The sequence below is a fragment of the Chrysemys picta genome, chromosome 7 (genome assembly GCF_011386835.1).
Source record: "Chrysemys picta bellii isolate R12L10 chromosome 7, ASM1138683v2, whole genome shotgun sequence".
Taxonomy (NCBI): Eukaryota; Metazoa; Chordata; order Testudines; family Emydidae; genus Chrysemys; species Chrysemys picta.
In genome coordinates, this window is record NC_088797.1 from 56,493,449 (window position 1) to 56,564,390 (window position 70,942).

Here is a 70,942-nt window from a genome sequence, read left to right on the forward strand (position 1 = left end):
CTTTATAAATTGTATACAAGACAGACAGCTGCACAATGTTTATCACCAATTTTGCATGTAAATCCTAGAAATCTCCAGCTTTCAGCAGTAATCAAGCAGAATTGATTCATTATCTGTAGTGATGTTGAATTGCAAAGTTTTACGGTGTTTGGAAAACAAGATCACATGTACATTTCATTGCCATAACCCATAGCTGTGATGGAAGGTATATAACTGACAGTTACACAAATACAGATTTTGAAGATCCACTAACACTTTCTAGAAAGTCATCTCAATCTTAGAAAGAAACTTTCACTCTTACAGAAACAGGTACTGAATTAAAAAAAAAAATTGAGGACTCTCCAAAAGGTAGATAAATACATATCCTGGGCTAAGTTCGCTCTAAGATGTGCAGCTGTCTATTAAGCCCAGCGGAGGGGCTCAGGTCTGTGGCAGGGAGAGGTGCCCCAGTATGGAGTTGCCATGGTGGGGAGAGGTGCCTCTCCCCCGGCCATGAGTTGCTGTGGCAAGAGAGGGCTGGGGGGAGTCCTCTCTCTTCCCACCATAGTCCCTGGGCAGCCTGCACCCCAAACCCCTCATCCCTGGCCCCACCCAAGCCCATACCCCCCTGCACTCCAACCCTCTGCCCCGAGCCCCCTCCCAAACCCCTCATCCCCAGCCTCATCCCAGAGCCCTCACCCCCTCCCACGTGCCCCAGCCCTAAGCCCCCTCCCACATTCCAAACCCCTTGGCCCCACCACATGAATTTTGTTATGTGCACCAATATGGAGGTGATGTGTCACACATCACCTCATATTGGTGCACATAAAATTCATTCTGCACATGGATGTAAAAAATTAGAGGGAACACTGATTCTGGGCCAGGATATTCACAATGATTAGGGACCTACCAAATTCATGGCCATGAAAAACGAGTCAGATTGTGAAATCTGGCCTTTTGTGTATTTTTACCCTAAACTATATACTGATTTCACTGAGGAGATCAGAGTTCCTCAAATTGGGGGTCATGACCCAAAAGGGAGTTGCGGGGGGGTCACAAGGTTATTTTAGGGGGGATCATGGTATTGCCACCCTTGTTTCTCCGCTGCCTTCAGAGCTGGGTGGCCAGAGAGCAGCAGCTGTTGGCCAATCGCCCAGCTCTGAAGGCAGTGCCCTGCCAGTAGCAGCAGAGAAGTAAGGGTGGCAATGCCATACCATGCCACCCTTACTTCTGTGCTGCTACCTTCAGAGCTGGGCGACCGGAGAATGGCAGCTGCTGACTGAGGACCCAGCTCCGCAGGCAGCAGCGCAGAAGTAAGGGTGGCAATACCATACCATGCCATCCTTACTTCTGTGCTGCTGCTGGTGACGGCTCTGCCTTCAGAGCTGGGCAGCTGGAGAGCATTTGGTGGCTGGGAGCCCAGCTCTGAAGTAAGGGTGGCAATACCACACCCCCCTTACAATAACCTTGTGACCCCCACACAACTCCTTTTTGGGTCAGGACCCCACAATTACAACACTGTGATATTTCAGATTTAAATAGCTGAAATCATGAAATAGTATTTTAAAAATCCTATGCCCATGAAATGGACCATGAATTTGGTAGGGCACTAACAATGATGACACAAAGCGCCAATATGGCTAGAACAGTTTCCTTTAGGTTACAAATCACTATTTAACCTAATCACATCTTCCATTTTTTCCTTTACCTTCTCCTGTGCATAATCTAAGCAGCTAAAATAACTAGTTGAGACAATAATACCAAGGAAGGGCAAAGTATTTTGGTGGATTAAACCTCTTTATCCCCATGCCACTGTTGATGTAGATAAATATTATTGTCCCTAATGTACAGATGGGGACAGTGATGGACACAGCTTATGGACCTGAACAAACTCTCCCTCAAAGTTAGTGAAGTCTTTCCATTGACTTTAAGTTGGATCAGACACTAACCTGCCCAACGCCACAGTGGGACTCTGACAGAGCTGGGAATACAACCCAGGGTTCCTGGCTTCACTTCTGCTAATTTATCACAAAACCATCCTTCGTCTCCCATACAAAAGCAAAGGGAGGAGGATTAGTACTATTCAGAGAGCTCCATTCATTTAACCATCAGCTTCAAATGAAACTTATTCTACACTTATCACATATTCTAGGCACATACAGCCTTTACAGAGTCTTCTCTCCTTCGAAAGTTAATGGGAATTTGAACTATAGGCCCCTAGACGCTTCGTTTACTGTGTAACATCCATTTACTAGAGTCATTCCTGACTCGTTTTTACTTACATTTTTGATTTAGGTCCTTCAGGTTTCGACTAATGTTTACAGCAATATCTTTCATTTCCAGATATTTCAAGCTAGTCAGCTTGTTCATGTTTTCCAGGAGTTTGTAGTCTTCACTGGTGGCTTTAGAAAAAAGAAAATATTTACACCTTTATAAAAACAACTAGCAGAGTTTGGAATCTACGTGCGCACTGTTCAGAGCTGAAGAGTTCAAGGTGACAGCTGAACATAGCTTAGAATATCTCATTCAATAATATGGCTCTTAGCAAGATGCTCCCTAAAAACAATGAGATCAAATGTTGCAGATTGGAATATCAGATGGACTCAAGAATAAATATGTAGCATATTCAGTAAAAAACATGGGCTTATTTTATACACATCTACAATACCAATCATTCTGGCAGACAAAAGTTTCTATTTACAAAGCTAAAGGTCTTGATCCTGAAAGTTGATCTGCATGCAGGAACACAAAGCCCCACAGAAGTCAATGGGGCTTCATATGGGGATGGTGGTCTGCCTGAATTAGGGTGACCAGATGTCCCGTTTTTTGGGACTTTTTCTTATATAGGTATCTATTACCCCCGACCCCCATCCCGTTTTTTCACAGTTGCTATCTGGTTACCCTAAACTGAATGCAACAGCCTGCAGGATCAGGGCTTAAGACACCAGCCAGCTCATTACACTGTTTTTGGTTTTGCATTTTTGTAGAGAAAAATAATAAGAGAAACATTAAGCTGAAAAAAGTTGGAAAACATAAGAGGTAAGACTTCTGTGTTAACCCTACCTCTGTTGGTTCGCATATAGGCTTTGATTTAACAGAGCACCATTAGAAAGGAAGGATGGTCCAGTAGTTAGAGCATTAGCCTAGGACTCGGGGGATCGGGGTCCCTGCTCTGCCATGAACTTCCTATACGACATTAAGCAAGTCACTTAGTCTCTCTACGTTTCAATTCCCTAGTTGCAAAATGGGGATAATAGCTACCTAACCTCACATGGGTCCTGGGAGGAAAATAAAAAAAAAATAGTGAGGTGCTCAGATACTACAGGAATGGGGGCCAGTTAAGTCCCTAAGATAGACAGAGGTGTTTAAGTGCCTTACTGAGTCAGGGCCACAGGCAGTATGAAATGACAAAGGTTCTTTCAAAGTCTGCTGATGTGATATACTTTGGACAAAATGGGTAGCTTGCCAACAACATGCCACCAGGCTATTTGTGGCTTAACAACTTTAGCACAAATGCAATTTACATAAAGTTGTCGGTGCTACAGAGCCAACACCCTGAACCAGCAATTTCTATTCTCTCAACTGCAGCTAATGAGAACAGTAACCCATTTCAGCATGCTTCATGGGATGTTGGCTCTGCCGCATACACACAGTACTTGTTCCATTCAGTAACATGGAGCAGCTGTAGAGATCCCTATAACAGGGAGCCGCCAACTGAGCACCCCCTTGTTGTCAAAGATCATTTCATGGCACCTGTCTCTGTCACTCCTGCTTCAGGGGCTTCTTAAATAAATTCCACACCCCTAGTCCAAAGGTAATGTAAGCACTCCCCTTCTTGAGTCCAATTTATTCAGTCCTCTCGGTACACACTGGCACTTCAGGCCCCAACCCCAGTTCAGTGTCTCTCTTCCCCTTAGCTAGGGAATCCCCAGCCCTCTTTCCTGGAGCTGTGTCCCCATTCCGTGACCACTCTCAGGCTTCACCTAGCTGGAGCTCAGCCTTCTAGCTTTGACTTCCAAACTCCCCTGATGTCAGGGTTTTTTTCCTGCCTTAGCAGGCTACTCCTAGTTGGGGTGACCTCCTTGATTTCAGTCTTCCCTGCAGGAGCCCTTCCCAGGTAGTCTTTGCTGCAGCTTCCTGCTGTTCTTAAAGGGGACAGCTGTGGTTCCATTACATGGCCTTTACTTCCCCCACCTATGGAGGTCAGTTATACTTGCCACAGGGGAATGGCAGCCCAGCTCAGTTCCAAAGTCAGCTTTGGTCCAGTCATGAAGCTACAGCATGTTTATAGGTCCCTCTTGCTCTACATCTGTTCCCTCCCCACTGAGGGCTTGTCTATGTGAACACTTAGGACCAGTCTACATTACAGTATTAAGTGGACCTAAATTATGTCGACATACAGCCACCGCAGTAATTAAATCGCTTTTGCATGTCCACACTATGCTCCTTGTGTTGGCAGTGCACGTCCTCACCAGGAGCGCTTGTACCGATTTGACTGTCAGCATGGGGCATTGTGGGATAGCTTTTGAAAGGCAGCAACAGTCGATGTAAGCAACGCAGTGTCTACACTGACACTGCATCGACCTAACTACATCGACCTAAGCACTATGCCTCTAGTGGAGGTGGAGTTATTAAGTCGGTGAAGTGGGCGAGTTACATCAGTAGGAGCTACATTTTAGCATAGATGCGTACAGAGTTAGGGAATAGATTAAAGCACACTAGGGAACTTTTAGCACGTGGCAGCAGTGTCCATACAGGCACTTAGTGCATGGCAGGCTACAGAGAAATAGATTTACACCTCACCTTGCCACAAATTAAGTGTTCGTACAGACAAGCTCTCAGAAGAAGAAATAGTTAACCTGATTCAGTACCGCACTAAAAACTTTTTGAAAGATAAAAAGGCACATCAATCTGGGGTCCTCTTTAGCTTTTCATTCAGATGCTCTGATATTCTATCTCAACACATGATCCAAGTGGCAGCCATCTAACTGCCCGTGTGACCCCGCTGACAGCTGACATGCGTTAACAGTTCGCTAGAGCACTTTGATCTCGTCCTCTTTGAAATGGGACTAGCTCAAAGAACATTAATGAACTATTAATGCACATCAGCAGGGTGCATGTGGACAGTTAGATTGGGGCAGGCTAGTGCAAGGTGGATTCACATCCCAGCTTGCCATGGTCTAATTGCTTGTGTACATAAAACCACCAAATTATATTAAGGCCACTTTAATTCTGCCCACACAGGGGCTGAATGCAGTTTAACTAATCCCCTTTTAATTCACACCTTAATTAATTCGGATTACTTTTCCTGAGTGTCCCTGTGTAGACAAGCCCTAAAACACTAAGCAGCATATTTCCTTTTTTAAACAGTTTATCTCCATGCTAGCCAGGTTTGTTAGTTTCACAGTTTGCCTTACCTGTCAGTTCACCTGTTAAGTAAGTGGCCATTTTGTTAAACATATCCTTACAAAGCTCATTGATATCTGCTTCTGCTGGTTCCTTAGCTTCCTCCGCTGTCTCCACAGCAGGATCCTCTAATCAGGTTATAAATGAACAGTACAGAGGTAAGGGAAAATTAGTCAAATACTGAAGTTCACAAAAGATTGTAAAAACAACACAGATCTTTTTGTTACATTTATTTTCAACATAGGGTGTACATTTTAGATTAATAAACAATTAACCCACAAAGTTATCTGTAAAATAGCATAAAGTTGATTTAACAGCCTCTCCAGTTTACCTTATTATTACAAAGGCAAAAATTAACCTTGGCAAAGATTAGATGATGTGAAGACAATGATTTCAGGAAAGATCTTTGAGTTTGATCATTTCTATTGGCTGTGCCTACTGTCATTTTTTTTCATCTTTGATCACTGATTGAGAACTGTTCTCTATGTCCCCTTCAGAAGGTGCTGCAACAGTCCCCCAGTCCTGTCCACTAAACTTTTTCTTCTCCTTCAAATCCCTTTGTAACATTCCTTCTGTTCTTCCCACAAATAATCTCTCCACTGCTTCATTGGAGTTGTTTTCTTCTGCTCTGTATTTGCTTGTATTTTCTTTACAAGGCTTGATTCTGAGATATGCCCAAGCACCCATAACTCCACCTGATTTACCTAGGGGCTGAGGGCACTTAGCAACTCCTGGAAGAGCTTGGCATACTGCAGGATCAAGCCCATAGGCAATATGCATTTTGGAGCAGGGAACCAGACTTACTCTATGTTTGGAATAGTGTGATGATAATTTGCATGCTATATAAATGGTTACCGTAGTAAGCATCAGTTCCTTCTGCGAAGAACTGATAGTCTTATTAGCCTGGAATAGCTTTTCATGACAAAACCATAGGCTGCCCATCTAAGTGAAGACATTTTCCTCTCCCTCTTGATGCTTCATCCTTCTCAGTGTCATTGTAAGCAAGGAATATTTGCCAAATAAAGGCTGCAGCAAGTCACATGTGAGACACAGAGAGAAACAGCACCAGCTGTCTGTGACAGAAGACTGGTGCCATCACCCACTTCTGGAAGGTTTAACATTATGTATGACTGGGTGCGCGGCGTGTGGGGAATAAGACTAACTCAGCCTAGTGAAGGACAATCAGCCAAGCCAGCACCGCAGCCCATCACCGTTGAAACAACCCCTGCTCAGTTAGGGGATGGAGACCCTGGTCTTTTGGCCACAGAGCGATGCCACCCGGTTGGCTCACACCTGCCACAGGTGACGGGTGAACTGAGAGCTCTGGGGGGTGCCCCGTTCCCGCCCCAGGAGTCACTAAGGCCAATGGACAAATGCGGGTCCCTTTGGGATGGGCGCTCTGGCCCCTCTAGTAGCCTGGGGTGTGCGGGGGGACCAGACCCCAGCTCTGCGGGGTCTCCTGGGCAGAGGCCGAACCCCTGAGACCCCTGCTAGGGCAACAGCAACAGCTTGCCAGGGGCTCCGCTCAGGGGCTGGGGGCCAGCTGGGCCCAGGGCCCCCTTGGGAGGTGGGGGCACATTAGCAGCGCGGCACCCGGGAGTCACAGCTCCAGGCCCCCAGCTTGGGGCGGGGTCGCGGGGAGGGGTCGCGGGTCTTAGGCTCCCCGCGGCCTCTCCCTTACGTTTGGCTACTTGCACCCGGGCCTCCGGCGGACCCTCGGCAGCGGCGGCGGTTGCCATGACGACAGGCCCCCCTCCGATAGACAAATCCCGGCCGCTTCCGCGTTCCCCCGAACTCGCCAAGCGTGGCCCCGCCCCTGCTCCCTACTGCGCAGGCGCGGGAGCATAGCGCTTGCGCACAGACACGGCTGTCACATACTTCTGCGCACGTGGGTGGCACTGGCGACCGGAGGGGCCCTGGTTGTCCCGGGCGGGGCCTCAGGTGCCGGGAGCCTAGTTCCCCCATGCCGGGGATGCTAATGTCCACCTGGTGTGAGGGGGATGTGGTAGGGCACCTCTCCTGCCAGACCATTTTAAAACCACCGAAAGCTTTATTTCCATTCCCTATGGGGCTCACCCCGAAGAAAGCTCCACCTCATGCTGGTGGAGGGAACCACGCTGCTGGCTGTGTTCCTTCAACGACCCTGGCGGTGCCCTAACGCCCAGCTTAGATGGAGGCGCGGTTGATGTGACACTTGGCGGTGTTAAAACCATCACCAACCAGGCTCTACTGACCTTTTTCTACCCACCTGTACAGCACCTAGCACAATGACTGATCTCAGTTGGGGCCAGACGGTAATATAAATAGCTATGAACATGTTAATTAATGCCCCTGTACTACTAAAAAGTGTCTTTTTCCAGCAAACAACACATTTTAAAATGTTTTTATAATAACTTTAAAAGCAAGAAGACTAATCACAAACCTAAGTATCAGACAACATTGTTTAGTTATTTAAACAAACCTAGTAAACACCAACATTTGTACCAACAATTCAAAGCTGCTGAGGAAGTGAAAAGCCAGGAATTGTGGTTTCAGATCTAGCAGGGGCCCTTCCTTATCTGAAAGTGAAAAACAGAAGCATTCATGTTTTGTGGTGTTAGCATGGCTAGTTCCCCATTGGGTTCAACTGTGATCTTGACAAGTGCTCTCTGCCTGCCACATATTATGACTAGCACATGCTTATCTTTAGACACTAAGGGTTGTCTTTGCTGCAGCACTAGCTTGAGCTGTAACTCCAGTGTTGCCTCTAACCCAGTGGTACTCAAACTTTTGTCCTGGTGACCCCTTTCACATAGCAAGCCTCTGAGTCCGACCCCCCCCTTATAAATGAAAAACACTTCTTTATATATTTAACACCATTATAAATGCTGGATGCAAAGCGGGGTTTGGGGTGGAGGCTGACAGCTTGTGACCCCCCCCATGTAAGAACCTTGTGACCCCCTGAGGGGTCCTGACCCCCAGTTTGAAAACCCCTGTTCTAACCTGAGTCAGGCCCACACACAAAAGTCTGTAGATCGAGTGAAGTGGTGCTTTACACTCAAGCTAGCTTGGCCTGTCAGGGGGTGGGCTGAAGCTCCACTGCTGCTGGCATTGGAGCTAGCAATGCAGCTTCTCTGTGCTGCTAACCTAATCACGCTGTGCTGCTCAAGTGTTGTTTGGCAGCGTGTCTGCTCCATTGGAGCTAGGCTCACTTGAGAGAAGTTAACTTAAGCTAACGCTGCATGAAGATACTCTCTGAGACAGTGGTTCCCTCTATAAATAAACATTTCCCAATTTCAGAGTGGTAGCCATGTTAGTCTGTATCAGCAAAAAGAACGAGGAGTACTTATGGCCCCTTAGAGACGAACAAATTTATTTGGGCATAAGCTTTTGTGGGCTAAAACCCACTTCATTGGATGCATTTTCTACTGCATGCATCCAATGAAGTGGGTTTTAGCCCACGAACGCTTATGTCTAAATAAATTTGTTAGTCTCTAAGGTGCCACAAGTACTCGTTCTTTTTACATTTACCAGTGTATCACACAGAGGTATCAGATTTTGCACTGGTTTCAGAGTGGTAGCCATGTTAGTCTGTGTCAGCAATTTGTATTTGCACTCTTTCACTATACTCAGAAAAGAAATAACTGCAGAATCTTCAGTGCTGCTATGGTAACATTCGATGTACATGACTTACTGGTTGCAGCTATTCACTATATGTATAGAATTAGGCATAACATTTGTTTATTGTTGAAAAATTCCAATTCTGCAATGTTAAATTCCACAGCCCACTCTGAGCCCGCCTGAGGTTGAGACCCACAGCTTGAGAAAGACCACACTAGTGGACCATGAGCCTGTTCGTGTTTGGCAGGTCCTACATAGCTGATCTTTCTTCTTTACCTTTTGGGAGGAGAGTTGATTTTGGTATGGGGAAAGCTTCCGATGTTATGGTGCTACTAGAGATAAAATCTGCACCATGCCCAGTTTGCAAAGCAAGGCAATTCAAAATGTTTTCTAGTCTTAAATCTTGAAGCGCCTCATAGAACAGGCCTCTATTGTGATCCAATAGGCGCTAGTAAAAACCCGATACCAGTGCAGAAAAACAGTCATTATATATCAATGATGGACAGAATAAAGATGATTGCCAAAATGAAATCTGGTTCATATTAATTTATATGTTTAAATATGTTTTCCTGAGATACTGCAGACAGTGGCCACAGAATAATGAAGTTATATAAATTAGAGTGCACTTTTACAGAAGTGTGTAAGAGAACTTCATATTCTAACAATTTCTTACAATAAAATAGCCAGCAATTTAACTATAGACAAGGTAAAAAATGTTACTCATGATTACATAATAGATATTTCTTGCGCTTGACAAGTGGGCACTGAATCTTTCATTGGTTTTCAATGAGCATGGGCCTGACAAACTTTGCAGTTCCAAGTCCTGAGGTAAGTCACAGAGTAAAGTGAGGGTGAGGCTAGGTGAACTTCTTCATGAATCGGAGTTTCCCATAGGCTATCAGGAGGAAGATGGCAGTCATGCAGCCTAGAGCCACTATGTTTTCCCACATGGCCCAGTTGGTAGATGGAATCCCTTGGCTGCACAGATATGTTTCACCATAACACCTGCAGGGGGACATGGGACAGATGTTAATAGTGACACTTAGCACATTCTGCCAGAGATCTCCAAGTGCTTTACAAAGGTGGCTACTATTGTTTCTGTTCTGCAGAGACATTTTCTCCCCAAACAGACACTGAGGCTTATCCAGAGTCACACAGTGGGTCAGTAACAGAGCTGGGATACAACCCCAAGTCTTGTGACTCCCACTTTTCCTATCCTCTAGACCTCTTTGCCTCCTGTAATGGCTTCAGAGTGCCAGCAATACCTAATGTGTCAGCACAGTGACCCTTTAATCGTCACATCTCACTGTATCCAGGGTCAAAACAGTTCAAGCTGGTACCATATCTTTTTGACTCATTTGGGTTGACGTGTCCTACCATGAGGTAATACAGCCTGTTCTTCTGTATCATGCCAGGGATGATTTCATTCTTCCTAAACCATCTTAGATGGGCACCTTTTAACCTCTCATGACAACTCCACAGCCTCCCTTTTGTTGTTGATATACCCCCATTCTGGGAAAACGTTAGGATTTAAAAAAAATATATCCTTTATAAAGATAAGCCATGGCAGGCTACCAAAACTAAATTTCAGATAGGCAAAGTCCGTTTGGATATGTTGTTGTTGTTGTTGTTTGTCCTTTCTAGGCTGGGGTTCCAGGCCGGCACCCTACAGTTCCCCCCTGAACTATATTTGCTAAAATTGCTCAGTCTCAAATAAGCCCTCCAAAATGTGCTGAGGTGAGTGTCCTGTGACGCTTCCTTGAGAAAGCTGGCTGATGAGCAGCTACTTTCAGGAGCACTATAGTGACCCCAAACTAATGGCTGTAGAAACTCCACCCTCAGGAAACTCATTCCCACTGAGGCCCAAGAACCGTTGTGAGCTAGAGACTTACATTTCTCCAAATTGTGTAGCATTTGAGGAGCAATCAGCCACATCCCCGGGGGACGCAGTGATTTTCTGGGGTTCCTCACCACAGAAGTAAAGGTCTCTAAATTCATTGACTTGCAGGGCCTGTGGAGGAAAGCAGACACCACAATGAGGTAAAATACTGCAACATCATCCTGCTATGCTGAGTAAACATTCGACTTTGGGTGAAAACATCCCCTAGGGGCTGCACCCTGATGAGGTGAGAAGGGCTGTGTGTCCCAATGACCTTGAGAGTTATGCCAGTGGGAGATTTTAACTCCTGGTAGGGCCACCTAAGTTGGGCAGGTCAAAGGGCAGGGACCAGTAGAAGATCAGTTTTTGATCCTCCTGGCTGGGAGTTCATTGATAGGCCAAAAACCTATCCTCAGGTAGGGTGACCAGATGAGAGGAAGAAAATATCGGGACATATGGATGGGGGGGGGGGGGGGGGGTCGTCACTGGCAGAGCAAAAAAAAAAAAAAAAAGATGGAGTGCCGTGAAATATCAGGATGCGGGACAAATGCCTAAATATTGGGACAGTCCCGATTTTATCGGGACGTCTGGTCACCCTATCCTCAGGGGGGAAAAAAAGTTAAGTTACTGAAACACAGCAAGGGAGCCGTTCTAGCAAACAGCACAGCAGACTGGGACGGCAGAGCGTTATTATTGCCCTAAGCGACGCCTGATGATGCAGGAAGGATATTCAGATTTGGGTGAAAAGCTACACTTTACTATAGTGGGTGTCTCTCTTCCCTGTGGCTAATTACGCCTGGCAAACATACAGAGTTTGCTTCTCAGCTCAGCTCGCTAGTTCAAATCCAATTTAAGTAGGTAATGTCCAAATGGAACGGCCAAGATTTTCAAGAGTGGCTAGTGATTCTGGGTACCTGATGTGAGATACCTCAAAGTGCTGGGCACCCGCCCTCTGAAAGTCAGGGCCCCTTCAGGTGTCTCACATTAAGCACCCAAACTGAGGGGCCCAAGATCACTCATCGATTTTGAAAACCTTGGCTGTAGCCTTCTGAGAAGGTGTCTGAGGTTCTACGTGAACAGGGCTGGGTGTCCCAACTAGGTTCCTAGTGGAAGAGAAGATGGTGTGGTGGCTAGGGCAGTAGCACTGCCCTGCCTCCCACAGAAAATATATTAAAGATGGTGAGGTGCTCAGACACTGTGGTAATGGGCACCATACAAACAATATAGATGGATGTCCCACATCACATAAAGTGCCACCACACATTGGCCACCTCCCTGGCTGTCTCTGCTATCAGGCCATGGACTACTGAACTGCCCTCTCACCCATAGAGACGGTCTCTCCAGGCTAGGGACTAAGCCCATGGGTGGGTGGTAGGATAGGGTGATTTCCCTGCTGCTGCCCATGTGGTACCCATTTTGTGGTTCAGTAGAGGAGTTCATTCCCCAGAGCTTCCAACCCAACACCTTTCATGAAAATATAAACTCATAAAATTAAAAAAAGAGTCCTAAGCAATTACTTTCAAAATAACTTTATTCACCTTAAAAACCTCTCCAGGAAGTGACACCTTGAGCATCTTATTCATTTCAGAATAACATTTTCTACTCACCGTGAGGCCGTATCTGGGGATGCTGAAGTATTTGAGCCAGTTCAACCATCCCATCACAGAAGGAAGGTTCACCAACAGGCCAGAAAAGATCTGAAATGACAGAAAAAAAGAGGCTGTCATGCGTTCACGCACTGACAGAAATTCATACACTTTTAGGCCTTGGAAACACACAAGAGTTGTCTCACTTTAACTATACCAGTACAGTTAAAGCAACACTGCTTCCTCTAGGGTGGATGCAGCTGTACTGGTATACGTGTACCTTATACTGGTTATTCCCCATCCCGTCTGGGAAAACGGCACTTGCATGCCAATCAAACTGTACCCACACTTCAGGCTATACCTGTAGAACTATAGGAGTTAAATACCCATCACCTCCGCCTTAAACTCTCACTCACTTGGTAGAACTCACCCAAGTCTTGAAGAAATGTAGCCAAGGAAGAAACATGTTAATGGTGAAAGCCAAAAGCAAACCAGAGCCAAAGCATAAATGAGGGGGTGAATGTCCCCATTCCTCAGACTACGTGCAGCATTTGGCACAACAAAATACATCCCTTTAGAGCTTATTTCAAGTCTTTTCCCCGTGACCTGGCACAATGCTATTTGTCCAGGCTGCCTGCAGTGCAGGGAAGAGGGGTTTGTTTTTAAACTCCCTTGACTGAAGTTGTTAAAGAAATCATGAAAACATTTACTTCTATTTGAGACACTGAATTTTGGTGTAAGCAGACTTGCACCCACTAATGCCACTGGTGAATATGGTCCCGGGTGAGCAGTAAAAGGAGCCTGGTTCACTCAGGCCAGTCCTCGTTATGCACACACTCACATCATGGAGCCACAAGCCTCAGTAGCTTTCTTTCCCAGAAGGAAGGCTATTGACTGTGTGCACTGGGAGGGCTATTTGATGGGCCAGGACTGGAATAGCAGGGGAAGTTGTGGGTCAGCAGAATTGCACTGGTATGGTGTGCTTGGGACTAGACTAGCAGGGAGCATTGCATGTCAGGGTTAAGGTGCATTGTAGAGCAGTGGAAGGCCCAGGACCGGAATGACTAAAGGTGCAGCAGCAGGTTAGGATGCGGTACACTGGCTGCAGGACAGGATGGGAATAGTAGAGGGTGCAGTAGGAGAGTGGTGCACTGGCAGAGCTATGTTGGGCCTGATAACATGGGCAAGGGGTACTGCAGGTCAGTGCTGAGGCCCACAGGCATTTGGCAGCATTAGGTCTAGTACTGAAATAGCTGGGGGAGCTGCAGGGCAGAACTAACATGCATTGGTAGAGTTGTGTGTGTGATCTCGGACTGCAGTGACAGAGGGTGCTGGAGGTCAGGACTGAGGTGCATTGTGTATGGGCAAGGGCCAAGACTGTCAGAGTTTCCCCACCCCTATTAATCCCTCACTTCCATTAGTGCTCAGTCAATCCACATCTGCCTTCCATGCAACCCCCTCTCCCCCCAGCCGCGCACACAGTACTCACAAGCATGAAGACAAAGCAAATAGTGATAAACAGATTGGCAATGGCCACCACATTCATCCCAGCGCTGATAGCCAGAGACATGGCCGTAGCGGTGTAGGATACTAGCACCAGTGTCAGCATGAAGAAAAAGAACCGTCCTGCTACTGCCTGATAACCTGTCAAAACAGCATGAGACAGAAAGGTCCGGTGAATGGCTGGGTTACAAAACCTTCGCAGCTGCCCTCGGAACCCTGTCCATGGTAGCAAGACACTTGCTCAGGCGAGGAGCAAGAGAGTTTAGAGTTGGCTGCAATGAAGCAGAAGCCAGATGGCCAGGAATTCAGGAGATGAAAACTGAAAAGTAAGTTTACTGGGAGTCGGTAGCCAGCTTCACCTTGCATTCCTGTTGCTGGCTGGCCTTTTTCTAGTAGGATTTCCAGCTAGATTTCACCCCATGAATTGTTCCTGTATATCAGACTGCATTTAACAGCCTCTAAACACACGCACAGTTCAGTCTGTGCAGGGACGCTGGAGGCACTACCTCCCCCTTTTTAAAAAAAACCATTTGTGTGGCTTAGCTGTAGAAATAAGCATGGACGGCTCAGATTCAAGATATCAAAGGTGTTTATGCAAGAACAAAGCGGGGCAGGGGTGGTTAAGTGAACGTATCAGTTTTTTACCAATCATCCAGTAACTTATGCATGAAAAGATAATGCCTGGAAGAGTTCTCATGGGCAAAAGGTCTCCAATCATCAAAGCAAAGAAGTATGCTGACACTCGGTAGTACCCACTGGTGTACTGATGGCTGTGAAGACAGGAACACAGGTTATTGTACATATTTAGAGGTTATCAATATGGATGAGAACTAACTTCAGCAATGACTATCTGTTATTTATTAAAAAGACAACTGTAATGTCAGGATAACTGGGTTCTATTCTTAGCTCTGCCACTGACTCACTATCCAACCTTGGGCAAGTTGCTTACTTGCTCGGTGCCTCAGTTTCCCATAATCCATAAAGTGGGGGGAACAATACTGATCTGCCCCTACAGGGCTGTCATAAGGGCTTCCTTATGCTTTGTAAAGGGTTTTGAGATCCCTGAGTGGAAGGCACTATAGCAGTGTGAAGCATTACTATACTGAAAAAGCCTCCCATCCCCGCAAAGGTAATGGTCCTGAACATTGCACAGTTGGAAGGCCAAAGGCTGGTTCTCACTGGAAGAGGATTGATTTGAAAGCTTCCATAGCTAATTTTGAATATCTGTTTCCAAGAGGAAGTGGAAGGCTCAAAACTTGGAACTCACTTCTAGGCCACTGACTCAAATCCAATCCAGGTCGTGAACACAAGTCGTTGGCTGTTTGCTGGGCCAGGTGAAATGAGTTGGTCTCAGGTCAGTTACCAGGGCCCAGGTGCCTGGGTCGCCACTGGCACTAACTGGAGCCTCCACTGGCAGTCTTTGTAGACAGGCCAAGCAGTGGTTAAGCTGTCGAGGCTGAACTCTGACAGGCCCTCACCCTAAAGTGCTTTATAGGGGACAGCGCTGGCAGAAATCAGCCTGAGGGAAGCTGGCAGTGCTGCTGCTGAGGCTGTAGTGGGGAGAGGCAGATGCGTCCAGTCTCCAGGGGCTATCATGCCAGTGCCCTACGGAGGCACTGCATACACTTTTAAGAGGTAATTATGTGACAGCCGTCATCTTGTCAACACAATGGGGATTGATTGAGCGACCTTCAGAGCTAAAAGTAGGAATTACTACAGCTTGAGCCAAGGTGCAGTAGCTGAGGGCTGTAACAACTCATACCCTGTGTGGCTAGACACACTGGGGGGCCTGTAACATACACTTCCCAGTGGGTTACAGTCACATTTCAGAGAGAGATTCCCAGTTGCCCCTGTTGCCAGCACAGAGTGCCCGAGGCAAAGCAACAGCGGGTCCGTTGCCCGGTGTGCTTCGCGCCAATAAACACACCAGGGGGAGAAGCAAACAAAGTTTATTTGGGATCCCAAAGCGGCGCAAGGAGACAGGCACATCTCAGATCAAGCACATTAACAGGAACAGTTTTTCTTCTTTTATACATTTTGCAGTTAAGCCTCACCCCCCCCTTTCCGCTCTAGCCCTCCCTTTCTCCCCCCCATTCCTCCCTCTGCCCCTCCCATCCCTGGTAATAGTTAAGTCATTCTTGGCAGCTATAAGCCTAGCTTGTTAGTAACTTCTTTAAACCGTTATCTTGTCCTTTTTCCCTTCAGCCAGAAACATGCAGGCCTCATTATTACTGCTTGAGCAGGGGGTTGCACACAGATAACTGGTTGCTTACATATTCCAATTGCACCTGGCTTTTGAGGTTGATTAGAGTTTAAACATGGAAGGATAGAGTTTGGTTCACTTAGGCCTAGTGCAGGAAGGCTTCATTGACACTTTGTGGCCTTCCACCCTCCCGAGTTACCTAGGGTGAGGCCTAGTGACGTCAACACCCCTTTAGGGGCAGCTTTAAACCACATTTTCATTACTGCTGTGGTGCAAAGAGGACTTCACAGGGGCCCAGGATCTGACACCCACTGATATGGAAGCTATTCTTTGAGTCCTATTTCCTATCTATGTATGTGGGATCACCCAGCTCATAGTTCAGGCGTCCTTACAAGGCTGGGCCTCAATGCTAAGCCATTATGGGCAGGGGTGATGGATTCTGCCTAAAAGTGGGGGGGCACGAGGCCCCACCCCATCTGTCGTCCCACCCCTGCCCCTCCTCTTTCCCCTGAGGCCCTGTCTCCTGGCCAAGCTGTAAGTCAGAGCTGGGGTCCTCCACCTGCCTGGAGTGGAGTGGCCTGAGAGCAGCTCCTGGCCCATGTCCAGGGCAGGTGGAGGGTCCGCGGTTTCCCACAGCTGCCTGTGTGGCTCTTACTCTGATCTGGCTCTGGCTCCCAGCCTGGCCTGGGGGCAGGGCCTCAGGGGCTGAAGAGCCGCAGCCTGGCCATTGTAAGAGCTGCCTGGCAGCTGTGGGGAGCCATCGACCATCCACCTGCCCTGGGTAGGGGGCCCAAGGGGTGGGGACGCAGGCCGGGGGCTATTCTTGCTCCCGCTCCCCCGGCAGGTGGAGGGTCTGCAACTCCCCAGGACTGCTCTTACCCAGGCCAGGCTCCAGCTTCTGGCCTGACTAGGGGGCGGGGTCTCAGGGGGAAGAAGAGGGGAGTGGGCCGGGCCTGGGCAAAAAGTGTGAGGGCCATGGCCCCTTGGGCCCCTCATTCTGGTGCCCCTGATTATGGGTTGTCTTTTCTCTACCTCTTGAGCATTCCTGTGCAGCTTCCCCAACTTCTGCCCCCTGCTTAGCCTGGACTCTGTGTTCCCTTTGTCCCATCCCAGATTCCTAAAACAGAGCAGGGTCCCTATTTCAGAGGCGCAGTCTTTGTTAGCACCAGAGGTTGCAGAGGAGAAGCAAAGCCTCGAAGTCGGGTCCTGGCAGGTGAAACTTGTTTCAGGTAGTCTGTCAAAATTCGCACCCTCCACCCTAAATTCTGATAAAGAAATTCTTGTGGGAGGGCTGCTACTTACACAAACAATTTCTTGTCCTTTATAAACAGCTCGATCGCTGATACGCTGGAAAAGCACTGGTTTGAGGTTACGAAAAACAAGGATCCAACCCTGGAATACAAATCAAAATAGTTGAAGACCAAGGCACAGGCCAAAATCTCCAGTACCAGAAACCTTATCCCGGATCATAGCAGCTAGAGATGCCAAAGGCCTATTATATCATCAAGGCATTTCCCTGCCAATACAGTACAGTTCCCTGACACAGGAGTATCAGAGAGACAAGGTGGGTATGGTAATACATGTTATTGGACCAACATTGCATACAGGAGGTATCATATACTTAACTGATACCTGCCTCTTCTTGTCTCCTTCATATTCCATGTGGGAATACTCCTTGGGGTGATGGGACAGCTGCTGTTTCAGGAACTACAGTAATGCCTGACCTCGGGCACCAAAAGTTAGGATGTCAAACCCTGTTCACCCCTCCTGGATCTGAATGTAGCCCAGGGACCCGACGCCTCCCCGCTGCTGAAATGTGGCAGAGATTGACCTGAAATAAATGGGACCCTACTTCAAGCCTTACCTATTCTGAATGCCACTTTGGTCTAGTTTTACTCTGAAAAAGATGGCTCCCACAATCAGGGCTAGGAGGGTGGTCACTGCGATCTGGAGGTGCAAAGAAAAAGGAATTGTGCAAAGGGAAGAACAGGGAGGAGTCACTGGATAGAACACAGGTCATTAGAGCCACGTACAGGGCCCAAAATTTACATTTGTCTCTGATATTTTGGGCCAGTGTTTGGGTACAAACAAAGATACTGGGCCAAATTCTCATCAGTTACCCTCCAGACAAGCCTAAAAGCCTTGGCCACACTCCTCCCCAAAGAAACAGAATCACGTGCTCCAAAGTAACAGCCCATCATCAATAACCCTAAACAGGGCAGAGAATTAACAGCACACTCAAAATTCAAGGCACTGTCTATATCCCCAGTGGGATTGAGAACTGATCATTTCCCAGACAGCCATCACTGTACTTGCACAAAACTAAGGCTGGGATCTTTAATGGTGCCTAAGTGGGTTGGGTGCCCATTGTCTATGAAGGGTGCCTAGTTCCCTTAGGGGCCTGGAAAATTCCAGCCCTATTTTGGCAGGTGCTTTATAAATATCGATAGACGTAATGGGATTTGGAGTCCTCTGCCTCTGCCTCTACCTCACTGACTGGACTCTAGTCCTGGTCAGCAAGGAGCAAAAGTCATTCAGTGGCCCATGTGAAATTCCGTTTCTTAATGGACCCGTGGCCTAGAGATGTCTATGGGGTCAAGGAGTGTTCTGAGAAGAACTCAGCCCACTGTCTCTCTCTGCTGGATCCTGCTTGCTGCTCATTTGTTTAGGGTTAGATCGTGCTTTTAGTCACAGCCCCCATCGTTCAGGGCTGTGTAATCTGTATGGGGCAAAGACATTGTGCTTTGGAGACACCCCAAGGAGTCCCAGTTCCTCCCCTGCTTCCGCCTTGCTACGGAGGCACTGTAATTGACTGCTGGCATTTACCAGCCATTCAGCTCAGCCAGCAGGTCTGCTGCGATGTCTACTAAAGACCTGGAGTTTTACATAGGTCACCAGCCAGCCATCAGGCAGTCATGATTTCTTGCCCCTGCTGACCAGGGCTGGATTCAAACCACTGATCTAGCAGGGACAGCGATACCACAACAAGGAGCCTGATATGACCACTGCAGAGTGAGACTGGAGTGGTCCTACTCAGCAGCAATGTCTCACCTGTGCCACAGACGCCTGGGGGTTCCTGATGAGGTTTTTGATGGCACGGATGGACACCCAGTAGAGCTGGGTGAAGAATCCATTTGCATATGTGACCTTGTTCATGCTCCTCAACTTCCCCTGCTCATTCTGCTGGCTGAGCTCCACTTTCTTCAGCTCTTCTCTCATGTCCCGATACTGGCTGGAGTTCAGGTACTGCTCGTGCAGAGTTTCCACCACGCTCTTGTCCACATTCTGCTCTTCATCACTGATTACCCCTAGAGTAAAGGGCCCAAGACAGGACTCAGCATGATTGATCCAGTCCCCCATCTTAAACCCGGCACCGTTGGCTCAGTGGGATCTCACTAATGCAACCCCTGATCATGAGGAACCCATGAAATCTTTAGCTGACCAGGATTTGGGATCAAGGTGGGAGCTTCCCATTGAGTTTGCTCCAGGTTCCTTATTCATGGAGCCCACTAAAGAGACTGCTGGCCGGCATTGCAGACCAGGGCCCAGGCCTTCAAAGGGATTTATGTAATGAATAAACTCTCAATGTAATGAATCAGTAGGCGTTAGGAGCCTAAATGCCTTTGAGGATCTGGACCCAAGTGACAGCACTCTAGCTAGCCCAGCTGCTTTAAAGGTGGCTGGAACCTTCTTCAATGGGTGGAGGAGCCCGAGTGTGCACCCTCTACCCCGAGATTCTATACAATTGGGTCTTTGTTGCGTGGCCATACAACAGACCTGTTGTACTACACAGTGCTGCACACTGCACATGCATACACGGCTACAGAAAAAGGCAGTGTTTGATCATAAAATCAACCCTGGCTGGTTTGTGTATGTTGCTTCCTTGGAGGACAAGCACTGTTTCCTAGTGGTTAGAGCATAGGACTAGGAGTCAGGACATCTGGGTCCTGCTCCCAGCTCTCTGGCTGTCTCAGGGTTTTACACTGCTGCCCATCACTGTACTATCTGAGCGCCTGCCACGTAAAACCAACAGCAATTACCAACATCCCTAATGAATTTCAGGGAGTCTGTGGCACTGCTCCCTTTTCAGGGTCAGAACTCTGCTTGGGCTTGAGTTTTAGTTTGTCTCTGCTACCAGTTACCTGGGTGACCATGGGCAAGTCACTTCATCTAACTCCATGCCTCAATTTTTTCCCATTGTAAAAGTGGGTTGATAGCACAAAGTCACCTTTTCAAAGCATTTTGAGAGCCTGAAGGCTCCTGCTGAAAGGTGCTATATGTGAGGGCAAAGTACGAGTAGGAAAATACAACAAAATGCCCACTCACTAGGAGAAAACAAAACAAAAATCTACCCTCACTGCCTGCAACTTCCCCTGCAATCTGGCCAAGGCCTGCTGTCTCATTCACTGGCTCACCTCCTCCAGTCCCTCCATTGTCCAGGCTTCTCTGATCACCTCTGCTTGCCGCTACGGCGGTGGAGTCACCGTTTATCACGTCAAGGAAGAAGTCAGCTGGGTTGTTGAAGGGCTCGCATTGATACCCTGTAACGATAGCAAGCAGAACACATTCATGTTTTAGACAGAACACTGCATGGTAAGGACCAGTTATAAGAACACTCCACCCCCCCCCCCCATCCTCTTTCACACAAGCCTCTGGGGTTCTTTGGAAGCACTAACCATAGCACCGCTGCTGAGAGGGAGGGTTACCCCTTGTTTTTCAGGTGGGGAAAATGAGGCATACCCATAGGTTAAGTCCACAATTTTGTCAAGTCTGCATTGGTTTTGGGTGCTTAACTAGAGACTCCTTTGGACTAACTATACCTGCAGCTCCCTCTGCCTTGAACTGAGCTGTGGGTGCTCGGCCTTTCTGAAAACCAAGCTCAGTGTCTCCTTTTGGGCACCCAACGCTCTGCAGGGCTAGACTGTCATGGTGCCTACTTGGCCCGCGGGGCAATAAGGCCCCTCCATGTCGCCTCTGCTCTGCTGGGGACTCTGGCTACGGGTGGGGAGAGCAGGGCTGCTCGGCCAGCGGTGCCTGTGGCAAGTGACTGGGTGGGTGAGGAGGGGACTGAGGGGCTGAGGAGACACAGTAATACTGGTCCTCCATCCCCCGCCACTCACTGGCCAGAGGGGAGTAAGCTGTGCACCCACACAATGAAGTACCCTCCCGAACAAGGGGGAAGGAAGAGCGACTGGGCAGAATGTAAGGTTACAGCACAGTGACAGAGAAAGGAATAGAACCCAGGAGTCCACACCACACTCTCCATTATTCACAGAAGCAGGGTTCCCACTGTGTAGTCATTACCCTGCTAACACAAGTGTAGGTGTAACACTGACAGACCCCGGTCGTCGGCAGGTGGGAATCGAACCTGGGACCTCTGGAGCTAAATACATGAGCCTCTACCGCATGAGCTAAAAGCCACGTGGCCCTTAGCTAAGGCTGTAGAGCAGATTCATTAATCTCTCTCTCTAAGGGTACGTCTATACTTACCGCCGAACCCGGAGGTAAGCAATCGATCTTCTGGGATCGATTTATCGCATCTTGTCTAGACGTGATAAATCGATCCTGGAAGTGCTCGCCATCGACGCCGGTACTCCTGCTCCGCGAGAGGAGTACGCGGAGTCGACGGGGGAGCCTGCCTGCCGTGTGTGGACCCGCGGTAAGTACTTTGTAGTTCGAACTAAGGTACTTCGACTTGAGTTGCGTATCTTAGTTCGAACTGGGGGGTTAGTGTGGACCAGCCCTAAGTGATCTTGGTGCCACTAGATGGGACAGAACACCACACCCAGGAGGTGCGTGGGTTACATAGGCACCAACCACAGTGCTTTTCACCCTTTGTAAGAAATACCCTCTTGCACATGATCTTCCCTGCCAGTCTCCAGGGCTGGCGCTTCCATTTAGGCGACCTAGGCGGTTGCCTAGGGCACCAGGATTTGGGAGGGTGGCAATTCGGCGGCGGGGGGGGTCCTTCCATGCTCCGGGTCTTCGGCGGCAATTCTGCGGCAGGTCCTTCACTCGCTCCGGGACCCGCTGCCGAAGTGCCCCGAAGACCAGGAGCGCGGAAGGACCCCCCCGCCATAGAATTGCCGACGACAACCGGGAGTGTGGAAGGACCCCCGCCTAGGGCGCCAAAAACCCTGGCGCCGCTCCTGCCAGTCTCCCCACCTTCTCAGCAACCTTCAGACCTGTGGGCCCTGCACCCAGATCCCCGGTGGTCCACAGACCTCAGCATGTGACCCACTGAGATAACCCTGCCCGGGATGCATATAGCCACCTAACTGTTGTGACCTTGTCGTTTGTTTTACTGAGCTTCTAATTGTCTGGGAGCCTGCTGTCAGCCGTCATTTTGTGAGGCAGAGTGGATACAATGAGCCCTGAAGGGGGGACATACACTGAGCTCTCATGGTGACCTTACTTTTGTTCTTTTTTGCTTTTTTTAATCTACATAAAACTCATTCAGATTGTAAACATGAGGCTGCTTTTTGTGTCTGGAAAATGCAGCAATGGACTAAACGTAGCAGGAGCTGATCCATCATTATTAAGAATTAGGCACTAAGCAATTAAAATAATTTGTTACCTTATTTCTTGCCATGTTTTGAGACGCAAGCACTAAAATATAATAGGGATTAGCATTATTGCATTTGCAGTGCAGACTTACCGATAGAACTAAAATATTTCAGGGCTTGCTTAGCCAGACCATGATACAGCACCTTTCCCAAAGCCAACAACGTTAGGCTGTCAAAGAGCTTGAAGATGGAATAGCGGGGCTGGTGGATAGAGAAAATGATGGTCCGACCTCTTCTCGAAAGCCTAGGATGAGAGCAAAGAGTCCAAACCTCAGCTGCGCCCATTGTTTGCCAGAAGCTGGGAATGGGCAACAGGGGATGGATCACTTGATGGTTACCTGCTCTGTTCATTCCCTCTGAAGCAACCTGGCATTGGCCACTGTTGGACGACAGAATACTAGGGTAGATGGACCTTTGTTCTGACCCAGTATGGCCGTTCTTATATACATATTTCAGAAGACAGGGCAAGAGGGTCTGGTCATTCAAGGATATTTTTCTTAGCTACTGTTTTAGCCTACTCTACCCAGACCACTATTACCTAGTTTTCCTTTGAACTATGTTTGCTGGAAGCCCTTTCACTTGTGGTATGTCTTCACTACTGGCTGGATCGGCGGGCAGTGATCGCTCCAGTGGGGATTGATTTATCGTGTCTAGTCTAGATGCGATAAATCAATCCCCGAGCGCTCTCCCGTCGGCTCCTGTACTCCAGCGCTGAGAGAGGCGCAGGCAGAGTCGATGGAGGAGCGGCAGCAGTCGACTCAGTGAAGACACCACGGTAAGTCAATCTAAGTACGTCGACTTCAGCTATGTTATTCACGTAGCTGAAGTTGCGTAACTTAGATCGATCCCCACTCCAGTGTAGACCAGGCCTAAGTGAATGTAGTGTTGAAGAAAGTGCCCAACTGACTGCCCTGAAGGCTTCTGCCCCCAGAACAGATACAGCATGGGCAGCAGCTGGGAAAGCTTCCCCTACAATGCCCAGCCAACAAGCTGCAAGCCCAAGAGGGAGGGAGCCATCTCTGGTGGAACGAGAGATTCAGCAGCCTTTCCGGAGTGGTTGTTATGGACAATTTGGCCCAATCTACACCCAGCAGTCAGTCCGTCTCCAGCTTCAGTTACGAGAGACCAAAGGAAACCTGTTATCAGCCATGATCCATTTTCCTAATGTAGGGAGGAGCTCTGGGCAAAACGTTTTGTACAAAACTTTTTTTGGCCCAAAACTGCAGATTTGGCGACACCAAGACATTTCATGTCCATTTCACTAAACCGTTTTGGCCCCAAAGACCTAATATATATATATTTTAAAATTGGAATTCTTTGACATTTGTGAAACAAAATGTTTCGATTTTTTGGTTTGAAGCATCTCTTTTGTTTCAAAATTTCCTTTTGTTTTATTAAAACACAAACTGGTCAAAACTGAAATTAAACTTTTTGATTTTGTCAAGACAAAGTGGCTCATTCAACCCAAGAGGATTTGGAATTTTTTGTTTTCCATTTGCTGAAAATTTTTGAAAAGTTTCATTTTTGGTTCAACCCAAACCAAAATTTTGTTATTGTTACTTCTTGGAATTGCCAGCAAAACTGAAAAATCCACCATCGGCCAGCTCTAGTCGCTGTGAGTGACAGCCAAGAAGTGACTAGACCATGAGGACTGAGCTCTCAAATCCTTCCCACTCCAGAGGTGACCTCTCCAGGACAGAGTTGGGGTGCCCTGGTTGCAGTGGGAAGCTGGCAGCGGGACTGTCCATACTGTGGCTGTTCTTCAGGGCTCTGAGCTGAAGCCCAGTGAAGTCAATGGGCTTTGGATCAGGCCCCGAGAAAGAGACTCCCAGGCCAGCCTCTTTCACCAGCACTAAGACCAGTTAGCCATTGGTTTAGATGAGCACAGAAGCATTGGTGTTAGATAATAAACCCCTGCAGCTCCTACCTCTTCAGGAGGATGAGCACCGCGTTGGCTGTGCTAGCATCCAGGCCGGTGGTGGGTTCGTCCAGGAATAGGACCGGGGGCTCCGTGATGAGCTCCATGCCGATGTTGGTTCTCTTCCGCTCCCCGCCTGACACCCCTCGGATTAGTTCTGTTCCTACCTAGAGCAAAGATTTTTGTGTTTGGTACCTGGCTTTGCTGTGGAGCGCCGGGCTTGCCCTGGCAAACAGTCCCATTAACACCCAGGGGACGAGCCGTGTCTGCAAGTGCTAGGCTGAGCTGTGCTTGCTGGATCCTGCCCTCAGGGGACACCACAGGGGCAGTGTGGAGATCATGCACAAGAGCAAATATTTCAAACATAAATTGTGCTGCTGGCTAAAGGCAACCTGATGGGGCAAGGATGAATTCACCCCATAGCCTTTTCCACTGTGCGGGTGAGTGCATAAGGGCCTGAGTAGACCAGAGGGGACAATGACGACACCTCAGCTGAGATTGCCACCGTGGGCCCTTCTGACCCCTCTTGAGTTTTAGCATCGTGACCTTGACGTCCTCACATCGTACCACAAAGCCAGGAAGTGGCTGGCAAAGGAGAAGAGCCCTGTGATCTGGGGGGCTGTAGGCAGAGTTCTTCCCCTGTTCCTATATAGCACATGCACACTGGACATGGTCCAAGCTGCGCCACTTCCTGGACCACAACAAAACCTAAAACTGCCTTCAGGGCTCAGCTCAACTGTCTTCCCTGCAGCATCCCTCCTACCCTATTTTTTTCTGCCTCAGAGAGGCACACAAACTCTTTCATACCCCTGGTTTGGAGCTAATGAGATGCAGCTGAACCAACATCAGAGTGAGCCAGCAAAAGTAACTCTACATTTCTGTGCTGGGTGTAGCCCCTGAGCTCAGGGCAGCTCAGCAGAAAAGCCCTGCATTCCTAGCATAGTACAGTGCCCATCCCCACGATATGGGCGAGAAGTTAGGATTCTGAAGCAGGTTCTCCCCCTGCTCCCTCAGCGCCCACAGGTACTCACCTTAGCATCAGCTACTTTGCTGAGCCCCAGCTCACTGATTATCTGGGTGACCCGCTCTTCTTTTTCTTTAAAGCTGATGGAGCTGGGGAGGCGCAGGGCTGCAGAGAAGAGTAGATTCTCCCTCACCGTCAGTGTGCCCATAACCACGTCATCCTGAAAACAATGCAAATTCACTGCTGAAAAGCCAAGCACATTTCAGCTCAGTCCTAGGCACTTTGTTATTTGCCTTTCCGTAGCAGCGAGTGACCCCAGCTGGGATCAAGGCCCATTGTGCCAGGAGCTGTACGTACATACAGTGAGGGTCAGCCCCTGCCCCAGACAGCTTGCAATCTAAATAGACAAGGCACACAAAGGGCTACAGAGACGGGGAAGTGACTTGCCAAGGTCACACAGCAGGTCAGGAAACAGAACCCAGGTCTCTTGTCCCCTAGCCCAATGCCCTATCCACTAGACAACACTGCTTCCCACAAAGGCTGCTGTAGTGCTGGAAATGCAGGCTATGGAGCTTTGCACTGGGAGGTCATTTGTCATGTAAATCACTGTGGGCTCGACTTCTAGAAGTGCTGAGCACTGAGAACTCCAGCTGAAGTTGCAAGTGCTCAGCCTCCATAGGTTGAATGGCAGCCACTCGGAGGAGCCAAGGCCCCCACTATGAGATGGAGCCGGCTACACACTTTTAACACCTATTGGCTCCAGCTGCAAGTCAAAACAGGAGCAGAGAGTTCTCACCCCCGCCCAGCTGATATTCAACCCCACAAAGCACCAAAACTGTGGGTGGAATCCTGGCCCCAATGACATAAATGGCGGGGGGTTACGCTGACTTCGGTGGGATCAGGATTTCATCCTGTGCTTCCATCCGACATGCTTCTGTAACACCTGGTCAGGAAGCACCACTCCCAGTGCTCTCAAAACGCAACTGTTCAACACAGTCCCAGGCACTTCCATCAGATTAAATCTGTCCAATTTGGAAATATCTGTGCAGCTTCATAGCATTGAAATTACTATTTAAGGCTTGCAAGCCAGACTTTCAGCTGATGGAAATCAGCAGAGTTCCATAGACAATGCTTAGGTACATCAGCCAAGGTGCTGACTCTGTGGATAATTAATATGGTTCCAAGGCAGGAAAGGAGCAGATTTCTTTAACCTGCTGAGGCCCTTCATCCACCTACAAAGCAGAAAAAAGTGGGGGCACAGCCCAATATTTTCCCCCACATGCAGGTCATTTTGCATTTTGCTTTGGTTGCTTTATAGATAGCTGGTGGGTTGGAAACTGGAAAGCAAGGATTCCTAAACTGGGAATTCTTACAGGAAAAATCAAAATCCTTCACACTTTCTAAGAGCTATGGGGGAATTTTTGTATCCCGGGGCTTGATCTCAGCTGCAGGATTGAAATCCAACCTCAATTCAACCTCTGCTTTCAGTCAGAGGCCCCGATGGTTCCCCGAGTCAGCTGCTGCCTTAGTTGCCAAGTTAGTCAGGTGTGTTCTCTTTGCCTCTCCCAGCTACCTGAATTTTAGGCTGTCATTGCTACTCTAGAATGAGCTGAGTCCACCATTTCAATCTCTTTCCACGATTCAGCTGGCACTGCCTACCTGTAACGTAGTAGGAGTGAGGCTGACCAGAGCCTGAAGATAAGAAGATCATTAGAGCTCTCGTTGCTTCCCAGCCTTATCAGATGTTTTACTGTATCTAGTCCTTGCTGACAACCACCCACCTGCATCTGAAGGGCCCTGCTTGAGATGTCTCTGCCTGTGGGCCATCACCCTGGTTAAAGAACCATGTTATCATGTAGGAGTCTGGATGCCACTTTTCCATTCTCATGCAACTCCCTTTACAAAGACTTCACACCATGGCAGCTCTTGATCACCAATATCTCTGCTCCTCAACCACTCAGCTTCTCCCAGCCAGGAGACAGACAGAAGAGAAACAGACGCTGACCTGCACGACATATCCTGAGATACACTTGAAATTTGGAGGTTGCGGGAAGCCATCTATGAGCACTTGCCCGGACAGGCCAGCAGGGTCCTTTCTAGCAGCCAGCACATCTAGGAGACTAAAGACAAGCAACAGTCCTTAGATTCCGCCATACCTACTTTTATTTTCATTGGGTAACTGCTACGATTAGGGATAATTACTAAGGCTTTGCATTTCTGTTGAGTCTGCACTGTAATTTGCTCAGACTATGCTGCAAACTGACTGATCTCAACTACAAGCAGTGCAAAAGGCACTAGGTTCATGCCTTACCTGGCATTGGGATTTTAGGTGCAAACTCTTACTGTAGGTGCAATTCACAGGTGCACATCATGTTGCACTTGTGCAAATAGTGCCTACAGCTAGGGGTTTGTCCTGGCACAGCCACACCACTGCTAGAGCTGGGTGGTAGTTTGCAGCCAAAACGTTTTTCTGGTGAAAAATGCAAAGATTTGATGACACCAAAATTTTTCAGGAATTCCTGTTGATTTCACCGCACTGTGTGTAAAAAAACCCCAAATCACAAAAATACTCTGAAAGTCTAACCATTTCATTTCAACATTTTCAGAGTGAAACGGTTAAATTTTTTTATTCAAAATAACTTGTCCTTTTGAACTTTTCCTCTATTATTTTTTTAAAAATTGAAAACAATAAAAAACACTCGAAACGAAAAAAAAAAAGTAGATGTGGGTCAAACATGATGTTCTGTTAGCCCTGAAACCAATATTTTTTGACTTTCTGATTCACCAAAAATGTCAAACATAGTTTTCTGTTCAGCCAAAAACATTTTTTTCGATTTTTTGGAATGGCAAGTCAACTGTTATTCATCCCACTCTAAACAGTGGCTCTAATCCCAGTGGAGACAAGGAATGAGTCTTCCTGCTAACAGGCAAACTCAAGCCAATTTTTTATAACACAGAAGTGTGCTGTCTAAGGGTCCAATCCATTCTAAATCAGGAGCAACTCTATCTATCTATCTATACACACATACACACACACATACATAAAAAGGTGAATAAAACACTATTACCAAAGTGAGCTCTTAGGTTTGGTCTACACTTAGAATTTATATTGGTATGGGTATGTCAGTGAATAGCAACAAAACCACCAGAGTAGATACACATGTATACAGAAAAGTACTTCTGTCAATGTAGCTAACAATGTTCCTACATCGGAGGAAAACTCGTTCTGTTGGTGTTTGCTGTATCCAGGGCTGGCTCCAGGGTTTTTGCCGCCCCAAGCAGCCACTCCCCACCACCCCCGGAAAACAAAAAACAAACAAACAAAAAAGCTGCGATCGCGATCTGCGGCACTTCAGCAGGAGGTCCTTTGCTCCCAGCAGGAGTGAGGGACCCACTGCCGAATTGCCGCCGAAGATCCGGACGTGCTGCCCCTCTCTGGTGTGGCCGCCCAAGTACTTGCTTGGTAAGCTGGTGCCTGGAACCGGCCCTGGCTGTATCTATGCTGACATGCCCGTGCCAACATAAGCTCTGTAATGTAGACACAGCATTAAGCAGATAGGGTTTTGTCCTATCCTGGGGGGATAAAAATGGATACTTTTTTTGAAAAAATTTAGATATCAAATAATGTTATTTATATCTGATTTTTTTTGGTTTTATTTAAATTGTAATAAGTATTTTTAAATATAAACCTGTTTCAATGAAATCTGAATTTAATGCAAAATATGTTAAGGCCTAAATGGTTTATAATCTCATAAAGCATTTAAATAATACATACATATGCTGTTTTGTGTGTTTAATTAAATTCCAGTTGCAGCTTGACACAAATCATGAGCAAAATGTTAATTATCTAATAAATAAGCAAGATATCATTCACTTTTTCTAACATACTAAAATATACAATTAATAAGAATCTGAAAATATTCTGCTATATCATTGCTTAAATAAATGTATATAGTTGTAGTGTACCCTTGTAGGCAGCGAAAAGATGCACCAAATCTAGCATAAAAGCTCTCTTTAGTTGTAAATCAACATATTTTAATAGCTATGTCAACGAATGAGAAGGCACCTTTCTTTAGAAAATAACTGACGTACAAATGGAAAGGTTAATGAAAATTGCTGATTTAAATCAAGGTTTGCCACGTGGTGATTTAAATCATTATTTCAATCACTGATTTAACTCACTCCACCCTGCTGGGAGGAGTTCAACGATGGCCTGTAAGAGACCATCTCACCCCCACTCTGATCTTCCTGGGTGATGATCCTGCTCTAGGCCTTGCATTGCAATGATCTTCCATGAGCTACTTTGCCCATCACTATCACTGTTAAACTGGCCACTGGGGTGGTGAGAGCGTGGCAATGCAAGACACTCTCCTCTTTTCCTCCCACACAAGAGCAAGTCAACAGATCCAACTTTAAAATGGAAGTAGCCTACTTTATACTTCTCTAGCATCTTTCACCCAGGGATCTCCAATCACTTTACAAACATTGCTGCAGCCCCTCTGCACCCCTGTGAGACTGGAAAGTATTATCATTCCCTATGCTATAGATGGGGAGAACAAGGGAAATCATTTGCTCAAGGTTATGGAGCAAATCAGTGACAGAACCATGAACAGAACCCTGGGGTCTGACTCTGCTCCCTCCCAGAGCTGGGCATGGAACCCCAGAGTCCTGCCTCTTCGTTAAGGACTAGACCATGGGTTCTCAACCTGCAGGTCGTATCCTGACAGAAGACAGAGTCACAACCACCCTGATAAACAGGAGAGAGTAGATGGGAGGGGGGTCCAGAGCGGTTGCAATATGAAAATGGTTGAGAACCCCTGCATGAAACTACACTCTTGGTTGAAGCCCATGCAATGTGTATACACCGGCCATGAATAAATTTGGGATGGAAATTAGCAGATTTCTAACTATCGGAGGGGCGAGATTCTGGAACAGCCTTCGAACTGGAGTAGCAGGGGCAAACAACCTAACTAGTTTTAAGACAGAGCTTGATAAATTTATGGCTGGGATGATATGATGTGGCTGCCTGTGACAACAGGGGACTTGACCCAGCAGGTCCCTTCCAGACCTATGTTCCTAAATCACGAAGGTGCCTTTCCAAGGCCTTAGATTTTTCCAGCTAGTCTCCTCCAGCCTCCAGGGAGTTCAGTTTCCACCTAGGACTGTTCATTCTCCATTGGAGGAAACCAAAGAAAGACTCACGAGGATTTGCCGCTCCCTGTTGGTCCCAGGATAGCATTCAAACCCGGCTTCATAATGCCACTGGAAGAGAAGGGAAACGGTTACTTCTGAATGGCGATCTGCCTCCGTGGAGCTCCTGGCAGAACCGGGGCCTGACTTTGGATCCAAACACATTCCATGGGGTGGGAAGTTTTAGAAAAATTATAAATAAAAAAGTGAAACATCCTCCCTCACGCCAATTTGAAAGCAGTAACCATGTTCCCTTCCTTGTCCCTAGTCCCCCGTGTCTTAAAGGAGGCTTCTGCTGGAGATGATGCCTCTCCCCTCTAGCAGATTTCACTCCTCTCCTTTCTCCAAAAGAGATTTTGGGATGCATGAACTTACCACACATTGTGGAGAACCTTCTTCTCCACCGTTGTCCGTTTGCAGAGGGGCCCGTGGGACTGTTTGATGGTGTACTGGATGTTGTGGAAGCTCATGACAGAGCCCCGAGGGCACTGAAGGGATTCTCGTGTTGGGATAGAACGCAGGAAATTGCCTGCTTCTTCTTCCTCCCTGATGGATAGGATGCTGTGGTTGGCTGTGCCTGACCTCATGTCTTTGTTGGAGAGGCTGACCTCCACTGGAGGGAGGTCACCAGGGTGCTCTACAGCTCCCATCTGTTCAAATTGACTGGGTGGGAAACATTAGAGAAAGGGCAGAAAATAAAAGTTTTTTGTAAGAAGAAAAACTATTTTGAATCTTTAAAAAAAAAAAATCCCACCCCAGCTCTGAAGCTCAGATCCAGGCTTCACTATCATCCAGAACAACACACATGGCAAGTTTGAAGAACTGGACCTGTATGTGTTTAGATTAGCAAGAGAAGTGTCTGAGTGAGGTGGAAAGCCACATCCACAGGGAGGATTTGGGATGAGTGTGACGGCTGCCGTCTTGGCCTACAACAGGGGACTGAACCAGCTAAAAACACGCATTGCTACAGCTAGAAAGCATGGAGGTGACGTAGCACACACTCACCAGTGGGTTACAAATTAAACCACCTTATACTTGTGAAACGTTGCATAGGGCAGATCAGTCACTCAGGGCTCATCTACACACACAAGAGATACCAATATAATTATACTGGTACAGTTAAAGCAGTAACTCTCCCCTCCCCCATGTGTGTGCAAGTATATCACTAAACAGGTGCTTTATAGCAATACAGCTCTTCCTGTAAAGGAAGGAGAATAAGTTATATAACAAATAAACCCTTCAGTTCAGCTTTATCAGCTAAGTGAGGAGCAGGGAGATTTTTTCAAGAGGTGTCAAGGTTCCTTCCCCACTCTGAACTCTAGGGTACAGATGTGGGGACACGCATGAAAGCCCCCTAAGCTTATTTACCAGCTTAGGTTTCAGTAAGCTGCCACCACCAAATCGTTTATGAGTCATTTGGAAACTCTGTCTTCCCCCCAAAATATCTCCCTCCCAAATACTATAACCCTTCCCTGGGCAGCCTTGAGAGACTTCTCCACCAATTTCCTGGTGAACACCGATCCAAACCCTTGGATCTTAAAACAAGGAGAAATTAACCATTCCCCCTCCTTTCCCCCACCAATTCCTGGTGAGTCCAGATCCAACCCCCTTGGATCTTAAAACAAGGAAAATCAATCAGGTTCTTAAAAAGAAGGCTTTTAATTAAAGAAAGAAAGGTAAACATCATCTCTGTAAAATCAGGATGGAAAATAACTTTACAGGGTAATCAGATTCAAAGAGTCCAGAGGAACCCCCTCTAGCCTTAGGTTCAAAGTATAGCAAACAGAGGTAAACCCTCTAGCAAAAGGAACATTTACAAGTTGAGAAAACAAAGATAAAACTAACACGGCTTGCCTGGCTGATACTTACAAGTTTGAAATATGAGAGACTTGTTCAGAGAGATTTGGAGAGCATGGATTGATGTCCGGTCCCTCTTAGTCCCAAGAGCAAACAACCCCCAAAACAAAGAGCACAAACAAATGCCTTCCCCCCTCAAGATTTGAAAGTGTCTTGTCCCCTTATTGGTCCTTTGGGTCAGGTGTCAGCCAGGTTACCTGAGCTTCTTATCCCTTTTGTCAAGGCTGCTTCCCCACTCTGAACTTTAGGGTACAAATGTGGGGGCATGCATGAAAACTTCTAAGCTTAACTACCAGCTTAGATCTGGTCCGCTGCCACCATTCCCAAGTGGATTCCCTTCCCTGGGAAGCCTTGAGAAACTCTCACCAATTCCCTGGTGAATACAGATCCAAACCCCTTGGATCTTAAAACAAGGAGAAATTAACCATCCCCCTCCTTCCTCCCACCAACTCCTGGTGGATCAAGATCCAATTCCCTTGGATCTAAAAACAAGGAAAAATCAATCAGGTTCTTAAAAAGAAGGCTTTTAATTAAAGAAAAAAGGTAAAAATCATCTCTGTAAAATCAGTATGGAAAATAACTTTACAGGGTAATCAAACTTAAAGAGCTCAGAGGACCCCCCTCTAGCCTCAGGTTCAAAGTACAGCAAACAGAGATAAACACTCTAGTAAAAGGTACATTTACAAGTTGAGAAAACAAAGTAAAACTAACACGTCTTGCCTGGCTGTTTACTTACAAGTTTGAAATATGAGAGACTTGTTTAGAAAGATGTGGAGAACCTGGATTGATGTCTGGTCCCTCTCAGTCCCAAGAGCGAATGAACTCCCAAACAAAGAGCACAAACACAAGCCTTTCCCCCCGCAAGATTTGTAGTAGACACCTTCAGGCCACTCCGCATCATCTGTTTCCTGGGCTGTAAACTGGCAAACGTTTAATTCTCTGGAATAAAAGGGCTTAAGAGAATTAACATGGTATACCTTAGGCTTTATGGTGGAGGTGGGGGATGCTATGAGATAGTTAACAGCTCCTAGGCGCTCCTGGACCGTGAATGGTCATTCCCACGACGCTTCCATTTTATGGGCCTGGAGCGCCTTTAAGACCATGACTTGGTCTCCTACTTTGAAGGACCGTTCTCTGGAATGTTTATCATACCAGGCCTTTTGCTCTTCCTGAGCATCCTTTAGGTTTTCTTTAGCAAAGGCTAAAGAGTGTCAGAGGGTGCTTTGTAGGTTGCTTACAAAGTCTAGAATGTTAGTTCCTGGAGAAGGCGTAACCCCCTCCCATTGCTGCTTCACCAACTGTAATGGCCCCTTAACCTCGCGGCCATACACAAGTTCAAATGGTGAAAACCCTAAACTGGGATGTGGTACAGCCCTGTAGGCAAAAAGCAACTGCTGCAACACTAGGTCCCAATCATTGGAGTGTTCATTTACGAATTTATGTATCATGGCCCCCAAAGTTCCATTAAACCTCTCCACCAGGCCATTGGTTTGATGGTGGTAAGGGGTGGCAACCAAGTGATTCACCCCATGAGCTTCCCACAGGTTTTTCATGGTCCCTGCCAGGAAATTAGTTCCCGAATCGGTAAGGATGTCGGAGGGCCAACCTACCCTGACAAAAATGTCTGCTAATGCCTGGCACACACTTTTAGCCCTGGTGTTGCTTAAGGGTATTGCTTCCAGCCATCGGGTAGCAAAATCCATGAAAGTCAGTATGTACTGCTTTCCTCTGGGGGTCTTCTTTGGGAAAGGACCCAGAATATCTACAGCTACTCGCTGAAATGGGACTTCAATTATGGGTAGTGGCTGGAGAGGGGCTTTAACCTGGTCTTGGGGCTTTCCCACTCGTTGGCACAGCTCACAAGACCGGACATAATTAGCAACGTCCTTGCCCATTCCCTCCCAGTGGAAGGACTTCCCCAACCGGTCTTTGGTTCTGTTCACCCCAGAATGGCCACTGGGATGATCATGGGCTAAGCTCAAGAGCTTTACCCGATACTTAGTGGGAACTACCAACTGTCTTTGAGGATGCCAGTCTTCCTGGTGCCCACCAGAAAGAGTCTCCTTGTATAAAAGTCCTTGTTCTACAACAAACCGGGATCAGTTAGAAGAGCTAAGAGGCGGTGGGGTGCTCCGTGCCGCCGCCCAAGCTTTCTGAAGGCTGTCATCTGCTTCCTGCTCGGCCTGGAACTGTTCCCTTGATGCTGGAGACATCAGTTCCTCCTTGGACTGTGGACTGGGGCTTGGTCCCTCTGGAAGCGATGCAGGTGCTGGGGCTGTTTCCATTGACTGTGAACCGCTGTCCGCTGGTGCACTATGTGGTATTTCAGGCTCTGGCTGAGCCTCTTGGGTAGGGTTATCTGCTGCTTCCGCCAGTTCAGGCTCGCTGGTGCCCTCTGGCATTGGAGTTGGAGGCGGGTTTGCAAGTGCTGGACTCAGTGCTGGCAATGGTTCTGGTGCTGGTTGCGTTGCCAGTTCCGGTTCTGGGACTGGCTTTGGCTGGGTCTCTGGGATTGGATCCACTACTGCTGTTGCAGTCGTTGGCAGGGGATCCGGTTCCACCACCTTTGTCTGGGTCTCTGGTAACACAGACGGGGCCCTGGTGGACGGCTCAGGAACAGGGATGGGGGTGAAAGCTTGCTTAGCCTGGCTGCGGGTGACTATTCCCACCCTCTTGGCTAGCTTCACATGGTTGGCCAAGTCTTCCCCCAGCAGCATGGGGATGGGATAATTGTCATAGACTGCAAAAGTCCACATTCCTGACCAGCCCTTGTACTGGACATGCAACTTGGCTGTAGGCAAGGTTACAGACTGTGACACGAAGGGTTGAATTGTCACTGGAGCCTCCGGGTTGATGAGTTTGGGGTCCACTAGGGATTGGTGGATAGTTGACACTTGTGCCCCAGTGTCCCTCCAAGCGATAACCTTCTTTTCGCCCACTCTCAAGGTTTCCCTTCGCTCCGAAGGTATGAGAGAGGCATCTGGGTCTGGGGATCTTTGGTGTGATTGGGGTGTAATGAACTGTAATCGGTTGGGGTTCTTGGGGCAGTGAGCCTTTATATGTCCCAGTTCATTACATTTAAAACATCGCCCTGCTAAGGTATCACCGGGGCGATGTTGGTTGGTGGAGACTGGTGTGGTGGGGTGAGAAGGCGTCTGGGGTTTCCCTTGGGATGTGGGTGGGGCCTTGGGTTGTCCCCGGTGGTAAGGTTTTGTTTCGGCTTGCCTCTTCTGATATTCGCTCCAACTGCTACTAGTTTTTTTCTTTTCTGCCACCTTCACCCATTTGGCTCCAATCTCCCCCGCCTCGGTTACAGTTTTGGGCTTCCCATCTAGGATGTACCTTTCTATTTCCTCAGGAACACCCTCTAAAAACTGCTCCATTTGCATTAGGAAGGGCAACTCTTCCGTAGATTTAACATTTGCTCCTGATATCCAGGCATCCCAATTTTTCCCAATGTGGTAGGCATGTCGGGTAAATGACACATCGGGTTTCCACCTTAGGGCTCTGAACTGCCAACGGGCATGCTCAGGTGTTAGCCCCATTCTGATTCTGGCCTTGTTTTTAAAAAGTTCATAACTGTTCATGTGTTCCTTAGGCATTTCAGCCGCCACCTCTGCTAAGGGTCCACTGAGCTGCGGCCTCAGATCTACCATGTACTGGTCTGCAGTGATGCTGTATCCAAGGCAGGCCCTTTCAAAATTTTCTAAGAAGGCCTCAGTATCATCGCCTGCCTTGTAGGTGGGGAATTTTCTGGGATGGGAAGTGGTACCTGGGGAGGGGTTGCTAGGATTGGCTGATGTATCCGGCCTAGCCCTTGCTACTTCCAGCTCATGCTTCCTCTCTTTTTCTCTCTCCTCCATCTCTTTTCCTTTCAGCTCCATAGCTCTCTTGTGGGCCTCCTCTTTGGCTTTCTCTTCTCTTTCTCTCAGCTCCATAGCTCTCTTGTGGGCCTCCTCTTTGGCTTTTTCTTCGTTGGTAGTCATTTTCCTGTTTTCTTGTGCTGGGTCACACCCCTCTGCAGTTGACTGAAACTGGGATGCACTCAGCTCAGGCTGCTGCTGAGTTAACAGAGACTTTCTAACTAGCTACTCCCGAGGAAGTAGAAAGAAAAAAAAAACAATTCAGCTTGTAAATTCCTTTTACCAACTGTTTGCTCATTGATTGAACCCTTCTCTTAACAAAGGCCCTTGTTAAAAAAACGTAACACCTCTGCCTTCAGGCAAGGAGAGATAAGATATGCATCTACCTTCACCTCTGCTTTCCAAGCAGCTAGAAGGAAAAAAACAGAGATAAACACTCTAGTAAAAGGTACATTTACAAGTTGAGAAAACAAAGTAAAACTAACACGCCTTGCCTGGCTGTTTACTTACAAGTTTGAAATAGGAGAGACTTGTTTAGAAAGATGTGGAGAACCTGGATTGATGTCTGGTCCCTCTCAGTCCCAAGAGCGAACAAACTCCCAAACAAAGAGCACAAACACAAGCCTTCCCCCCCCCAAGATTTGAAAGTATCTTGTCCCCTTATTGGTCCTTTGGGTCAGATGCCAGCCAGGTTACCTGAGCTTCTTAACCCTTTACAGGGAAAAGGATTTTGGAGTCTCTGGCCAGGAGGGAATTTATAGTACTGTACACAGGACAGCTGTTACCCTTCCCTTTATAGTTATGACACCTTTACAGGTGTAAGCAGAGTCAGGATGAGCTCTACCCTGACATCTGGTGGTGAATTATGGCGAGTGTGGAAAAGAACTCCAGGGGCTGATCTTGTTTGCATAGGCACACCCACTCGCCTGGCATGAAACCACAGCAACTCAAAGTGGTTACTTTGGCTGGTGTGGGATCCCCAGTTTCTCTGTTATTGGGGCAGGAAGAATAAAGTGTTGTTACCCTGATTCTGTGAATCAAGGCCAGTGGAACTGTTGTATGACAGAAGGACTGAGTGAGTCATTCACCATTACCTGAGTAGCATTTGCTTGTCAAGGGGCATGGGTTACAAAACCCAGTGAATTGAGAGAGGTTGGGGGCAGGTATTGGTACCTGGTGGTGTGAGTCCCTTTTGTGGGCCTGAAACACCAATTGCACCTCCTCCTCTCTCCACTGTTGAATGTCAGAGCTAACTTTGATTCCCTTAGGAGTCTAGTTACAGACTGCTGAGCTGAGTTCACTTTGGGCCAATAGTGCACCAGCACTGGGGCTCCCCTACTACTAGCTGAAATCACTAAGAGCTGAAATCACAAAAGAGCTAAAGCTATTTAAGAGCTGAGATCACTGAGGCTGTGTTAACTAGTGGGGGAGCCTGAAGCTATATGCTAAGCTAACTTAGCTTAGTGGGGGTGAGCGGAGCGGAGCGGCTCACAGGTTGGTGAGCGGAGCGGCTGGAGGAGCAGCGAGCAGAGCCTTGTGGGAGCGGCCCAAGGGACGAGCGGAGCGGCGCGGCTCACAGGTCGGTGAGCGGGGCGGAGCGGAGCGGCGCGGCTCACAGGTCGGTGAGCGGAGAGGAGCGGAGCAGCTGCCAGAGCAGTTCGTGGTGAAGGCTGTGGTGGAACCCCACGGAGAAGCAGCCGGTTGGCATCGGATCACGTAAGGTGCCCCTTAACACCCTGCTCACCCCCCCCCCTTTGAACTCTGGGGCTGCACTGATCATGGACAGAGACTTTGGGGGGTTGCCGGACTTTTGGGACTTTTATGATTCTTGGGTTGCTGGACCCAAGAGACTTTGGGATTGGTGGACTTTTGGGACTTTGGTGATTCTTGGGTCGCTGGTTTCAAGAACCAACGGGAGAGGACACGGCCCAATTTGCTGGGGTGGGTCTTCGCTCATGGTTTGGTCTAAGAACTCTAGTTGTGGTGTTTTTCCAATTTAATGCTGATGTTGTTTACCTCTTGTTATTAAACATTTTCTGTTACACTCAGACTCCGTGCTTGCGAGAGGGGAACTATTGCCTCTTAGAGGCGCCCAGGGGGTGGTATGTAATTGTCCCAGGTCACTGGGTGGGGACTCGAGCCGGTTTTGCATTGTGTTATTGAAACGAAACCCCTAGATACAGAACCCGGCCCTTGTTGCTGCCAACTTAGATGGGCAGAAGGGTTACACAGGTAAAAGGATTTTGGTGTCTCTGGCCAGGAGGGATTTTATAGTATTGTACACAGGAGGGTTGTTACCCTTCCCTTTATAGTTATGACAAGAGGCAGATAGGTGTCTTGGACAATTTCCTCTGAGAGTAATATCCCATGATGCAGTGGGGGCTCTATGGAGGACTGGGGTAAATGTTACATGCCCTTGCAGGAAGCAGATCACAAGGGACTGACCAGCTAGCCAACTTACTCACCAAGCGTCCCGCACTAGTCCCTGGGCTGAGGCTTGGTGTGGGGCAGTTGATGGGTGACCTGCAAGGGAGCAGAGAGCTCTACACAAGGAACTCATGCACGAGCTGTCTTGGCTTTCCAAGAATGTGTAGAAATCCCTCAACGCTCTGCCCGTATTCTCATCCCCATGGCTCACCTACTCACCCCACAGTCCTTGTAAGCCAAAGGACAGAGGTGACTGAGGGAAGGAGAAACTGGCTTCAAAGGCAACCTGCAAAGGAATTAAGAGATGGTTGGATTTCTGCCCTGCTTCTGTTTTTTCATGATGGATAAAGAAGGCCTGAAAGGCTGGGGTGCGGGTTTTGTTTAAATAAGGTAAAAATTCTGCTGCTTTGTTTTGTTTTTCTCCTCTGTTGAATTGATCCAGTACAGGGGAAGAGCTGCTTGCCACATTTGAAATACAGAGAGTGTCTGTCCTGAAGACCATATAACAATTGGAGAACCAGTGTGACATCACCAGAGTCCTGAGTTCACAGCCCTTCAGGTGGTTGAGCTCTTTGCAAGTTTCACCTTTCCTCTGAATTTCCTGGAACGTTAATGATTGTTTGATAACAAAGGATTATGACCCTTATGTTACCAATAAGTTTTCTCGAGCTAGCTTCACCTTAATACACACAGGATAAAACACTACAGTGACATAGCTTCAGTGCTGCAGCTATACTGCGGTAGCGCTTCAGTGTAGACTGGAGGAATTCTCTTGTCTCTGCACTAAACCACCTTCCCGAGAGGTGATGGTGAGGCTGATGGAAATTTACTAGTGTCTACATGGGGTTTAAGGTCAGCTTAGTTACATCTCCCAGGGATGTGGATTTTTCACACCCTCAAGCAAAGTAGCTGGGTTGATCTAATTTTCTAGTGTAGACCAGCACAGTTGCACCAAAGGCATGATTTTAAACTGATTTAGTTAAATGGGTGCAACTCTGTGTGTGGACACGTCAATTGATTTAAACCAGGCTTAGATTAGTTACAAGAGCAAGCTAACCAGTCTTAAACTGATATAAAGTGTCCACACAGGGGTTTGCCTTGGTTTAACTCAGTTTGTAAATTCAACCAAGACATGTATATGTGTGTGTACACAAGCCCAAAGTCTTTATTCCAGGGTACATTTTTCAGGTTTGGCATTCTGACGTGGGCTAGTGAATGGCGAAGGGCTGGCAATGGGGGAGGGGAGATCTCTGAGATAAGCCAGAGGCAGTGGGGAGGGGTTCTCTTTGGGGAAAACTCAGATGGGACTATTAATGTTCTTTCACACAAGGCCCTAGAATCAACCATTAAGAAAAGAGCCGGGAGCCCAGCTACAAACCCAAATCTCATAACTTAAAAGATCAGGGGTCGAGCTCCTTGTTCGCTTCAAGCAATATCTGAACGTCCCAGGCATTAAGACAAAGGAAATAACAAAGAGCCACTCTTTCCCCTCAACAGACAGTGAAACAAGATGCAAAAGTGACTCTGTCTGTGCTGCTCCCAAAGATCTCAGTGGGACCTGGATTTCCACACTAACCACAAGCTGAGGAACTGTATTTCCATCAGCTGTTTTAAATATACAAACAAACTACACGGGACAAAATGCTAGTCTGTCCTTGTTACATACCATTCAGGAGCACCCACTGCAGCCATAGAAATGGCTGAGACAGAATAATTTTATATGAACAGATAAATCAATCTGCATTTTCACCTATTGTAGCTATTTACTGGGTGCTCATCGGTGCTCTCTTGGTTTTCCTGCAGTTAAGATTTTTAAACACTGTAATGAATCACTCTATAAAATAGCCATCTTCTCCCCAAAGCTGAGCCGCAGAGAATGGCAAATCTTTGCAATCCATGGCACTCTCCCCATGCCCCATATCCAAGAGCAAAACCCCAAAGGAATCATTACCTCTTTGTTCCCTAGATCTCAGCTTTGCTTCCTCTCTGTTGTATCTGGAGGTCTCCCAGCAGTGAGTGTGTGGAGTGTGATTCTCTACTCCGGGGCTTGCGGTTTAGTTCAAGTTAGTTACATAAACTGTTCTGCTCACATGCCAGCTGCTGGGAGTGTCAAATTACTGCTGTCATGCAATTCACCCCAGCTCACTGGAGAAGAAGTCGCCTGTAAAGAGTCAGCCAAGCCCAGTGGCATGTACCTTCTGCTTTGGGGAAAGCAGATCAGGACCCTGAAGTCTCTCTGGAGTGACACCAGTACTGCTGGGACTCCACCACCTATTCATTAACAAAATGTCCCTGTAGATTTGGCCAAACTCCCTTAGCCTAGCCTTTGGGTGACCTCAGCACCAGCCTGACATTTACCAGCACACTGCCAGTTTAAAACGTGTTCGCCAACAGCGCAGAACAGCAACTGCTATTGCCTCTATACTCCATCCTCCGAGAGCGATTGCCGTCAGGGTTCATGTCTAGTCCACAAAGCAGATCCAGCTGTAAGCCGCCGGGGGCCTATTCACTTCCAAATGTGGGTTGGAGGGCAGCCACACATCCCCCCTCAAGAAGATGACAGGGTCCTGAAGGGGACACACAAGCCTCTGCACTGAGGAATGAATAGGAGGGGCTGTCTACCCCCTGATGGACCTTACTTCCCACTCTGGGTGCTGCTCGTGGTACACCTGAAGCCATGATACCTCTGGGTGTGGTTGTGTCACATCTCGTTAGCTGAGCAGGGTTGGGCTGTTTGGGACTTAGCTGGGAGGTTAGGGTGACCAGATGACAAAACTGAAATATCGGGATGTAGGGGGGGGCCGGCGGAGAAAAAAAAAAAAAGCTGCCAGAGCGCCCACCCCCTTCCTCCCCCCCTGCACCAGCTCGCCTCGTCTCCACCTCCCCCAGTAGGGGAAGGTGCCCAGCTGGTGCAATCCCGCAGGCGGCCCCGGAGTGGGGGCAGTAGGCCCCAGCCCCCCCATCCCGCTCAGGTCCCGCAGGGGAACGAACGGGGCTGCCGCTGCCTCCGCCCCAGGGCGGGGTTTCCCTACAGCCCACCCTGCGGGGTGGCGCAATCCCGTCATCCCGAGTGTGCCCGGGCCCAGCCTGCGCCCAGCTGCCCTGCACAGCACCGCAGGCGGCGGCCCTGGAGTGGGGGCAGCAGGCCCCAGCCCCCCTGTCCCGCTCGGGTCCCGCAGGGGAACGAACGGGGCTGCCGCTGCCTCCACCCCAGGGTGGGGTTTCCCTACAGCATGCCTGCAGGGCGGTGCGCACGTGGCGGGAGGAGAAGCCCTGTCGGAGTCCCCGTGCGGGCAGCTGCTGGCCCCCCCCCGGGCACATACAGGGAGCCAGTTCCCCAGGCCGGACCTCTGTGGCCCCAGCCCCGCAGCAGGGGCTACTCCGCTCTGCCCCGCCTGGGACGCTCACCCCCGCAGCCCCTCTCCGCCCCACACGTGTCTCCGGCCCACGCTCCCGCGCCGCCCACCCGGGCCCTGCCTGCTCCGCACTGCCCCAGACCCATCGCGCTGCCCCGTGGGCTGCAGGGCTGGAGCAGCCTCCGCGCTGTGATCCCGGCCCCAGCCATGGCCTATGTGCAACTTAGGGCTGCCCAGGCTGCTGCACACGGAGGGGCATCTCCTCCCCAGGCCCGGCTCAGGATCCAATGGGGCAGTGAGGGGGTGGGGCTGGGGGGCGGGGATTTGGGGAGGGATCCACTGGGGGAAGGAGGGGGCGGAGTCGGGGGGGCGAGAGCCCCTCCAGGCTCCGCCTGTGCACCGGAGCGGAGGGCAAAATTGCTTGTTTGTCCAGTGTCCCGACCGACGCGGGACAAACAAGCAAATATCGGGACAGTCGCGATAAAATCGGGACGTCTGGTCACCCTATGGGAGGTGTACAAGGAACACACCAGCTCACCAGGCTATGCTGCAGAATTGTTGGTGGTGATTCACTAGGTGGTGCTAGCATTACTAGAATGTGTTTTATGCTACATATGCCATGTAACATATCTCTGTAAAGGTCATGATCTACTGAATCTATTAATCCTATTTGTATGCAAGTATCATTTGTGTATTCGAAGTTATGAATATTGGCTGCATACTTGTTTGATTCTAAGTAGGCTGTAGTGAAGCAGTTGGTCTGCTTCCTGAGAAAAGACTATTCTCAGTAAGTACCCAATCAAGAAACACTTAAGCCAACAATGAACTTGGAGACATGAATCCACATCTGGGCTTTCCTAGGGTTACCATACGTCCTCTTTTTCCTGGACATGTCCGGCTTTTCGGCACTCAAACCCCCGTCCGGGGGGAATTGCCAAAAAGCCGAACATGTCCGGGAAAATGGCGGCTCTGCTCCTCCCCTGACTCTTCGGCTCTGTTAAAGAGCCGAGCTGCCCGAGCGCTATGGGCTTCAGGCAGCCCCCTTGCCTCCGGACCCCAGCCGCCGGCCGGGCACTTCCCCTCCCGGGCTCCGGCGGCGCAGGGTCCGGAGGCACGGGGGCTGCCCGAAGCCGGTAGCGCTCGGGCAGCTTGGCTCTTAAACAGAGCCGAAGAGTCAGGGGAGGAGCAGTAAAAATCTGTCTGGGGATTGGGCCTGCTTTGAGCAGGGGGTTGGACTAGATGACCTGCTGAGGTTCCTTCCAACTCTGTGATAGTCTGTAAAAGGAAACATTCTGGACCTGGTGAGGCTCTTATCTGTATTCAGTTTCTTACTGTATTAGACATAGACTTGCATGTTTTATTTTATTTTGCTTGGTAATTCATTTCATTCTCTTTGTTTCTACTTAGAACCACTTAAATCCCACTTTCTGTATTTAGTAAAATTGCTTTTTACTTATTAATTAACCCAGAGTATGTATTAATACCTGGGGGGGGGGGGAGGGCAGGAACAGCTGTGCATATATCTCTATCAGTGTTACAGAGGGCAAACAATTTATGAGTTTACCCTGTATAATAAAATGGATTTATTTGGGTTTAGACCCCATTGGGAGTTGGGCATCTGAGTGTTAAAGACAAGAACACTTCTGTGAGCTGCTTTCAGTTAAGTCTGCAGCTTTGGGGCAAGTAATTCAGACCCTGGGTCTGTGTTGGAGCATACAGCAAGACACGATGCGGGGGTCCCAAGCTGGCAGGGAAAGCGGGGTAGAAGTAGTCTTGGCACATCAGGTGACAGCTCCCAGGGGGTTTCTGTGATCCAACCCATCACACAATACACCAGCAAACCGCTGCTAGTGTCAACACAGCCTCTACTGGTGTAGCTTATTCCACCATCCAGAACAACACAAGCTACACCATAAAAGCACAGCTCTGCTGGCATAACTGTGTCTATGCTAGGGGCTTTTGCCAGCACAGCTGTGTTAGTCAGAGATCACACCTCTGATTGACAGAGCTAGGCCAGCAGAAGTCTGTAGTGTACACTTTCTCTCTCTCTTGCGTGCATACTTTATGCCCCAAAGGAGACTCACTTGTTACCACCTTCACTGTTTCCTCTGGAGTGCCTGCGCTGTTTGTTTATGGACAAGGCCTGCAGCAGGACATTCCCCGCTTGCTGTCCCTGCCACGTCCTCCCTCTGCTCAGCTCAGCACCACTCACTTTTTGGGAAGTGCTGGCCCCCTGCAGCTGTCCACGCCCTCGCACTGGCTGGAGGACTTGCATCCACTTTGCATCACTACAGCTACCTCCAATGGGCTTTCTCTACTGGGGGATCTGTGCAGGAGTTTATGCTGCTAGAAGCTGACAGGCTGAATGTAGGCCAAGGTCTTTTAAAGCTCCAATTTATCTTTAGCTGTTTATGCAAGTGTTTTTACTTGTTACACTTTTCCCAGATTGGAGAAGTCAGGAAAGCAGACTAGTCAGTTTCACCTGGGTTTATGGTCAGTTTCAGTTTCACCTCCTTCATTATTAGGATGCTGGATTGTCTGAATTTCAAACATTGCAGAGAAAAACTATGCCTTTATAAACAAACTGTTTCCTTGGGCTGTTTGCTCTCCTGATTTCAGGTAAGGATTCCTATTGTGATGGGCAAATGTACATTTCCCCCTAAATTATCTAGGTTTCTCTACCAACTACCACTAGCTTTGGTTTTATTGTCCCTCAGCAACTCCAGACCAAATGCACTCAGTTTACACATACGAAGATGCTTTTTCTAACCACCAGCCCAGCAAACTCAGCCTGGGCTCTGAGAGACAAGCTAGGGGGTCTTTCTACCTGTCCCATCATCCCTGAAAATAAAGCTTCTGCAGCCCAAATTATATCTGTCACTCCCTGGCTGACACTGGGCTTCCACAGGTGTATTCAATTACATAAACCATTCTGTTGATGCACAAGAAGGAACAGACTCCGGTTGCCCCTGCTCAGCAGTGTTGACTCTGCAAAAGCAGAGCAGTAAAGACTTATTTTCCACCTCACTGAGATCAGCAGCTCTGACACTGATACTCAGCAATTCTGCTCCTGGAGTGTAAGGGTGGCATTTTCACAGTCACGTTTCACGGCAGAACCACATTTAAACTTTACTCTTGGTTCTATTTGTGACTTGACTTCCTCTTTCTCCTATAATATGAAGTTCATTGCCCCAGTATTTCCTCTAGATGCATGACTCTTTGAGGGCATTTCAAACCTAAGCATTATTTGGTTCTTATTGCCCCATAGTTACATCCTGTGCCGCCTTCTGTAACTTGCACGAGACTAAGGCAAGTGTGTGTGTGTGCGCGCGCGCGCATGTGTGCATGTGCCAGGATTAGGCCCTGTTAATTGCCTAGTCATTGTTGTTCCCCAGCTGCACCTTTTAACCCAGATCCGGAGTCCTGGTTAATGCAAAGTGTATTGCTGCTCCTACGTGGAATCTCTCAAGCTGCAATGGAGAATGGGAATGAGAGATACCTGGGACAGGCCACCGCTTAGCTCTGTCATTATGAGATCGCTGGCCAGGTACCTCACCACCCCAGGACTGCCAGGCTAGGTTCCAATTCCCTTTTACTGGAGGCCAGGGAGATGGGAAGGAGCCCGACCTGCCAATCCTGTGGCATTTGGCTGCAGACTGTCTTCCCCTGCATTCTTCACCTCCCAGCCCACACTCCTCCTGGCCCTGATGGAGCTCCCTGACTCCAGCACGAACCCTCTGTGCAGGGATCAAGGGGATGGAGGAGGATCCAGGAGGTTGAGCATCACCCATAAAGCCTCTCTGCAGCTTGTATCCAGTGTGATTGATGTGTATTAGGTATCTCACTGGATGCTTAGCATTGCAGTAGCACCTAGGAGTCCCAGTCATGGCCCAGAACCCCATAGTGCTAGGTGCTGTGCAAACCTGGAACAAAGATATGGTCATTTCCCCATGGGGCTGGGGGCTATACAAGCACATAGTGAGAGACAGATCCTGCCCCAAAGAGCTTATGGCCAGAAGCTCAAAAGATATTTAGGCACCTAACTCCCATTGAAAGATGCCTACCTTTGCAGATCTGGGCCTTACTAAATTTGGGCTGTCAAGCAATTAAAAAAAATTAATTGTGATTAATTGCACTGTTAAACAATGATAGAATATCATTTATTTAAATATTTTTGGATGTTTTCAAATATATTGATTTCAATTACAACACAGAATACAAAGTGTGGGCTGCTCACTTTATATTTTTGATTACAAATATTTGCACTGTAAAAAACAAAAAGAAATAGTATATTTCAATTCACCTAATACAAATACTGTAGTGCAATCTCTTTATCATGAAAGTGTAACTTACAAATGTAGATTCATGTACAAAAAATAACTGCATTGAAAAATAAAACAATGTAAAACAGTAGAGCCTACAAGTCCATTCAGTCCTACTTCAGCCAGTCGCTCAGACAAACAAATTTGGTTACAATTTGCAGGAGATAATGCTGCCTGCTTCTTGTTTACAATGTCACCTGAAAGTGAGAACAGGCGTTCACATGGCACTATTGTAGTCAGCGTCACAAGATATTTACGTGCCAGATGCGCTAAAGATTCCCATATCCTTCATGCTTCAACCACCATTCCAGAGGACTTGCGTCCATGCTGCTGATGGGTTCTGCTTGATAACAATCCAAAGCAGAGCGGACCGATGCATGTTCATTTTCATCATCTGAGTCAGATGCCAACAACAGAAGGTTGATTTTCTTTTTTGGTGGTTCGTGTTCTGTAGTTTCCACATCTGAGTGTTGCTGTTTTAAGACATCTGAAAGCATGCTCCACACCTCGTCCCTCTCAGATTATGGAAGGCACTTCAGATTCTTAAACCTTGGGTTGTATGCTGTATCTATCCTTATAAATCTCACATAGGTACCTTCTTTGCATTTTCTCAAATCTGCAGTGAAAGTGTTCTTAAAATGAACATGTGCTGGGTCATCATCCGAGACTGCTATAACATGAAATATATGGCAGAATGTGGGTAAAACAGAACAGGAGGCATACAGTTCTCCCCCAAGGAGTTCAGTCACAAATTTAATTAAACACTTTTTTTTTTAAATGAGTGTCATCAGCATGGAAGCATGTCCTCTGGGATGGTGGCCAAAGCATGAAGGTGCATATGAATGTTTAGCATATCTGGCACATAAATACCTTGCAACACCAGCTACAAAAGTGCCATGCAAACACCTTGTGACGGGTTGGATCACAGAAACCCCCTTGGGAGCTGCCACCTGATGTGCAAAGACTATCTCTGCTTCTGTTTTCCCTGCCAGCTCAGGACTCCAGCACCCTGTCTTGCTGAGCCAGACACTCCCGTCTGCTCCAACACAGACCCAGGGTCTGAATCACTTGTCCCAAAGCTGCAAGTTTACTTGAAAACAGCTCACAGCTTTAGGACTCAGCTGCCCAACTCCCAATGGGATCTAAGCCCAAATAAATCCGTTTTACCCTGCATAAAGCTTATGCAGGGCAAACTCATAAACTGTTCACCCTCTATAACACTGATAGAGAAATATGCACAGTTGTTTTCTCCCCCAGGTATTAATATATACTCTGAGTAAATTACTAAATAAAAAGTGATGTTATTAAATACAGACAGTAGGATTTAAGTGGTTCCAAGTAATAACAGACGGAACAAAGTAAGTCACCAAGTAAAATAAAATAAAATGCGCAAATCTATGTCTAATCAAACTAAATACAGATAAGTTCCTCACCAGTTCCAGAATGCTCCCTTTTACAGGCTAATCTCCTTTTAGCCTGGGTCCAGCAATCACTCACACCCCCTGTAGTTACTGTTGTTTGTTCCAATTCCCTTCAAGTATCCTGGGAGGGGTGGAGAGGCTCCTTCCTTAGCCAGCTGAAGACCAAAATGGAGGGGTCTCCCACGGGTTTAAATAGAATCTCTCTTGCGGGTGGAGACCTCCCTCCTCCCTCCTATGCAAAGTCCAGCTCCAAGATGGAGTTCTGGAGTCACCTGGGCGAGTCACGTGTCCCTGCATGACTCAGTCTTTACAAGCTGAAGCCATTGTCCACATGGTATCTTGCATGTCTCCAGGAAGACTTCTCATGTGGATTGGAGCATTCCAAGATGCATTGTTCCCCAAGTGTTTCCTGATCAGGTACTTAACCTGGCAAAATCCTTCCTAAAGAAGCTGACCAAATGCCTGACAAAGCTTACTTAGAAACCAAGCAAGCGTACAGCCCATATTCTTAAGCTCAAGTAGAAAATGATATATATGTATAAATAGGATGAATAGATATAGTAGACCATAACCTTTACGGAGATATATTACATGGCACAGGCAGCACAAAACATATTCCAGTTATGCCATACATACATTTATAAGCACCCCCTCCCCCAAAGCCTTATGGGGTACACTGTCACACACCTGTTCTCACTTTCAGGTGACATTGTAAATAAGAAGCAGTCAGCAGTATCTCCCATAAATGTAAACAAACTTGTTTGTCTGAGCAATTGGTTGAACAAGAAGTAGGACTGAGTGGACTTGTAGTCTCTAAAGTTTTACATTGTTTGTTTTTGAGTGCAGTTATGTAACAAAAAAAAATCTACATTTGTAAGTTACACTTTCATGATAAAGACATTGTGCTACAGTACTTGTATGAGGTGAATTGAAAAATACTATTTCTTTTATCATTTTTACAGTGCAAATATTTGTAATAAAAATAATAATGTAAAGTGAACACTGTACACGTATTCTGTGTTGTAATAGAAATTAATATACTTGAAAAGGCAGAAAAATCCAAAAATATTTAATAAATTTCAGTTGGTATTCTATTGTTTAACAGTGCAATTAATTGCGCTACATTTTTTTAATGGCAGTTAATTTTTTTGAGTTAATCGCGTAAGTTAACTGCGATTAATCAACAGCCGTAGTCTAAATAGATGAGGCAGAGACAGGGTGGGTGGGGGAACAGAAGCAGAGAACAGGGCAGTCACTTGCCCAAGGTCACATGTAGGAATTGGGAACAGAGCCCAGGTCTCCTGCCTCCCCAAGCAGTGCCCCACCCAGTAGACCGCATTGCCTCTATCCCTTGTTAGAGTCTTCCTTGATGAAAGCGTTCATTTTGCTGAGGAAGGCAGACGCCACAACAGTCATTCTAGAGAGACAAGTTGTCACTGAGTGCCCGGGCGATGCTTTGGACTTTGGGGAGCCTCCTCTCCCTTGGATCAGACTGTCTTCAGGGCAAGAAGCTCACACAGCTTCACCTTCCTGGGTCTGACCTTGGAGCATTCAGCATATGCCCCTCCGTGCGCTTCCCACAGTGAGTACACCCAGGCAGGGTCCTGGGGAACCCAGAGGGTCCTGCACGCACCCCCACTTCTCAGTCAGACGTGACTCTTAGCCAGCCAGTAAAACAGAGGTTTATTAGATGACAGGAACACGGTCTAAAACAGAGCTTGTAGGTGCAGAGAACGGGACCCCTCAGCCGGGTCCATTCTGGGGCCCAGCGAGCCAGACAACCCTGTCTGCACTCACTTCTCATCCTCAGCCAGCTCCCAACTGAAACCTCCTCCAGCCCCTCCTTTCTGGCCTTTGTCTCTTTCCCGGGCCAGGAGGTCACCTGATCTCTTTGTTCACCTTTAGCTATTCCCTTGCATGGGGGAAGGGCCCCAGCCATTTGTTGCCAGGATACAGAGTGTCGGCCATTTATGCACACTGGAGACTTAAGCAATGCATAGGGGAAACTGAGGCACCCACACAGTATTCAGAGGAAACATTAAGAACAGTCACACAAGTCACAAATGCAATTTTGCTCTAGACCAGCGTTTCTCAAACTTTTTTGGCCACGGAACACTTTTTAGCCTATTACGGAACACTAATTTTGTAGTCATTTGGTTTTCAAATAAAAAATTGCGTTATTTATGCTCAAATATATTTTATTTTATAAAACAAAACAAAAACACAAATTTAAAATAACTTGAACTAACAATTTCTAACTGGAAAGCGCGTATAAAGTAGTACAAAAAGCAAATGCAAGAGTCAAAATTAAAAACAGTGTTCTACTTAAAAAAAATGTTTTTATATATACACACAAACACCAAACAAATTAGATTTTTACTAGGAAAATCTATTTTTATAAACAGAAATACAAATTTGGATTTAATGGGATTGGTGTTTCTGCTTAATATTAGGAGTAATGCTGGAAAGTTGAATCCTCATGTCAGGCGCAGCATCAAGTCTATTCCTAGATTTGGTTTTTTGCAGTATAATACGAAGATCCCATCTCACACAAATAAGTTGTAGCAGAAGGAAGGAGCATTCGAACTGCACGTTTAGCCACATTAGGGTACTCTTCTATTAGGCTGCTCTAAAAATTATTCAGCGGAAGATCCTTAAACTTTTGTTTCAAATCAAAGTCAGAAATTAAGTCAATTAGGCTTTCATAATCGTGCACAGTAAAGCTGACTGGTTTGGCTGTAATTGCAAACGGATTTCGAACCCAAGCATTATCATCAGTAGTTGTAGGAAAATATTCTAATCAAGAGGCCTACAAGTCACGTAAGTGCTGTAAAATGGTGCTGGAAACTTCTTCATGGACTGTAGAATTTATTTCAGTCAGAAATTCATGTACTGTAGGGAAGTAGTCGAAGTTATTCTGTTCTACAGAAGATGCCCAGAACTGCAGTTTCTTTTTTAACGATGAAATTTTATCCACTGTAGTAAAAATGGTCACATTCTTTCCTTGCAGCGACAGATTAATTTCATTTAATTTTGCAAAAATATCTGCAAGATACCAAGTCTCATTAGCCACGAGGAATTTGTCAGACAGTCATTAAATTTTCGTCCTGAATTATCTGAAGTGAAGAATACCAGTAGTTCACTACGAAGCTCAAAAAGCCTCACAAGCACTTTTCCTCTGGATAGCCACTTCATTTCCATATGTAAACGAAGCGCTTTGTGCTGACTACCCATTTCCTCGCACAAAATATTAAATAACCTGGATTGAAGTGGTCGAGATTTGACAAAATTGATAATTTGTACTGCTTCATTGAGCACAATTTTCAGATATGCTGGTATTTTTTTTAAACTGCGAGTGCCTGTCTGTGTAGAACACAATGGCTCTTAGTGCTTTCTGGTGCCACACTTGATTTGCATTACAGCTCCCTTCAGCTTCCCGATCATTGCCCGAGCACCATCAGTACATACATCAATATATTTTCCCCAACTAATTTCATGCTTTCTGATAAAATTGTTGATGGAGTTGAATATTTCTTCTTCAGTTGTGTTGCTTTGCAGAGATTCACATGAGAGCAGGTCCTCTTCAATAATATTATTAAATCTATATATAGTGAGGTGGCCTGGCTCCCAGCTGCCCCAGAGAGGGACGAGCCCCTCTGGTTGCCAAAGTGGGCGGAGCCACTGGAGACTGCGCCCGCCCCCCAAAGGTCAAAGCGCAGAACCGGAAATATAAAAGCCGCATCCCAGGGCTCAGAAGCTGCCTGGCCACCGGAGAAGCCAGACGCCGGGGGCCTAGCTTGTGCTGGGGAAACTCCTGCAGCCTGTGACCGACCCGAGGACTGGCCATACCAGTTAAGGCCTGATGACGACCAGAACATGGAGAAGCTGTCAACACTACCGGAGAGAAGCGACCCAGAGGAGCTGCCAAGCCTACCGCTCGCCGAGTACCCTGAGGAGCCCATGGTCTTTGATTCCCTGGAGGACACCAACCAGATGCAGGTACTGCTAGAGGGGGAGGTAGGAAGTAGCCCGGGGGCAGCTGACCCTAGTCTGGCTGCATTACACCCAGAGCCGACATCAGTGTATTGCGGCCAGGATCCCCACTGACACAGCAGCAGGCTGCCTGCCGCTGTTAGGGCCCCGGGCTGGGACGCAGTGGAGTGGGCGGGCCTGCGTCCCCCCCTGCCACCCCACTTACAGGTGGCAGTCTCCCCCTCGCCCCAGATGCTCAGAACCAAGAGTCTGGGTTTTTGATCCTGAACTAGTTGCTCAGCCCCTGCCTGGGGCCTGAGCTCTAGACTGCTTGTTTACCGCCCCGCCCTGACCCAGAGCCCAGGCTTGTTCTAGAACTATTTGCTTAGCTCCTGCCTGAGGGCCTGAGCCCTTGACTATTTCCTGTCTCACCCGGCTAGTTCCCTGACTCAGCGGACCTCAGTAGTGAGGCGGCCTGGCTCCCAGCCATCCCAGAGGGGGGCGACCCTAACAAAACCCCTCTACATGTGGTACCAGAAGTGGGGATTAGATCCCCTGATCCCTGTGAGGAGGGATCTGAGGAGACGTACCCGGGCAACCATGGACATGGAGAAGCTTATTAAATTCTTAGCGGAGAGCCAACAACAGCAGCAGGCGGCCCAGCTTCAGCAGCAGCAGGCCACCGCCCAGCTCCAGCAGCAGCAGCAACTGGTCCAGCAGCTTGAGACACAACAGCAGCAGCTGATTCTGGAACTGGGATGCCAGAACTGGGGCCCCCCGGGGCAACCCAGCAGCGCCCCGGCCATCCGGTTGACAAAGATGAGCCCCAACGACGACCCAGAGGCCTTTCTGGTGACGTTTGAACGGGTGGCGGTAGTTGCCGGCTGCGCCCCGACCAATGGGCTACCCTCTTGGCCCCTTACCTGACTGGGACCGCCCAAACCGTCTATCGGGGCCTGTCCACAGACACAGCACGGGACTATAGTCAGGTAAAGGTGGCAATTTTAGATGCCTGAGATGTGAGTCCGGAAACCTTCTGGCAGCGGTTCCGGAGCTTGGCCTACCCTACAGGAGCCCGGCCCCAGCTGGTAGCTCAGGAGCTAAGGGAGGCGTGCAAGCAGTGGCTGCAGCCCGAAAGACGAACCCCGGAGGAACTCACCAAACAAATAGTACTGGAGCAGTTCACTCATACTCCCGCTGCGAGGAAGGGCCTGGGTGCTCCACCATCGGCCTGCAACACTAGCCGCCGCCATCACCCTGATGGAGGATTTCCTAGCTGCTGAAGCACCGGTGGGTCCGACTATACGAGCAGCTCCACCAGGATCGGAGCGCCCTAACTCAGAGAGAAGGGGGTCCATCCGGACTGACCCACGGATTCCCCCATGGGGTCCGGAGCCCCGACCCTGTCCGGCTGAGGCCCCAGTGCGACAAGCCTTAGCACCTCGACCAATTCCTCGAGGAACCAACCGGATCCCTCCCCGGGGAGTGGGGGGAGGGGAGGGAAAGACACTGCCACGGCCTGGACGGTCAGACCTTGGGCCCTGTTTTGCCTGCGGGAAATATGGCCATTTACAACGGGACTGCACAGCAATGGGTTGCAGCTTTGGCCAGGTCTGCACAGGAGAAGCCCGTGCCCGACATGCACAAGCCACCAAGATTACGGTGCCAGTGGTTGTCGAGGGTTACCCAACCATGGCCCTAATTGATTCAGGCTGTAGCCAGACGCTGATCCGCCAAAGCCTGGGCCTCCAGGCCGACGCCCACCTGGGGATGATCCGGCTACAGTGTATTCACAGGGACGTACGACCTTACCCCAGTACTCGAGCCTAGCTAACTGTGGATGGGGTCACCTGACTGATGGTGGTTGGTTTGGCCCCGCGCCTCGCATATCCGGTGATCCTAGGGCGGGACTGGCTGGAGTTCCCAAGATGTCCTCCGCTGCAATAACGGGGAGAGCCCGAGGGTCACCCCAGTCTTGGAAGGAGACTCCCCCCTGAGGCCTGGACAGAAGAGGGGGAGGCACCCGACCATAACGAAGCGAGGGAAGAACCTGAGGACCTCCCTCCCCCCCCCGGGAGCTATTGGTGAGCCCTCGCTTTACACCGACTTCTGCCGTGATCAAAGGGCCGATCCCACACTCAAGCGGGCGTACGAGCAGCTGGCGGCTGTTGATGGCGCCATCATTGATCCACACCGGGCGACACAGTGGCCACACTTTGAACTGCGGCGGGATCGCCTCTATCGGGTCGAGCAGGACCCCCACACAGGGGATTCCCAGACCCAACTATTTGTGCCCCGATGCCACCTGCGAGCTGTCATGAAACTAGCCCATGACGTCCCAGCGGCTGGACACTTGGGCCACGAGAAGACTCTGTCCTGAATCTTAATGCGCTTCTTCTGGCTGGGCGTACACCAGGACGTGAGGAACTACTGTAAGTCCTGCCCGGACTGCCAGTTAGCTGCTCCTCTGCAGACCCCCAAGGCCCCCCTGGTTCCCATGCCCTTGGTCGAAACCCCCTTCGAGCGTGTGGCCACGGACCTGGTGGGATCTCTCCCAAAAAGCATCACCGGGTTTCAGTACATATTGGTCCTGGTGGATTATGCTACCCAGTTCCCAGAGGCAATACCCCTCCGAAGCATTACGGCCCGCACCATCGCGGGTGAGCTTGTGAAGGTCTTCGCTCGCGTAGGCCTGCCCCAGGAGATTCTCATGGACCAGGGTACCAACTTTACTTCCCGGCTGTTGCGACAGGTGTGTGAGCTTTTGGGGATCAAGCAACTTCACACGTCAGTCTACCATCCCCAGACCGACGGGTTGGTCGAATGGTTTAACTGGACCCTCAAGGACATGTTACGTAAGTTCCCCCAAGAAGATCTCCGCTGATGGGACCAGCTACTCCCACCTCTGCTCCTGGCGGTTTGGGAGGTTCCCCAGTCCTCTACAAAGTTTTCCCCTTTTGAACTGTTATATGGTCGCCACCCGCGTGGACTCTTGGACCTAATGAGGGAGACATGGGAGCAAGCCCTGTCACCTACCCAGGGCCTCTTAAAATACGTACTCCAGCTCCAGGAGTGTCTTACTCAGGCTGGAGCCCTGGCTTGGGAGAATTTGAAGGCCGCCCAGGATGCTCAGGCCCAGACCTACAACCGGGACGCGCGGACGCGCGACTTCCAACCCGGTGATCGGGTTTTCCTCCTTCTCCCCTCAAATGAGTCCAAGATTCTGGCCCATTGGCAAGGGCCTTATGAGGTCGTCCGAAAGGTCGGGCCTGTCACATATGAGATCAACCAGCCCGACTGGCACCAGAAAACTCAAAGGTACCATATCAACCTCCTCAAACCCTGGCGGGAGTGAGACGGACTTTTAATGAACCCTTGCCCACCGGAACCCGAGCTGGGCCCCCATGTAACACGTTCGGAGGACCCTGCAGGACCCCAGCTCGGGGAGACACTGACTGAGGAGCAACTTAAGCAGACACAGTGTCTCCTACAAACATTCCCTCGTACTTTCACAGCCCAACCGGGATACACAACCCTCGTCCATCATACTATTCAGACAGAGCCTGGGGTGGTGATCCGGGGCGTGACCAGGCCTTTGCCATATCACGTGCGGCAGGTCATGGAAGAAGAAGTACAGGCCATGCTGGACCTGGGAGTCATCGAACTATCACAGAGCGAATGGCGCAGCCCTGTAGTACTGGTTCCTAAGCCCGATGGCACACAACGGTTCTGCATCGATTTCTGATGCGTCAATGCCATCTCAAAGTTCGATGCATACCCGATGCCTCTTCATCACCACCCTTGATTTGAGCAAGGGATACTGGCAGATCCCCCCCGATCTGGCCTCCAGGGAGAAGACCGCCTTTGCCACCCCCACGGGTCTATATCAGTTTACTCGGATGCCCTTCGGCCTCCATGGGGCCCCGGCCACATTTCAACAGCTGATGGACCACCTCCTCCAACACCATTGGGACTACGCGGCTGCCTACCTTGACAATGTGGTTATCTATAGCCGCCATTGGGAGAACTACCTAGAGCGGGTAGTGGCAGTCCTGAGATCCCTGCGGGCAACAGGGTTAACAGCCAACCCGAAGAAATGCCGCATTGGCTGGCAAGAAACTACATATCTGGGCTATACCATAGGGAACGGGCAAGTGAAGCCCCTCATGGGAAAAGTTCAGGCCATTGCAACCTGCCCACCGCCCGCCACAAAACGCCAGGTACGCCAGTTCCTGGGACTTTCTGGCTATTATCGGCAGTTTATTCCCCAGTTCACGGCGATTGCAGCCCCCTTGACCGGGCTGTTGACCAAGGACAGCCCTCAGCAAGTAGTCTGGACCCAAGAGTGCGACAAGGCCTTCCAGACGCTCAAGGCAAGTCTCTGCCGTGAACCGGTCCTATATAGCCCCAATTTTGACCAGCCGTTCATCCTTCAGACAGACGCCTCGGATGTAGGACTTGGGACCGTCCTATCCCAAGAAGTGGGCGGGGAAGAACATCTGGTCGTCTACATTAGCTGGAAGTTGTTTCCCTGGGAAAAGAACTATGCAGTGGTGGAGAAGGAGGCCCTTGCAGTAAAGTGGGCTTGTGACGCCCTGCGTTACTATGTCCTCAGAGTCCCGTTCACATTGGTCACCGATCACGCCGCACTCCAGTGGCTGGCCCGAATGAAGGATACTAACATGAGACTATAGCGGTGGTACCTGGCGCTACAGCCCTATGCCTTTACAATTCGCCATAGGGCTGGGAAGGACCACACAAATGCAGACTTTCTGTCCCGCTTGGGAGGTATGGAAGGGTCTGGCCCCGATGAACGGGAGCCAGCTTTGAGTGGGGGTGTGTGTAATGAGGCGGCCTGGCTCCCAGCTGCCCCAGAGAGGGACAAGCCCCTCTGGTTGCCAAAGTGGGCGGAGCCACTGGAGACTGCGCCCGCCCCCCAAAGGTCAAAGCGCAGAACTGGAAGTATAAAAGCCGCATCCCAGGGCTCAGAAGCTGCCTAGCCACCGGAGAAGCCAGACGCTGGGGGCCTAGCTTGTGCTGGGGAGACTCCTGCAGCCTGTGACCGACCCGAGGACTGGCCATACCAGTCAAGGCCTGATGACGACCAGAACCCGGAGAAGCTGGCAACCCTACCGGAGAGAAGCGACCCAGAGAAGCTGCCATGCCTACCACTCGCCGAGTACCCTGAGGAGCCCATGGTCCTTGATTCCCTAGAGGACACCGACCAGATGCAAGTAGTGCTAGAGGGGGAGGTAGGAAGTAGCCCGGGGGCAGCTGACCCTAGTCTGGCTGCATCACACCCAGAGCCGACATCAGTGTGTTACGGCCAGGATCCCCACTGACACAGCAGCAGGCTGCCTGCCGCTGTTAGGGCCCCGGGCTGGGATGCAGTGGAGTGGGCGGGCCTGCGTCCCCCCCTGCCACCCCACTTACGGGTGGCAGTCTCCCCCTCGCCCCAGATGCTCAGAACCAAGAGTCTGGGTTTTTGATCCTGAACTAGTTGCTCAGCCCCTGCCTGGGGCCTGAGTTCTAGACTGCTTGTTTACCGCCCCGCCCTGACCCAGGGCCCAGGCTTGTTCTGGAACTATTTGCTTAGCTCCTGCCTGAGGGCCTGAGCCCTTGACTATTTCCTGTCTCACCTGGCTAGTTCCCTGACTCAGCGGACCTCAGTAGTGAGGCGGCCTGGCTCCCAGCCACCCCAGAGAGGGGCAACCCTTACAAAACCCCTCTACACGATATCAGACAAATACTAGTAGCACAGCAAGTCCTGAAACGTCAGTGGCCTCATCTAGCTGCAATGAATACTCATGGCAAATTTTCAGTCGGCAAACTAGCTCTTTTTCTATGTTATCGGCAAGATCTTTAATACAGTGTGCAACGGTATTATTTGACAACTGTACAGCATCAATTTTTTTAGCAGACTGCTCGCTCAACATGCACATTACAATATCTCTTGCGCAAGGCTTGATAAGCGTTTCTCCAATAGTGTGAGCTTGTCCGACAAACGCTATACGGTAACTTACTCGATAAGATGCCTCTGTTGCATTTTCGTTGTCTGTTTTAGCTATTTTAATCGTTGAAAGTTTACATTTTCCAAGTGAGTCATGCTGCCGCTTGAAAAAACTTATATCTTTGTATTTGTATTCAGCATGCTTGGTTTCCAAATGCCTACGAAGTTTAGCAGGAGCCAATGAACTGTTTGCTAGTATTTTGTTGCACACGATGCACTGCGCAACAGGAACATCTTTATTTCCAACACACGTAAAACTGAAAGACAAATAACTTTCATCATACTTTCGTTTTGGTCTTTTAACACCTGCTTCTTCTTGTTTTTTGATATACTTCGGTGGAAATTCTTTCACCTTGGATAACTCACTAGTACTAACAGATTTTTCAGCAACAAAAGACTGCGATTGTTCATCCTCACTTTGAAGTGTCACAATATTTTGCTTGTTTATTTTGGCCACAGTTGGAGTACCAGAAGAACTTGCTTTTCGTTTCAAAGTTCCATCTTTTAGCCACAAATCCATAGTGATTAGGTTTGTAACAATATTTAGAAATACTGATTTTTTTCAAATTTTGTTTGTCACAAATATTTATATTGTTTTGAGCGAAGCTAGTTTAGTTGTGCTTATCGCACACACAGTAAATACCCACAGGTTTGAACGTGTTGAGTGAATATGTTATATTCACCATGGCGTAAAGAGAATGGTGTGTGCATACCGCTGCAGTTCGCGCAGCCTCGAGCGGAAGGGGTACGACGTCACTAACTGAAACGTGCCCAAAAGGGGTAGATGTCAACATGCTTGCGTGCCACGTTCTCTTTACACCATTGTGACGGTCCACGCCCCTACGGTTGCGAGCGGCGTGGACTATCTGCCACCGTCCGTCAAATAGCCCTTCAGTCCAGGGCAGTATGGTCTAGCGGCCAGAGTCTATGACGTTCCCTTTACCTCAAGGAGACGTGGCCTGACGGCAGGAGTCTGTAACACAGCCCTCGGCTACAGGGCAGTAGGGCCTATCGGCCAGAGTCCTAGGAAGCAACCTTCGGGTGGAGGGTAGCGTGGCCTAGCGGCCAGAGTCCATGTCATTGGGGTGTGACTGCCCCAGTAGGGGGGCCCCGACCCGGGGCCCTAACAGTAGCATAGTGCTTTTCCACCAACTCAGCGGGGGATACGACCGAAACACGCTGAGTTTCCCTGGGGGAGGGGCGGGTACCACTCTGTCACCCTCCCAGGGTCCCTTCCTACCAGGCTCTCCATTGGGGTCTCCCAGGAGTCGTCGGGTCCTTGGTACTCGGCATATTCGGTCGTCCCCTGGGTCTCCTCCAACCGCCGGGGTGCCGGTGGGCCGTGGACGGCGTCTCTTCCCGGTGCAGCCAATGGCTGTGGCTGGTCCGCCGCAGGAGCTTTCCCGGCAGGTCCTTCTCCTACGGGATGAGCTGGTCTCCCTCCCTTTATACTCCTATAGCACTTGGAGCATGCCCAGTCCACCCAGGGAGGTGGGACTTCCGCTGCCAGTCCCGGGGGCTTAACTCCTTCCGGGTTAAGGCGGGGTAGCCTGGCCCCGCCACAGCCATGATAGTCAATACGAGATCTATCAATAACTGGAAAAAGAGTTTTATGTTAAATTATAGTAATTCAAAAAGAGTTGTAAACTACGCTTCAAATATGCCAAATTTAAAATTAAAATTTTTTTTAAGACCCTTTTTTTAATTACGATTCTTTCACGGAACACCTATTCCCATCGTGCGGAACACAGTTTGGGAAACACTGCTCTAGACAGCTCTGCTGCATACTATGGAAACTCACTTCCTCCATGGGGCTTTAGTTGCCGTTTGCTGTCCTGTTGTTTGCACTGGGCTGGTTTGCACATTTCATGCTAGTGCAAAACCCTCATGGGTCAAGACAGGTTTCCATTTTAGGGATGTTGGTTAATGCAGCGTTCATATGGCTACATTTTTATTCCGCTATAGAAAAGTTCTTGGGTTTGGCTCACTCCCTGGGTGTGAGTGTTGATGTTAGGGGGCTTATTCCTTCGCCTCTCACTTCCCTGGTCCTTTTCGCATGAACAGAGAGCAACAATACCCGAAGTCCAAAGGTGCAAACAATTCAATGTTTATTGGGGTGAACTTCCAGCAAGCATGATTCCAGTTTCCTTCCTTAGTGTCCCCCTTCCCAGCTCTGACACCACAGAGCCTTGCCTGTGTCCCTATCCCTGTTCCCATTCCCTGTTCCCATCCCCCCCTTAGCAAAACATGATTCCAATTTCCCCACCCCCAGTCCCTGTTCCCATCCCCCCTCCCCACTTCCTGATTGACTGCAGACTATATAGTAAAATTTGAGTTCTGCTTAGCTATACCTTAACCAATCATTTTACTGAAATTTAACTAACCAATCCTAACATACTGTGTAACATGGTTATTTAACCAGTTATATCCCACCACCTTAATTGGTTTACACCCAACAAAATTAATTATACAGCAAACAGAAACAATTACAGAACCAGACAGAGATTATACAGACAAACAATAGGGAAGTGGAGACTACAGCGATAGAACAAGACAGAAATGAGGATTTCACATCCCAGCTATTGATAGGGTTACCATATTTAACAAATAAAAAAAGAGGACCCTCCACGGGCCCTGACCCCGCCCATTTCCCACCCCCAGCCCCGCCCCAACTCTGCCCCTTCCCTTCCCCGCCCCAACCCCGCCCCCTCCTCCCTCCCACCACGCGAAAAGGGCTGCCCGAGGGCAGCTGGGGCCCGGGAAGGGAAGCGCCCAGCCGGGGGCGCAGGGTCTGGAGGCTGCCCGGCAAACCGTGAAGCCAGTAGCGCTTGGGCTTCGGGCAGCCCCTATGCCTCTGGACCCTGCGCCCCCGGCCGGGCACTTCCCCTCCCGGGCTCTGGCGGCGCAGGGTCCGGAGGCATGGGGGCTGCCCAAAGCCCGTAGCGCTCGGCTCTTAAACAGAGCCGAAGAGTCAGGGGAGGAGCAGAGCTGCCGCGGCCGGAGGCTCTGCTCCTCCCCTGACTCTTCATCTCTGTTTAAGAGCCGAGCTGCCCGAGCGCTACTGGCTTTGGGCAGCCCCCATGCCTCCGGACCCTGCGCCGCCGGAGCCCGGGAGGGGAAGTGCCCGGCCGGCGGCTGGGGTCCGGAGGCAAGGGGACTGCCTGAAGCCCATAGCGCTCGGGCAGCTCGGCTCTTAAACAGAGCCGAAGAGTCAGGGGAGGAGCAGAGCAGCCGTGGGAGGGGAAATGCCCGGCCGGCATTTTCCCGGACATGTTCGGCTTTTTGGCAATTCCCCCCGGATGGGGGTTTGATTGCCGAAAAGCCGGACATGTCCGGGAAAAACCGGACGTATGGTAACCCTAGCTATTGATAAGTGAGTTCTTGCCAGACAGGATGCTATTAAACTAAGTTTCCTTTTACATCTTCTAGGCTCTTCCCTTTCTCTGGAGGTGATAGGAATATCAGGACAGGATCGTTTCCTAACAGCCCAATAGCACCTTATTTCAATGTGACTAGTTTGGAATGTAAGGATGTGACCATAAACTTCCCAGTTTATGGCTGGCCTCTCTGCTGCTTAGCCGAAGGCCTTAGGCTAATAAACAGGCCTCAGACTGTCACAGTGAGAGAAGGCCCTTACACATACAGAGAGTGATTTTGATTCTTTCTTTTATATCTCTATAACTAGCTAATTGATAACAATACACCTAAATTCTTAAAGTATAGGCCTTTACAGACAGGCCTGAATATCTACCTAACAGTTGACACATCACAGAAGTTATAGCCTGTATAACTCTCATTACCGGGAGCAAAGTGCAGCCTGCCCCTGCCTAGGCTCATGGGTGGATAGGCTCACCCCAGCCTTTCATAACAGCTGTTTGGCTTTCAGGTGCCAGAGCAAAGTTGGAATGGAGGGGCTCTGCTCTGCAGCACAGCAGGGACGGAGAAAAGGAATCTCCCACCTCCTTGTGTGCTGTAGTGCCTAGCCAGCCAGAAGAACACAAAAATGGCCATACTTGGTCAGACCAATGGTTCATCTAGCCCAGGGGTCTCAAACTCAAATGACCACGAGGGCCACATGAGGACTAGTGCATTGGCCCGGGGGCCGCATCACTGACACCCCCCTCGCTGCCCCAGACACCGCCCCCACTCCACCCCTTCCATGAGGCCCCGCCTCTGCCCTGTCTCTTCTCCACCTCCTCCCCTGAGCGCGCTGCTCCCTGCTCCTCCCCCCTCCCTCCTGGAAAGTGCTAAGCGCCACCAACAGTAATGCACCTCACTCAAAGGACAAAACACGCACTTAGTTAGTTTTACTTCTGTTAAAGCCCCCCCACTGCACTAGGCTGCACCACCACTCCACCCCTGCTCTGCCTCTTCCAGGGGTGGCAGGTTTGTAGAAATTTTGGTGGTGCCCAGAACCTGCCCCCTCCCCCAAACTCCACTCCCACCTGCCTAAGGCTCTGGGAGGGAGTTTGGGTGCTGGGTGCAGGCGCCAGGCTGGGACAGGGGGTGGGGGATGCAGGCTCTGGGATGGAGTTTGGGGATAGGAGGGGGTGCAGGGGTGAGGGCGGTGGGGCTGGGGATGAGGGGTTTGGGGCATTGGAGAGGCTCGGGGCATTGGAGAGGCTCAGAACTAGGGCAGAAGGGAAGGGGAAGGGCAGCCTGCCCTGGCCATAGTGAAGGGGGGCACTAGGACCCTGCGGCAGCAGGTGATGCCGGAAGCCGGCAGAGCGGAGTGGAGTCAGCATGAGCTGCAGGCTCTGGGGCAGTGAAGGGTCAGCAAGTGAGCCCAGGGGTGGCAGGCGGGGCCGGGGGAGAGACCCGGCCCCAAACATTGGGGAGCAGCGAGCAGGGAGCTTAGCTGCCACATAAAATAACGCGGGGAGCTTGGCGGGCTGCAGGGAAGAGCTCCACGGGCCACGTGTTTGAGACCCCTGATCTAGCCCAATGGCTTGTCACTGACAGTGGCCAGTGTCAGGTGCTTCAGAGGGAACGAACAGAACAGGCAATGATCAAGTGTTCCATCCCCTGTTGTCCAGTCCAAGCTTCTGGCAGTCAGAGGTTTAGGGACACCCAGAGCATGGGGCTGCATTCCTGACCATTCTGGCTAATAGCCATTGCCGGACCTTCCTCCGTTAACTTACGTCATTCTTTTCTGAACCCAGTTGTACTTTCATAGCAGCCCACAGCTGTTATATGACAACAGTAAAGAATCCCAGAGTGGGACTGGGAAGACAGTGCTGTAATTAAGGCTGTGAGTCAGGAGATCTCAGCTATTCCTTGCTCTACTGCACGTCACTTTCCCTGCTTGTGCCTTGTTTTCCCCATCAGAAAAGTGGGGGTAATGCTACTTTATCAAGGGCTTGGAGGTCATCACATAAGAATGTTTTATATAAGGGTATAAAGTAATTGAGCTGAACTGGGGCTGGCTGATGAGAGAAAAAGCAAAAGAGAAGGTGAGAGTGTGTCTGGGTAAGTGCTCCAGCCACAAGCAGGAAGAACTAGAAGTCTCAGTGTCTGAGCAGAGCTCTAACTGGGATGGATAGCACACATGCCTGGGCTGGCTGTAGGGTTACCATCTTTCCAAAAGCGGACACTACAGGCCTCCTGCTGCTCGCTCCCCCACCTCTCCCAGGACTCACCTGCCGCCTGCAGAACTGGGCTGGGAGGAGCTGGCATGGAGCCTGCCTGTCTGCCCAATCAGGGCATGGCAGGGCAGAGGGGGGTGTTGGTCCCCTGAGTGAGGGGCTGGGGACAATTGGGGCACGGCAGGATGGAGGAGGGGGGTTGGTGCCCTGAGCGAGGGACCGGGAGCAATTGAAGCACGGTGGGGTGAAAACAGGGGTCAGTCCCTGAAGCAAGGGGCTGGAGAGAGCTGGGGCCCCAGGAGGCTGAGAAGGCAGGATGGGATGTCAGAGGGAGCGGGTCTGGCTGCTGGCCCTGCTCCTCAAACGCCGTGCACTGTCAGAATCCCTCCCCTGGGTAACGCCGGTACCTACCTCTCTGCCAGAGCCAGGAGTCACTTCTGCCAATAGCAGCTGTTCTGCAGCTGTTCTGTTCCCCTGGTGACAGAGGCTGATTGCGGTTACTACGGTAACCAGACTTTTGGTGTCCGGTCAGCAGTACTGACTTTGGGCACTTGGCCACCCTAGATGGCTATAAAGAATGGTGTGATCTGACCAGGAGAGGGGGAAAGGAGAAGGGGTGATATCTGATACATCAGGAAGGCATGCCCAGCTGCCTTGGAGGCAGATGGAGGAAGGGGATAGAAGTGCGTGAAGTCTCTGCAATACAGAAAAGACGAGGGGAAGCAAGCAAAGGGCTTGTCCACACGCCCAAGTTGTACAGTTTAACTCTCCTGGCACGGGTGCTCTGTAGTGACGATGCCATGAGACCGGTATCAAAAGGTGCTTATACCAGTAGAGGTATTCTTATACAGGAAAGGGAAGGAAGGGGAACAGGCTACACCTCTATCAGGCCCCTTTGTACCAGCCTAGCTGCACCCACAATTAGGGGTGGTACTAGGATAGCTATTTTGGTTTAAAATAAAAGGTCACATGCCAAAGCAGCATAGTTCTACCAGTTACACTTAAATGTCATTCAGTCCTTGGTGGCTGACAAGCCTCTGGATAGGTCTGATCCAACTCCATTGATGGTTTCAGATGGGGCTTCAGATGGACGGCTGAGGTACTTCTCAAACTGGAATCCGGGGTATTCAACTCAAAAGACATGGCAATAACAATGGATACGAGCCAGGCATCGGCTGGGTCACTACACATCAAAACACTGACCAGCCAACCTGTTCTTGGCCTGGATAGATGACAGTTTTTTATTACAGAGTGGAGTTTAGATCGTACCTTCGCTAGGGAAAATAGACGTGTTCTTAACTGAAGGTAACTAATGTGAGTTGAGATCCTAGGGAAGACAAGGCAGTCTGTCATGTTCCCAGGCCAAAGTACACTCTGTGTTGCCCCATAGTCTTTAACACGACCTCTTAACATGTGAAAACCACTTTATCTTCACTAAAATTTTAACTCAAGTGCAAAGCCCTACAAGGAGCAGCTCTTATTTTAGGTCTGATAGAGACTTGTGCAGAAGAACAGATAAAGTATGAAAATGGTAGCAAACTGCATGCAACGTGGAGAGGGGGGCCCAGAGGGAGGAGGCATCAGGAAGACAGTCTGTGTGCACATGGCTAGAATAAAAACAACAAGGAGTCTGGTGGCACCTCAAAGACTAACAGATTTATTTGGGCATAAGCTTTCGTGGGTAAAAACCTCACTTCTTCTATGCATCCGAAGAAGTGAGGTTTTTACCCACGAAAGCTTATGCCCAAATAAATCTGTTAGTCTTTAAGGTGCCACCAGACTCCTTGTTGTTTTTGTAGATACAGACTAACATGGCCACCCCCGATACATGGCTAGAATGCCAGCTGCCGCTGCATCTCTGTCAATAGTTTGCTCACTAAAGAGCCAATTTGGTTCTACAAGCATAGAGTTTTTTCATGTTATTACTCAGCATGCGATCCCTAAAATGAGAGCTGTAGGCAGCTTCCACTCAGTTTTATAGGACACCACCTGTCTCTACAAACAAAGATCAAACAAAGATTATTAATTGTATTAGAGTAGCCTCTAGGGCAGGGTCTCAACCATTTTATTTCAGAGCCCCCCACAGCACATGCTATAAAAACTCCAGGGCTCAGTGTGTGTGTGTGGGTGGGAACCGGGGCTCTGGGCCAGTGTGGAGAGGGGGGACTCAGGCCTAGATGTAGTTTGACTTCTATTTTGGTTGGGCAGGAGCCAGTGGGGGGTCAAGCCAGCTCTGCACAGTGGAGTCCGAGGAGGGAGCACCACCTCCACCCCCTGACTCTCCTCAGCAGGCCACCCACCTGTCTGGGTTGTGGGAAGGGGGCACAACCAAAAATTATAACTCAAAGGTGAGGGGCTCCGCTCAAAAAGTTTGAAAACAGCTCAGGATGCACGGAGGGGGATAGCTAGGGTCTGTGTGTGGGCAGGGGGGTAGCTCAGGGGACAGGAGGGAGCTAGGGGCTGTGGTGGGCAGGGGGTAGCTCAGGGTGCAGGGGGTTGCTAGGGGCTGTGTGTGGGCAGGGAATAGCTCAGGGTGCAGGGAGGGAGTAGCTATGACGTTCCCCTCTGGTGTTATCTGGACTGGTGATCTGCTAGGTCACTCCAGTCCTTGACTCTGGCAGCCAGCCTTACACTGGTCTGCTGTGAGAACCCCCACTCCTGGGCTGTTCATGCACAGCCTCTGGCATGTAAGCTGCTCCTTGGATTGTGGAACCGAATGACACTAGCCAATATCTCCAGTCCCAGACACAACCCTAGGAACCTCCATTTTGCAGTGTCCAGTTATGCCTGCCAGACGCTGCAAGCTTATATGAGTTCATCAGTTTAACAAAGAAATTGATATGTACCAGGCTTGTTATCCCAAGGAGAGTCTCTGACACACTTCAAACCAAATGCACTGCTTTAGGTAGAATAAACAAACAAATTTATTAACTATGAAAGATAGATTTTAAGTGATTATAAGTCAAAACATAACAAGTCAGATTTGGTCAAATGAAATAAAAGCAAAACGCATTCTAATCTGATCTTAACACTTTCAATGTCCTTACAAATTTAGATGCTTCTCACCACAGGCGGGCTGGTTGCTCTTGAGCCAGGCTCTCCCCTTTGATCAGCGCTTCAGTCACGTGGTGGTGATGTCTGTAGATGTAGGTGGAAGAGAGAGGAAGAGCATGGCAAACATCTCTCCCTTTTATCATGTCTTTTCTTCCTTCTTGGCTTTGCCCCCCCCCTTCAGAGTTAGGTGAACATTACCTCATCGCAGTTCCAAACTGCCCAAAGGAAGGGGATGACTCCCACACAGATTTTTATTGCTGCCTAGGCCAGCATCCTTTGTTCCTGTGAGGCTGGGCTGGGATGGTCCCAAAACCTGCCCAGATGAGGTGTGAACTGCCTCTCTGCTCTTGGAGAGTTTTTGCCTAGGCTTGCTTTAAGCCATGGGGATACATTTTCAGCCTCATAACTATATACAGGAAATTATAACCTATAACATTACTGTAACGATTACTATAACAACCATGCTCAGTGCATTATGAGCCTTCCTGAGACACCCAACATGACAAACTTTGCATTGGATACCACACAATCATTTTGTAAAGATGAACATGGGGGTGCTGGATGTTCCCCCAAGGTACAGAGCATCACACCTCCCCTCTTAGTTTACTGCAAGAGGGTTAGTCACTGACTAGCTCGAAGGCAGTTTGTGTCATAGTTCTCTTGGCATCCAGCCATTAAGGCCATGAGGCAGCGTGCCTCAGTTTCCCCATTCACACACAGCAAGCCAGGTTTTTTATGGTTTCTCTCCTGGGATAAGCTTTAAACCTGTTTCCAGGTATTGATTGAAAAGTAGCATTATCATAAGGTTTAACATCCATGTCAAAATTCTTATCCTCAAAACTTAACATTAATACCAAAATTTTTATTACAGATGGGTGTTTACAAGTATCTTTATGATACCACACCCTCTGTTCAGATAGTGTCGTTTGAGGTTAGTTTGTTCATTACTCATGGTGTTCTTTGACCCCCTCCCATGTAATCAGTCACTGGCTTTTCTTTCCCTCCAGTGTTTCCCTTTGTGTGGGCTCTTAATTTAATCATGTTTTTGGAATTTTGGTGCCTCAGGGTCTGGCAAGATAGGTGTTCAGGGGGATCCTGCACCTTGGCTGGCTCTTTGGGGAGCGGTCTCCCAACCCCAGGACTGTACATATGCAGAAAATCCAGCTCCCCTTTTGGGGTTACCCGATGTTTCCCTCTCCCAGCACTGAGTCCTTCCCTGCCTCCTAGAGAGCTGTGATCTATGCTCTCTGGGCTAGGTGTGTTTACCCTTTGATCAGATTCACCTTTTCACAGCAGCTTTCCCATTACTGCTCTCTGGGTCTCACCAGCCTGCGGGAAAATACCCACTTCTCTGTTAGTTGGGTCATTTGTATTCTGGCAAACTATCACCTGGCAATTTCCTGCTCCCAACTCCTTTGTTATTACAGGCATTGGAGTTGCATCTTGATTTAAAGAGACACATTTACTTTCCAAAAAACGTATCAGAAATAGCATCCTGAAAAATTGGGACCTGGATTCGGGTACCCTCTGCCATGGCTTTCTGTGTCTCTGAGAAGTCAGCTGTGTGACTGCTCCCCTCCAGGAGGTCAGGTACACAGTTCCTTCTCAAAACCTGGTTCACAGGCTGAGTGCCTGGGTGCACAGATGCTGACCCAGCCATCCTCCTAGTGTCCTGGACATCCTGCCCCAAGTGACTAGTGAGGAGACATTCCTATACCCCCACTATTCCTTCCCCAGTTTCCTCCTCTGTGCCCCCTCCTAAGTCACATTTCTCTGTGCTCCCTGGGAAGGGTTCTGTCTCTTGTTCACCTGCAGAACTCTGCCAGCTAACAACTGGGCCAGTTCCTTTAATCACTGACAACACCTTTCCTGCCCCTGTGCCTGAGAGCATGTTGCCTTCTGCTGGAAAGGAGCTAGTCTCAGCCCCTCCCATACTTGGATTACACTGTTTCCCTGTCTTACAGAGTCACAGGAATCCTCGCCCACCTCAGTGGTTTCTGAGCTCCCCTGCCCCTTCTCTGAACTCTCCTCTGGGACACATTTCTCTTTGCTCCCTAGAGCTGGGTTTGTCTCTGGTTCAGCTGTGACCTGTTGGCAGCTAACAACCTGGACAGTTCTCTCCCTGGCAGGCATTACACCCCCAGCCCTTCCTGATGTGGTGTTGCCTCCAGCTGCAGTGCAGGAGTTGGTCTCAACCACCCTCCCACCTGGAAGCATGTGGCTTCTCCCTGCTGCAGAAGAATCAAGGAGATTCTCCCCCATTCTCTCAGCAGTTCCTGAGACCTTACCCGTTCCCTCAGGGGTCCCAGCATAAAACTGCCTCCTGCTGCAGGCAAATACTTTAACCTGAGCTACACGGAAAAAATCATTACTAAGAAGCAGCCCGACTAGGAGGTGTTCCATTACCCCCGCAGTTAAAGCACTTTCCAAACCTTCCCCACCACATGGATTTTAGCTAGTGGCATGAGGAATCTGCTTTCGCCCACCCCCACAATCTCTGCCATTTGGCCAGGTACCATACTGGCCTTTGGGACCACACTCTGCTTAACCAGAGGGATCTGGGCCCCTGTATCCCTCTGCTCCAACTACTCCCTGCCATCAATTTAGACAACCTCAATATGCTCCATATCTGGTTCTGCAGAGGCTAACCTCACAAAACCAATACGATAGGATTCAGTTGCTTGCGGGGTTTCTGTGTTGAGGACAGCAGAACTAACATGAGCTATCGGTTGCCTGCTTCCTCCTAGCACAGGGCATTTATTCCTCAGATAATCAGTGGAATTACACTGATTGCACCTTTTGGGCTCTTCTGTTTTTACAGGAGATTTGGGATGAGGGTTAGAGGAATGTTTTTGGGTAAGAGAATGTTTAGGCTCCTGTCAAGGTTCCTTCCCCAATCTGAACTCTAGGGTACAGATGTGGGGACCTGCATGAAAGCCCCCTAAGCTTATTTACCAGCTTAGGTTAACAATAAGCTGCCACCACCAAGTGTGTTCCAAATCTTAGGGAAGAGCCACTTGGAACTCTGCCTTTCCCCAAATATTTCCCAAGTCTCTAACCCCCCTCTTTCCTGGGCAGATTTGAGACTAATTCCTCCCCCCAAGTCCTTACACCCCTTTTCCTGGCTGAAAGGAAAGGCTTGAGAGTATACCCTCACCAATTAGTCCTGGTGAACACAGATCCAAAACACTTGGATCTTAAAACAATGAAAAAATCAATCTGGTTTCTTAAAAGAAGAATTTTAATTAAAGAAAAGGTAAAAATCATCTCTGTAAAATCAGTATGGAAAATAACTTTACAGGGTAATCAGATTCAAAGAGCCCAGAGGAACCCCCTCTAGCCTTAGGTTAAGTTACAGCAAACAGAGGTAAACCCTCTAGCAAAAGGAACATTTACAAGTTGAGAAAACAAAGATAAAACTAACACGCCTTGCATGGCTGTTACTTACAAGTTTGAAATATGAGACTTGTTCAGAAAGATTTGGAGAGCATGGATTGATGTCTGGTCCCTCTTAGTCCCAAGAGCAAACAACTCCCAAAACAAAGAGCACACAAAGAAAAGCCTCCCCCCTCCCCATGATTCGAAAGTATCTTGTTCCCTTATTGGTCCTTTGGGTTAGGTGTCAGCCAGGTTACCTGAGCTTCTTAACCCTTTACAGGTAAAAGGATTTTGGTGTCTCTGGCCAGGAGGGGTTTTATAGTATTGTACACAGGAGGGCTGTTACCCTTCCCTTTATAGTTATGACACGCCCCCCAAATCACAGATAGTGTTGGACAGCCGGTTCCACACTGGCTGTGATTTCTTCCTGGAGTTCTAGGAGAAAATGGAGTTAATAAGACACATGCACCTTTAGACATACTACTGATTATATAAAAACTAACAATATGTCCCACATTCCAAGAACAATTTTTAACCAGTTGATTTTGGGAAACTTTCACAGGAGAGTGCATCAGCCACTTTGTTAGAAGCTCCTGAAATGTGTTGTATTTCAAAATCAAAATCTTGGAGAGCTAAACTCCACCAAAGAAGTTTTTTGTTATGTCCCTTGGCAGTATGAAGCCACTTTAGCGCAGCATGGTCGGTTTGTAGTTGGAAATGCCGTCCCCAAACGTATGGGCGTAGCTTTTCCAGCGCATACACAATGGCGTAGCATTCCCTTTTGCTGATTGACCAGTGGCTTTCCCTCTCAGACAGGTTGTTGCTGAGAAACACGACAGGATGGAATTCTTGATCCGGTCCTTCCTGCATTAAAACTGCTCCCACACCACGCTCGGATGCATC

General features: G+C 48.9%; 2 protein-coding genes across 11 annotated transcripts in view; both read right to left on the reverse strand.

Annotated features, from left to right (window-relative positions):
• The window catches only part of BLOC1S2 (biogenesis of lysosomal organelles complex 1 subunit 2), a 9,941-nt gene extending 2,715 nt beyond the window's left edge, over positions 1–7,226 (reverse strand). The window contains exons 1-3 of the mRNA XM_005285552.4: positions 7,067–7,226; positions 5,397–5,513; positions 2,262–2,381 (exon numbers count right to left, since the gene is read on the reverse strand). Coding sequence (XP_005285609.1) covers positions 2,262–2,381; positions 5,397–5,513; positions 7,067–7,124 — 295 coding nt within the window. The 5' untranslated portion in view covers positions 7,125–7,226. The remainder of the gene's footprint in view (positions 1–2,261; positions 2,382–5,396; positions 5,514–7,066) is intronic.
• A 2,290-nt stretch (positions 7,227–9,516) lies between these two features.
• LOC101951927 (broad substrate specificity ATP-binding cassette transporter ABCG2-like) lies at positions 9,517–41,087 on the reverse strand. 10 transcript variants are annotated; one of them, XM_065551519.1, is made up of 18 exons: positions 40,893–41,080; positions 39,161–39,227; positions 33,388–33,590; positions 31,170–31,457; positions 30,807–30,866; positions 27,610–27,724; positions 25,672–25,824; positions 24,650–24,807; positions 22,815–22,966; positions 20,572–20,697; positions 19,208–19,464; positions 18,021–18,103; positions 17,459–17,548; positions 14,599–14,723; positions 13,940–14,094; positions 12,472–12,561; positions 10,878–10,996; positions 9,517–9,990 (listed from the first exon to the last, which is right to left on the reverse strand). In XM_065551519.1, exons 4-18 carry the CDS (start codon positions 31,442–31,444, stop codon positions 9,843–9,845), a joined length of 2,106 nt encoding a protein of 701 aa, XP_065407591.1. In that variant the 5' UTR covers positions 31,445–31,457; positions 33,388–33,590; positions 39,161–39,227; positions 40,893–41,080; the 3' UTR covers positions 9,517–9,842. The 10 variants fall into 10 exon arrangements, 9 of the variants coding, with proteins under 9 accessions (XP_065407591.1, XP_065407590.1, XP_065407595.1 ...); XM_065551518.1 differs by having other exon boundaries at positions 39,153–39,227; XM_065551523.1 differs by having other exon boundaries at positions 38,980–39,227; positions 40,893–41,075.
• Positions 41,088–70,942: the final 29,855 nt, after the last annotated feature.

Excerpts from the sequence above, each read along its gene's own strand:
- LOC101951927 (XM_024107969.3), bottom strand. The coding sequence starts at position 31,444 with ATGGGAGCTGTAGAGCACCCTGGTGACCTCCCTCCAGTGGAGGTCAGC. Across the intron at positions 14,724-17,458 it reads AAGGACAAGAAATTGTTTGT|CCATCAGTACACCAGTGGGT; the intron begins GTAAGTAGCAGC and ends CTGTCTTCACAG. Across the intron at positions 9,991-10,877 it reads GCTACACAATTTGGAGAAAT|GTGTTATGGTGAAACATATC; the intron begins GTAAGTCTCTAG and ends GTCCCCCTGCAG.